This window comes from Triticum aestivum, chromosome 6B (genome assembly GCF_018294505.1).
Source record: "Triticum aestivum cultivar Chinese Spring chromosome 6B, IWGSC CS RefSeq v2.1, whole genome shotgun sequence".
Taxonomy (NCBI): Eukaryota; Viridiplantae; Streptophyta; class Magnoliopsida; order Poales; family Poaceae; genus Triticum; species Triticum aestivum.
Window position 1 is genome coordinate 594,480,135 of NC_057810.1, and position 72,089 is coordinate 594,552,223.

At 45.9% G+C, this 72,089-nt stretch overlaps 1 protein-coding gene across 1 annotated transcript; it reads right to left on the reverse strand.

Moving 5' to 3' along the window:
• Positions 1-29,475: 29,475 nt before the first annotated feature.
• LOC123134528 (uncharacterized) lies at positions 29,476-30,279 on the reverse strand. The gene has a single exon (XM_044553770.1). The coding sequence runs from the start codon at positions 30,235-30,237 to the stop codon at positions 29,626-29,628; it is 612 nt and encodes a 203-aa protein (XP_044409705.1). The 5' UTR covers positions 30,238-30,279; the 3' UTR covers positions 29,476-29,625.
• Between the last annotated feature and the right edge of the window lie 41,810 nt (positions 30,280-72,089).

A 72,089-nucleotide genomic window follows, 5' to 3' on the forward strand; every position in this document is an offset into this window, starting at 1 on the left:
CTTAAGGAGCTTGACTTCATGATTGGTAAGATTGTCAGGAGAGGTGAGGGGCTCTCCAGGACGGCGAACTCCCCATACTGAGTTCAGAAAGACATGACAAAAGGAGCATAAATGGGGACCTTCCTGTAGATGACCATGTTGTATATCTCGTGCCACAGCCAGTTGGACACATCAAACGTCTCCCTAGATCCAACCTTGGTCTTCATAGCAACCATCAAGTCAACAAGATAGCCATGGATTTCATCTTGATTCCCCACTTTGGGCAGAAGTACATTGCGAAAGACACGATGCATGATGTCATAGACCTTCACCAAATCCTTAGATTCACCAATAATACCACGGCCCCGAATGTACAGAGGGGCAAGCTTCTCCTTGGGCATGGGGTCAGGATGATCATGGGGGCGAATGCCACCCCTTCCTTCCAGACCGGTATCATCGTACCCAATAGCATTGCAGAAGGTCCTCCAGGGAACTTGAAAGAGCTCATCACGACACATGAAAGTGAGGGTGCGCACGTCATCTTCTCCAAAGTGAACGGTGGCATAGAACTGATGGATGAGTTGAACATCAAAGTCACAGTTGACGGACATGAGCTTGACAAGATCAAACTCCTCACAGAGAGCCAAAGCCTCACCAAAATACTCCAGGTTGTTCCGCCAATGATCAAGATCGATGGTCCACTGCTTGGCATATCTGTTCTTGTTGTGCTCAAGGAGTTCATGAACAATTCGTACTTGCATATCATTCCGAAACTGAACAGTGGTCCAACGAGGAGCTACGGGAACCACATAAGGATTCTTTGAGCGGAAGGCTTCCCAATCCTTGGCTTTCCAATGGTGGAGTGGCATTATCACACGTTGTTTGACAGCGGCAGACTTTTCACGGCGAGTGGGCTTGGTGGGGATCACAACTTCATCTCCAGAGTCAGCCGGGCGCGGAGCCCGTCGAACCCTCTTCTTGGTCTTGCGAGGAGCAGGGCGAGAGCTGGAGCCACCTGAACACAAACACGAAGGGGACACACGAAACCAACAGGAATGAGAGGAAAGCACACGAAAAAAAATGCAACACAAAGAAACCAGAACAGTGCTGTGGTTCATATCTACCGGATGAACCGGATCCCCCACTGGTAGAACCGCCCCACCGGTTGTACCGCCCGTCTGGGCGGTAGAACCGCTGACAGTGGCACTACCAGGGTAGTTAGATCTGTTCAAGATGTGCAAATCACTCAAGCAATATTCGGAGTTCTAAGTACTACACAGACACAAGAAGAACGACAGTCTCTCCCAACCAAAGAACAACCACCACACTAGGAGGATAAGGTAATGCCCTAGAACAAGAAGAAAACCTAGAACGAAGAACGAAGAACAAGGACATTACCACCATCCATGGGAGAAGACCGGAAGGCTTCCACGGAGAGAATCCGCGGAGAACCCTCGGGACCGAAGCGCGGGGCGCACTCCGGGACGAGGCAGAGGTGACCGGCGGCTAGGGCAAGGAGGAGGCGACTGGGGACGAAGGGAGAAAAAGAAAACCCTTCGCCCCGTCAGATATAAATAGGCCCGTAGCCGCGTGGCAGTAGAACCGCTCCTAGGACCGGTTGTACCGCAAGTCAGGTGACTGGAAGTACCGCCCTAAATGGGCGGTACAACCGCCCAAGCACCGAAGGCAACCCAACTGGGGCAGCACAACCAGGTATCAGCGGTAGAACCGCCCGTGACACCGGTTGTACCGCCCGACCACCAAAGCCCAGACCAAAAGAAACAAGACAAACGGGACAACACAAAAGAAAAGGAAACACGAAGGGAAAACAAAAGCAACCGCACACAAGTTGAGCGAGCTCAGTCCTCTCTATTAAGAGAGGGCGATGGCCGAAGCCACCTATATTTGAGTCAAGTGGTATGGCACAAGAAGAATTATCCTTGGGCCCATGACCAACACTCATCTTTGAAGCACAGATGCCATCAAAAATGGCTAATGTGAAAGAGGTGATCGATTTATGCATGATGGGGGGAGGGAGAGTTCATTGATAGAACAACACCCCCCCTATGTCTATGCCTACACCTAAACTAGACAACACGTTGAATGTGGTGGGGGTGTACGGGTTCAAGTCACATTGCTCAAATCAATGATATTTAGCTCATGCCTTCACTCGCGAAATCTTGCTTCATCCAAGGGCTTCGTGAAAATATCTGCAAGGATATCATGAGTGTTGACATACTTGAGCTCGATCTCTCCTCGCCTAATGTGATCCCGGATGAAGTGATACCGAATCTCAATGTGCTTCGTCTTGAAGTGTTGTACCGGGTTGAGAGAAATCTTGATGGCACTTTCATTATCACACCAAAGGGGCACTTTGTCATAAATGACACCGTACTCCTTTAAAGTTTGCCTCATCCATCAGAGTTGAGCACAACAACTATCAGCCGCCACATACTTTGCTTCGGTGGACGAGAGGGACACACAACTTTGCTTCTTGGAAGACCAACTTACCAAAGAGCAACCAAGAAATTGGCACCCTCCAAAAGTGGACTTCCTATCCACTTTGTCCCCCGCCCAATCGGAATCCGTGAAACCTTCAAGCTTGAAATTTGCTCCTCTTGGGTACCATAAGCCAAAGTTTGGGGTATGAGCCAAATATCGAAAGATTCGCTTGACCGCCACATAGTGACTTTCCTTTGGTGCGGCTTGAAACCGTGCACACATCCCGACACTCAACATGATATCCGGTCTAGATGCACAAAGGTAAAGCAAGGAGCCAATCATGGAGCGATATACCTTTTGATCCACCGCTTTACCATTGGGATCGATGTCAAGTTGGCACTTGGTAGGCATTGGAGTAGAAGCCGGCTTGACATCACTTAGCTTGAATCTTTTAAGCATGTCTTGAGTGTATTTGGCTTGGTTGATGAAGGTTCCTTCTCTTCGTTGTTTGATGTCAAAACCAAGGAAGAACTTCAACTCTCCCATTGAATACATCTTGAACTTGGAGGTCATGAGAGCGGCAAATTCCTCATTGAAAGCTTTGTTAGGAGAACCAAAGATAATATCATCAACATATAGTTGGCATACAAACAACTCCCCTTTGACCTTCTTAGTAAAAAGAGTGGGATCGATTTGTCCTACTTCAAAGCCACGATCTTGTAGCAACTCGGTAAGGTGGTCATACCACGCACGTGGGGCTTGTTTAAGGCCATAGAGTGCCTTATCGAGTTGATACACATGATCCGGGAAGTAGGGATCCTCGAACCCGGGGGGTTGCTTGACATAGACCAACTCATTAATGGGACCATTAAGAAAAGCACTTTTCACATCCATTTGTTGCAACTTAAAGTTGTGATGGGAAGCATATGCAATCAACAAATGAATGGATTCAAGACGAGCAACGGGAGAAAAGGTTTCACCGTAGTCGATACCCTCGACTTGGGAGTAGCCTTGTGCTACCAATCTTGCCTTGTTGCGAATGATGTTCCCATGAGCATCTTGCTTGTTCTTGAAGATCCACTTTGTTCCAATGACGTTGTGGTTCCCCGATGGCCTTGGCACCAATCTCCAAACTTTGTTGTACTCGAAGTTGTTGAGTTCTTCATGCATGGCATTGAGCCAATCCGAGTCTTCGAGCGCCTCATAGACCTTTTGGGGTTCAACACAAGAGACAAACGCGTGATGTTCACAATAGTTTGCTAATTGTCTACGAGTGCTTACCCCCTTTCTTAGGCTTCCAAATAAATTTTCCATGAGATGGCCTTGAGTGGTGAGCTTGGAAGCAATCTTCGCGGCACGACGCTCTAATTCTTCCTCGGATGTGGAGGGAGGGTTGACTTGATCATCTTGAGCGCCGTCTTGAGCTTGTTCTTGATCTTGAGCTTTCTCGAGGGGGAGAACTTGACCTTGGGCATCATTTAGAGGTTCACCACCATCTTGAGGTTGATCTTGCCCTTGGTCTTGTTCACAAGGTTGAGGGCCTTCACTTTGTTCTTCGGAAGCGTGTGGGTCTTGATGAGGTGATGGCTCTACTTGAGTAGAGCATTGTCCTTCTCCTTCGGCCACAAGGGGTTCCTCAATGGGTAGGATTTGACCAATACCCATTCTTCTTATGGCTTGGGGAGGAATTTCATCACCTACATCACAAGTACCACTTTGCTCCACTTGGGAGCCGTTATTTTTGTCAAACTCCACGTTACACGTTTCCTCAGTGAGTCCGTTGGACTTGTTGAGAACACGGTAAGCATGAGAGTTTGTAGCATAACCAACAAATATGCCCTCATGAGCTCTAGCTTCAAATTTAGACAAACGAACACCTTTCTTGAGAATGAAACACTTACACCCGAACACCCGGAAGTACTTGAGATTGGGCTTGTTCCCGGTGAGTATCTCATACGGAGTCTTGTTCAAGCCTTTGCGGAGATAGAGCCGATTGGATGCATGACAAGCTGTGTTGATGGCTTCGGCCGAGAAGTTGTATGGAGACTTGAACTCCGCCATGATGGTCCTTGCCGCATCCATCAACGTCCGGTTCTTCCTCTCCGCAACACCATTTTGTTGAGGGGTATATGGTGCGGAATATTGGTGCTTGATCCCTTCATCACTAAGAAACTCATCCAAGGTGTAGTTCTTGAACTCGGTGCCGTTGTCACTTCTTATTGTCAAGATCTTTGCATTGTGTTGACGTTGAGCTTCATTAGCAAAGTCGATGACGGTTTGTTGAGTCTCACTCTTCCTCTTGAAGAAGTATACCCAAGTGTATCTTGAATAATCATCCACAATCACCAAGCAATACTTTCTCCCTCCAAGACTATCAAAAGATGGAGGCCCGAAGAGATCCATGTGAAGGAGCTCCAAGGGTCTCTTCGAGTAGATGATGGTTGAAGGAGGGTGAGCCTTTTCATGAAGCTTTCCTTCGATACAAGCACTGCAAGCACGATCTTTGACAAAACTAACATTTGTTAGTCCACGAACATGGTCCCCCTTGAGAAGACTTTGCAAAGATCTCATATTGACATGGGCTAAACGGCGATGCCAAAGCCATCCCACATCAACTTTAGCCATTAGGCATGTCGCGGTCTTAGTGGGTTGCTCCGAGAAGTTAACCACATAGAGACCGTTCTCGACATGCCCAACAAAGGCTACTTTAAGAGTCTTGCTCCACAAGAGGGCCACGGTATCAATATCAAAGAAGGTGGGAAACCCATGAGTGCGAGTTGACGAACGGAAAGTAAATTGAATGCAAGGGACTCAACAAGCATGACTTTCTTGATCGTTAGATCATGAGAAATGACAACCTTGCCAAGACCCAATACCTTAGAATGTGAGGCATCACCGCATTCGACATTGGTGGGCATAGATGGGATATTGTGCACGTCCACCACCAAGTCCTTGCTCCCGGTCATATGATTTGTTGCTCCACTGTCGAGCAACCATGATCCTCCACCGGAAGCAAACACCTACAAGAGATCAATGCTTGGTTTTAGGTACCCATTGAGTAATGGGTCCTTTGATGTTAGTAACAAGGGTCTTAGGAACCCAAATAGACCATTCAATGTACTCATAAGGAGAACCAACAAATTTAGCATAAACATGTCCATCACTAGCATGGCACAACACATAAGAGGGGTTAAAGTCGCCGTCTTTGTTGGGAGAGATGGCGTTGCGCTTTTTGGCTTCACCGCTCTTCCCATTGTTCTTCTTCTCCTTAGGAGCACCTTATCCCTGCTTTACAAAGGTTTGCGTGAGCGGAGGAGGTTGATTGGTCTTGCTCTTCTTCTCCTTGTTCTTCTTCTTGTTCTTGGACTTGGGTGCGAACCCAACTCCCTCCTTTCCCACAACTTCCTTTTGATTGCTCAAAAGGTCATTTAGGTTCTTCTCGCCTTGTATGCATGACACAAGACCTTTCTCGAGTTGTACCTTCAACTTGGCATTTTCCTCCACAAGATGCACATGCTCACAACATGGGTTAGTAGCATTTGCATTATCAATTAAGACCATGTGAGGAAATGTGGCCTTTTCCTTAGTTAGCTTAACTTGGAGTTGAGCATGAGACTCCTTGAGGGTGGCATGAGCACTTTTCAAGACCTTGTGGGCCTTGTCAAGTACATCAAACTCCTCCATGAGTCTAACATGATCAACCCCAAGTTTAGCCTTCTCGGAAGCTAGAACACGAGACACAACAAGAGCATGATCAAGATCTTTCTTTAATTTAGCGTGACCATCGTTTTGTGACTCCTCAAGAGCCAAACGATGCTCACGCTCTTCCTCAAGAGCATTAGAGAGATCCGATATCTCATCGGCATAGTCACGACTATGACTTTCCATCTTAGTGATGGTTTCTTCATGAGCCTCGATCATGTCATTGGCTTCACCAAGTTGTTCCAAGAGAGCAACGAAATGCTTCTTGGATTTGCCCTTGAGCTTACTCATGAAGGACTCAAATTCATTGATCTCCTCATTAGACCCCTTACCATTATCAAAGTCATCCATTGAAGGAGGGTTAGGAATAATGGTGGTTTTGATGTTGGGGGTTACCTTGTTGGTGGCCGTAGCCATGAGGCACTTGGCGGTGATGTTCTCGTTAGGTGCATCGAATAGAGACACCCGAGGAGTTGAGACAATGGCAACGGATGCCATGGCCATTGTTTCACCATCTTCATCATCATCGTCATCCTCACGGTATTCTTCTTGAACCACCAATCCGCGAGAAGGATTCTTCTTGGTGTAGTTGTTCTTGTTGGGGAAGGACTTGGCTTTGTCTTTTCGAATGAACTTGCCACCATTGTCTTCCCGCTTCTCGTATGGACAATCGGCAACGAAGTGACTGACATTGCCACAGTTGAAACAAGTTCTAACTCGTTGCTTCCCTTTGAGGCCACTTGAGTTGTTCTTGTTGAAGTTGGGTCTTGTAGTCTTCTTACTCCAAAACTGTCTTGAGGCAAGAGCCATGTGCTCATGATAATCATACTTTGTGTCCTCGGGGTTGCTCTCCTCATCTTCCTCTTCTTCTTCTTCTTCCACACTAACCTTGGCCTTCAAGGCAAGATTGGGCTTCTTTGCCCTTTGGGAACGGAGCACCGCGTTGTCAGCGGTCTTATCCAAGTTGTTCATTGCAATGAACTCATCCAACACTTCACCAGGGGTCATGCAGTGGAAGTCCGGTCTTTGGCGGATGACGGAGGACATGGCCTTGTTGTAGGGCATCATGGCCTTGAGGAACTTGCGCTTGATCCAATTGTCATCCGTGTCTTTACTCCCATGATCTCGGAGTGCGACCGCAAGTTTGGTCACTCTTCGAAAGAGCTCACGAGGTTCTTCATCCTCTTTCATTGCAAACTCATCGGCTTCATCTTGCACCACTTCATAGTTGGAGCATTGAATGCTAGCACTTCCTCTATACATACGCTCGACACACTTCCATGCTTCTTTAGCCATGACATGAGGTCGAAGATGAGGGAGATCTTCGGGAAGGATAGCATCTTGGATGATGAAGAGAGCACTCTCATTGAATTGGTTGTCCACTTCTTCTCAAGGGGTGAAGTTGCTTGGATCATGAGGATAGAAACCTTCTTCAATAATTCTCCAAAGGTTAGTATTCACATGTTTTAAATGACGCTTGAGGCGATAGACCCAAGAATCAAAATCTTCATTTTTCACATATTTAGGAGGAGGACCGGCATGATTCAAATGCATAGAGGGGATCGATCCTTTATACACCAGGCGTTCCACATGGGCAAAGATGCTGGTGCCATTTCTACCACTAGTAGATGGACTCTTTTCACTATTAGCTTCCCCCTTGTCGGGGTTAGCATCCGTCACCTTGTTAGTGGGATCACCCACTTTCATCGGCAAGGTAGATAGTTTGAGTCCCTCTAGGAATTCAGTAAACATGCTTTTAACCTCGGCCGTCATGGAGGTTTTCAATGTATCTAAAGCCACATTGAATTCCTCACTAGAGACCGAGGTTCCCCCTTCGGCCGAAGACGAGATGGGATTCACACCGGAGTGTTCCTCCGCACCGTCGTTGACGTCAACCATACTCTTCGGACGACAAAGTCCTTAATAGAGAGACGAGGCTCTGATACCAATTGAAAGGATCGATATGGTTGACTAGAGGGGGGGTGAATAGGCAACTAACAATTTTTTAAGCTTTTCTTTACCAAATTAAACTTTGCAACAAAATAGGTTGTCTAGATGTGCAACTAGGTGAGCAACCTATATGATGCAATAACAACTAGCACACAAGCAAGCAAGGATGTAACAACAAGTAGGCTTGCAAAAGTAAAGGCACGAAATAACCAAGAGTGGAGCCGGTGGAGACGAGGATGTGTTACCGAAGTTCCTTCCTTTTAAGGGAAGTACGTCTCCGTTGGAGTGGTGTGGAGGCACAATGCTCCCCAAGAAGCCACTAGGGCCACCGTAATCTCCTCACGCCCTCACACAATGCGAGATGCCGTGATTCCACTATTGGAGCCCTTGAAGGCAGCAACCGAACCTTTACAAACAAGGTTGGGGCAATCTCCACAACAATCGGAGGCTCCCAACGAAACCACGAAGCTTCACCACAATGGAATATGGCCTCGAGGTGACCTCAACCGTCTAGGGTGCTCAAGCACCAAGAGTAACGAAATCCACACAAGAAAGTATGGGGGAAGTAGATATCCTTTGGTGGAAGTGTAGATCTAGGTCTCCTCCTTCAAACCCTAGCACATCAACAAGTTTGAGTGGCTAGAGAGAGAGATCGGGCAAGAGAGCTTGAGAGCATCAATGGTGGAGTGAGAGAGGTAAGAGATGGGGCGTGGTAGGTGGAGGAACCACCTTAAATAGCAACCCACTAAAATCCAACTGTTACTGTGTTTTCAGTACTGCAGCGGTACAACCGCTCCTTGTCCCGGTACAACCGGGACTCACGATGCAACTGCAGAACCCTACCAGGCGGTACAACCGAGCCATCGGGCGGTAGTACCGGTCATTAGCAAATAACCGGACCAACCGCCCAGCTACCGCACAACTACCGTACCTAAACAGAATGGAGTCACCCTTGAGGGCGGTAGTTGGGCGGTGCAGGGCCGGTGCAACCGCCTGGTCTTGATCGCTAGAGCGGCTAAGGAACGAGCGGAAGAACCGCTCGAACCTCCGGTTGTACCGGTTGAAAAGGATCAACCAGACCAACCGGGCCACCACCGCCCAGCCACCGCATCAGGACAGAACCCTGACCGGTACATGGGCGGTACATGGCCGGAACAACCGCTGCTGGACTATGCAGAGTCAGATGGCGGTACCACCGCCCGGAGGCAGCGGTACCACCGCTCGACAGCAGCAGAGTAGCGTCAAGATCCAGCGGTACAACCGCTCGGACGAGCGGTACAACCACTGGGAACACACAGCAAGGATTAGATGAGGAGGGAGGCACACTCTCGACTAGAAAAGGAGGAAAGGAAGAGAACGAGAAAGGACTCCCCTATTCTATCCACAGAGGATTCCCTCTAGAGTGTACGGGATCCCTACGACCAAAGAGATAAAAGCGTAGAGGATCCTTTCTTCAAATGATTCCTTCGAGAGAGAACCACTAACCGATGAAAGCCTAATCATTGAGAACCTGAAATAATTAGCACAGGATTAGACCAACAAATGGTTGTCATCATCATCCCAAACATAAGATAGGGAAATGCCCTTACACCTGAGGTGTCTCAGCAAAGTACCAGATCTCAGTCTGGGATATTCAAGCCGAATGAATACAAAGATGGCACCATAAGGTATGACAACCGCAAGCATGCTTTTCTTACTAGTATTGGTGAACCGGAAAGACTTAGTGATGCACTAGCACATAAAGAGTGGAAAGAAGCTATGGACGGAGAATATCAAGCACTTACGAAAAATAAAACTTGGCACTTAGTTCCACCAGGAAAAGGTAAAAATGTGATTGATTGCAAATGGGTTTACAAGATCAAAAGAAAGGCAGATGGAAGCATAAACAGATACAAGGCTAGACTAGTTGCAAAGGGGTTTAAACAAAGGTTTGGGATTGATTATGAGGACACATTCAACCCTGTTATTAAATCAGCTACCATCTGACTTGGATTGTCTATTGCTATTTCTAGAGGTTGGAGTTTACGACAGCTAGATGTACAGAGCGCATTTCTTCATGGTGTTCTTGAGGAAGAAGTGTTCATGCAGCAACCAACAAGGTATGAAAACAAAAGCACACCACATCATGTTTGCAGGTTACATAAAGCTTTGTATGGATTAAAGCAGGCGCCTAGAGCTTGGTACTCAAGGTTAAGTACTCAGTTACAACAACTTGGGTTTACTCCATCAAAGGCAGATACCTCACTATTCTTCTATAACAAAGGTAGCATAACTATATTTGTTCTTGTTTATGTTGATGACATCATTGTTGCTAGTTCCAATCCAGATGCTACTACAAGTCTTCTTAAGGATCTTATATGGAGTTTGCATTGAAGGATTTGGGCAACCTTCACTATTTCCTTGGTATTGAAGTAAAACTGGTGAAAGATGGAATACTTTTGACACAGGAAAAAATATACTGCTGATATTATAAAAAGAATTGGACTGGAACACTGCAAACCTGTGAGTACACCACTCTCAACTTCAGAAAAACTTTCAGTTGAGGGAGGAGAGGTTCTTGGTCCAGAGGATGCAACAAATTACAGAAGTATTGTTGGAGCACTTCAGTATTTGACTTTAACTTGTCCAGATATTTCATATTCTGTGAATAAGGTATGTCAGTATTTGCATGCTCCTAGTACAGTTCAATGGATGGCTGTTAAGCCGATTGTGAGGCATCTTAAGTTTACAATGGGACTTGGAGTTAAAATTACTAAGTCACCATCTATGCTAGTGAGTGCATATTCTGATGCAGACTGGGCAGGGTGTGTTGATGATAGAAGGTCCACAAGTGGATTTGTTGTATTCTTGGGATCAAAACTTATATCATGGAGTGCAAGAAAACAGGCTACTGTCTCTAGATCCAGTACTGAAGCAGAGTATAAGGCACTGGTGAATGCAACTGCTGAAGTCATGTGGATTCAGACTCTGCTATGTGAACTTGGAATAAAAGTTCCACAAGCTGCAAGGTTATGGTGTGACAAAATTGGTGCAACCTATCTTTCAACAAATCTTGTTTTCCATGCACGAACAAAACACATAGAAGTTGATTTCCATTTTTTCAGAGAATGGGTGGCTCGAAAGCTACTTGATATCAGGTTTATTCCCACAGGAGATCAACTTGTTGATGGGTTTATTCCCACAGGATATCAACTTGTTGATCCGGTGGATATGACTTCTTTGAAAAAACCAACTACAGAGCATGATCCGGCTTTGAAGTTTAAATCGGCTGATGAGACTAAGTTGGTTGATTTTGTTCCTGGCGATTCATCCAAGCAGTTTAGCATCAGCGCTAACCTCGATCCAAAATAGGAAAGCACGCTCATCGAGTTCATCCATGAGAACCGGGACATCTTTGCATGGAAACCTTCTGACATGTCAGGTGTACCGAGGGAACTCACTGAGCACACTCTTAATATCAATCCTAAGTTCAAACCGGTCAAGCAGTTTCTCTGCCGTTTCAATGAAGAAAGACGCAACGCCATCGGTGAGGAAGTAGCTCGGCTCTTGGCAGCAGGGTTCATTGTGGAGGTTTTTCACCCTGAGTGGCTAGCTAACCCGGTGGTACTTAAGAAGAACGACACTTGGCGTATGTGTGTGGATTACACAGATTTGAACAAGGCTTGTCCAGCTGATCCCTTTGCTCTCTCTCGCATTGATCAAATTATTGATGCTACAGCGGGTTGTGAGCATTTAAGCTTTCTGGATGCTTATTTTGGTTATCAACAGATCAAAATGGCAGTTAAGGACGAGGAGAAGACAACTTTTATAACTCCCTTTGGAGCCTTCTGCTATGTGTCTATGCCTTTTGGGCTCAAGAGTGCCCAGGCGACTTATCAGCGATGTGTGCAGAATTGTCTTCATAATCAGATTGGGTGCAGTATTCATGCTTATGCGGATGATATCATGGTGAAATCCAGGAAAGCAGAGACATTAATAGCTGTGTTGAAGGAATCCTTTGATAATCTTTGGGTTTATAAGATGATGCTTAATTCGGCCAAGTGTGTTTTTGGTGTACCTGCAGGCAAGCTCTTGGGTTTTCTGGTGTCTAATCGGGGCATTGAAGCTAATCCAGAAAAGATCAAAGCGATCACGTCTCTGGCTAAACCGGCGTGTATCAAGGATGTTCAACGTCTGGCGGGTCGTATTGCAGCACTAAGCTGGTTCATCAGCTGGTTGGGAGAGCAGGCTATCCCTCTATATCAGATGATGAAAAAGACAGACAACTTTGTTTGGAGTGATGTTGCTAATGCGGCGTTCGAGGATCTGAAGAAGCAATTAGCCGAGCCGCCTGTTCTTGCTGCCCCTATTGATAAAGAACCATTGTTGTTATATGTGGCTACTAACACCCGGGTTGTCAGCGTGGCTATTGTGGTGGAGCACAAGGAGGCAGGTAAGGAGTATCCAGTTCAGCGGCCGGTTTATTATATTAGTGAGGTGCTTATTGAGTCAAAGCAGAGATATCCACATTGGCAGAAGCTTGTGTATGGAGTTTTTATGGCGAGCCGGAAGCTTAAGCAGTACTTTCAGGGCCATCCCATCACTGTGGTCATTTCCGCTCCTTTGAGAGATATCATCCAGAACAGGGAAGCAACTGGCCGGGTTGCTAAGTGGGCTACCGAGCTTGGACCTCATGGGTTAAAATATATGCCTCGTACGGCCATCAAGTCCCAAGCGCTCGTGGATTTCATCAATGACTAGACAGAATTGCAGGTGCCGGAGGATAAACCGGATAACACATACTAGACTATTCACTTCGACGGGTCCAGACAATTGGAGGGCTCGGGGGCTGGAGTGGTTCTTACTTCCCCTCGAGGTGACAAATTTTGTTATGTTCTCCGCTTGATGTTTCCCTGTACTAACAATGCAGCTGAGTATGAGGCCTTGCTCCACGGTCTTCGGATGGCTAAGGAAATGAACTTAATCCAGGTACGATGCTTTTGGGACTCCGATTTAGTGTCTCAGCAAGTCTCTAGTACTTGAGATTCTAAGGATACACTCATGGCGGCTTATCGGCGCGAGGTGGATGTCATTGCTGGTCACTTCAAGGGTTACCAGGTCGAGCACATTGATCGGAGCAAGAATGAAGTGACGGTCGCTTTAAGCCGCCTGGGGTCTCAGCATAAACCGTTACCGCCCAATGTCTTTCTTGACGTTTTGCATAACCCGTCGGTCAAACTACCGACGGAGGAGGATCTGGCTGTTCTCGACCCGGAGGCTCACTTGGTGGCGGTTCTTCGTGCTATCCCTGATTGGAGGGTGCCATACTTGGCGTATATGACCTGGGGCGAGTTACCCAAGGATGAAGTTTTGGCCAGACAGGTAATCCGGCAGTCCAAGTCCATGACTATTGTCAATGGCGAGTTACATCATCGCAGTGTCTCGGAGGTGTTTCAGCGCTGCGTTTCTCCTGAAGAAGGCTGTGAGATTTTGCGTGAAATCCACGAAGGGGATTGTGGTCATCATGCCGGTTCAAAATCCCTCGTGGCTAAATCTAAGGATTTAGTTAGGAAGTGTGATGGTTGTCAGAAGTTTTCACGCCGAGCCCATGTTCCGGCTCAGGAGTTGAGGATGATTCCAATCTCCTGGCCGTTTGCAACTTGGGGGCTAGATATGGTTGGGCCTTTTAAGAGGTCCAAGGATAAGAAGACCCACCTTCTAGTGGCAGTTGATAAATTCATTAAGTGGGTGGAGGCAGAGCCAGTCAGCAAGTGTGATGCAGCCACGGCGGTTCAATTCATGAAGAAGGTGATTCTCCGCTTTGGTTTTCCACACAGCATCATAACAGATAATGGCACGAACCTCTCCAAGGGTGCTATGGAAGAGTTCCGTCAACATGAGCACATCCGGCTTGATGTGTCATCAGTGACTCACCCTCAGTCTAATGGTCAAGCTGACAGAGCTAATCAAGAAATCTTGAAAGGCATCAAGCCCCGACTTACGGTCCCTTTGCAGAGGAAGCCGGGTTGTTGGGTGGAAGAGTTGCCTTCCGTATTGTGGAGCATTAATACCACCCCAATAGATCTATGGGTTATACGCCCTTCTTCATGGTTTATGGAGCAGAAGTAGTTCTCCCAAGTCACATTCGCCATGACTCGCCTTGGGTGGCAGCTTATGTTGAAGCGGAAAACGAACAAGCACACCAGGATGCAATGGACCTGTTAGATGAAAAACGGGATATAGTGGTAGCTCGTTCGACGATTTATCAGCAAGACCTGCGGCATTATCACAGCCGCCGGGTTAAAACCAGAGCTTTTCAAGAAGGCGACTTAGTGCTCCGGCTTATCCAAGATCAGACCGATATGCACAAGTTATCCCCACCTCGGGAAGGGCCCTTTGTGGTCATCAAGAATCTGAACAACGGGTCGTACTACCTTATCGATGTTCGAGAGCACAAAGACTCACGCAAGTCGGAGGAGGAGACCCGCCGGCCGTGGAATATTGCTCATCTTCGGCCTTATTACACCTGAGCCATAGGTTCCTATTATGTACATATTCTTGACAATGTATATATTATGATCAATATAATAAACCGGCATCCTTGCTAAAGCGGGGCCTCTGCCGTTCTTCCTTAAAAGTTTTTCTTGGTTACATGGGGGCTTCTGCTTATAAAGCGGAGTTCTGATTGTCCATTAAATCCGGCTTATAAAGCTACAAACAAAAAGAGAGAGCTTGGGGGCTTCATACCCAACATCATAAGGAGCCAAAGAGAGTTTGTTGCAAAGCGCAACTCAAACATAGGCGCCCACTGAGCACAACTCAAAATATTGCTTGGGGGCTCTTTGCTTCTACAAGAACAAAGAGTCGACAACCTTGCAATAGGCTATAAAAGCCAGGCTTGGAATCTAGGTGTATTCACCCAAAACCCTGGGTTATCCTGCCTTTTTAAGTAAGTCACTCCGTCCAGGTAATCCTGGCAAGACCCGTCGAACGTTTGACAGTCAATCTTATAAAGACCCTGAACTTGTCATAGTTAAATTGACGATTGGTTAATGTGAGGTCCATCTTATAAGGCTTTGTAAAATGTTTTAACTCAGTGGCCTGGTAGCCCATGAAAAGCCTCGCCTTTTTGCATATTTTCTTCGCAAATCTTTCTTTCTGATGTTTATTTCGATGAGGTTTATATTAAATCCGGTGCTTACTGATCCGGTCTGGCTTTTGAGTTGCCAAGTACAAACTTACAAGATGACCGATGTCAATTGACCCGGCTTGGCTTTCAACTATAAGTTGTCAGTACACGATCAATTATAATCCGGTGTTTGTTAGCCCAGTCTGGCTTTGACTATAAGTTGCTAGTATGATCATCCGGTGTTTATTATAACCCGGCATGGCTTCATTATAAACCAGCAAAGCATGGTGGGAGTTATCAGCACTCAAGATTTGGGTTATCACCCTTACTACAATAAAGTTGGTAAATCAACGATGTGATTCAATGTCACAGGTATGATGTATTTCATATTTAATTATTCTTGAAAATACAGCCTTGGTTATAAACCCTGGCTTTATATTGGGTGTTATGACCCGTCCGGTGGTAAACAGCCAGGACAATTTAAGTTTATTATATGCAGACACAAGATTGCATAAAGCTGCTAAGGATCATAAGCAGACATAGCATAATCATGACGGATTAACAGTATTATGCAAAGTAAATATGCACGACGGCATAGCAGACCAAGTGTTTAAACTAGCCTATTAGAAGCGCTTTGAAGGCCCAAAAGAATAATTGTTTATCACACGGATGGCAGTGTGTAGAAACTAAATCGGCCTCCGGATTATGATTCTTCACCAGGCTGACCTGAAGGCTGCGGATCATCCTGCGCCGGTTCACCCTCCTCCTCTCCACCCAGTGCCTGGAAGTCAATGGTTGCCCAGTTAATCCCAGTTAAGGCTCGGAAGACAGCTTCATCGCTTATAAGGGTGGACGTTCAACATCAGGGGCGTAAGTATGCTTACGGATTGGCGGTATAAGATTTTGCACATCATAAGTTGGTGCGTTAACCCATTTGTTGTTGGCATAATAAATCGTCTGGTAAAACGACAAGTCAGTGTCCTCAGCTAGCTTGCTTGCCAGTGGACGCATTTCCTTCATTATGGCCCTGAGGTCATCATTATCAAAATCTGACCCGTCCTCTGTTTGGCCTGGATAACCATTTCCAATATCTTCTGGATCAAGGTCAGATATCCAAGCCTTGGCCCGAGTCAATGCAGTTAGAGCACTGACCCTAGCAGCTGATTTCTTCAATTCCTCAAGCTGGGCAGGCATCATGGATAATTTCTCCAATGTTTCCTTGATTAAAGTTGGGGGCGGTTTATTATGTGAAACTGTGTAGATGACCCGTTGGACGCCAGTATATAATTGCACTACAAAAAAATACACTTTTGTGATGATATGTGTTTGTCACAGTAGGTCGCGTTTTTTGTCATGCATGTACATCCATGACAAATTTATGACAGAATCAAGATAGTCATACCTGTGCTGTCATAGAAGTGTTCCATGACATTACCAAAATTATCATCACGGAAGTGTCCACTTCCATGATGATAAATCGCGCGTCACAGAAGTGCTTTCGTCAAGGGTGACCGGCACGTGGCATCCACCGTAACGAAACGCTGTTAAGCTATCGGGTCGGGTTTTGGATCCGATAACCCGTTAACAGCCCCGACCAATGGGGATTTTTCACGTGTAAAATCATCATTGGCTGGAGGAAACACGTGTCGGCTCATCATTGGGACAGATGTCATCCACTCATTGGACAGAAGGCGCCTATGATACGTCGACACGTGGCATGGCCAATCAAGTTTAAATGGGCCGACCCAACTAAAGGCCCACAAGATTTTGCGGCCCATAATGGGCCGGCCCAGTTAAAGGCCCACGAGATTTTGCGGACTATAATGGGCTGGCCCAGCTAAAGGCCCACAAGATTTCACGGGCCATAATAGGCCGGCCCAGGTAAAGGCCCACAAGATTTTTGTGTGCCATAATGGGCCAGCCCAGGTAAAGGCCCACAAAATTCTCGTGGATCATAATGGGCCGTCCCAGCTAAAGGCCCACGAGATTTCGCCGACATTAATGGGCCGGCCCAGCTATAGGCCCACAAGATTTTGAGGACCCTAGTAGGCCGGCCCATTAACTGGCTACCATGTTTTGGGCCAAATGCCGGCCCATAATTGATCCGGTCCATTAATGGCCTGCCACGTTCCGGGCCTAGTAATGGCCCATATAAGATCCGTCCCGTTAAAAGCCTCCCACTTTTTGGGCTAAATCACGGCCCAGATCAGGTCCGGCCCTTTAAGAGGCTTTGGGCTCAATTATGGCCCATATCAGATTCGGCCCGTTGACTGGACGCTATGCTTTTGGGCCCACTTTCTAAAGGCCCATTTAGTAATTCGGCCTGATATTAGTTTCGGCCTATTAACGGCCCATTTAACATTTCGGCCCTATATAAATTTCGGCCTGTTAAAAGCCCGTCATATAGTTGGGCCTAACTACGGCCCGGTTTGCATCCGGCCTACTAGCGGCCGATATCTGATTGGGCCAAACAAGGACCTAGACAACTTTGGCCTGTTAAAAGCCCGTGAATTGATTCGCACAATCATGGGCCGGGGACCATTTTGGGCTGCCGCCGGCCCGTGAGCTATTCGGCACGTTTCAGGCCCAGCCTACTTCTCAGCCTCCTAAAAGCCCATTGAGTTTTCTTGCGAAAAGAGGGCCGGGGGTTACTCGGCCTATTAAAGGCCCGAATCTACTAGTGGGCCAGTTTGATGGGGCCCATGATGCGGATCATACATCGTGATTGCATGACGACCCGATTATGTACCGTAATTTTACGGTTTGGCCGGTTTACTGCGAAGACATGATATATATACAGTAAAATAACTGTAGCATCGTGAATAAGAAAAAACCTAGACTATACAATAAAGAAATTATGGCATATTACATCCACTGGGCATCAAAGTTCGCCACTATGATAATAAAGCACAAGCAGACAGTAGATTACATACACTAGGCATCAAAGATCGCCACCAATGCAAATAAACACGCCGACAAAATAATATACAAAACTGACAGCACTTCAATAGAGTTCAAGAAAGGTTAGCCCTGCTGGGGAGCTGCAGCGCAAGCAGCTGAGCAAGATGATGAGACTGCGCTTGTTCAACACTTATATCTTCCTCACTCTGAAAGATAAACAAGCAAACAGATGATAGGGTTTGCACATAAAAGTATCAGTGCTGACAATTCATCACATTTCTTACTGACGAATAAAGTGACACAGTTTAAAATTGCATTAACACAATATGGTATTGTCCAGGTCAAGACATGGCAGGAATTGACATTGTGAAGGAGTTGGTAGCTTCACGACACCACTGGATTACAGATCAAGAACTCATAAGTATCAATGGTTAGTGTGCTGTCAATTTATCTCATTTCAGATTGGCAAATAAAGAGATGGTTTAAATAATAGTAGAATGATATGACATTGTTCATAGTTAAGACATTGCAGAATATGACATTGTGCTGTAGTGGGTAGGTTCACCACACCACTGGATTACGGATGAAGAATAGAAGCATACATGCAGTGCAAAAGAAGACCGCTTACTCTGTATAGTTTAATTTACATGGTATGAAGAAGGAACTTGGTTGTACAACTGAAAACTTAAATTGAGAAGGACAAACTTTTGTTTATGAACTACATAATAAACTTTAAACATGCAATTTGATGCAAACACCAAAAATAAACAGCTGTTGCAGTCATGCCTAACCAAATATACACAACAAAGTTTGAAGCCTTGAGAAGGACAAACTTACATTACTGGTGAAGACAGGCTCTATAAAGCCCCTGTCCATGCTGATGGGGGGGCAATTCAAGAAGTTTAGCACAGGATGTTCTTCATAAGCATTGCCTTTATTCTACATTTTGTTAAGAGTAAATATAGATGTGATAATATACGAAAAAATGGAGAATATTTAAGATAAGATGAAGAGTGATGCTACATAACCAAGTAGCTATAAATGTATGTGCAGCGATACAGGCAAAAGGCACAACCAAGAGAAATGCACAGCTAAACTTCTTCAGTACCAACCTTATGGTAAGAGTAAATATAGATCTGATGTGTAAAAAATGGAGGGCAAAGGAAAATAAGCTGCAGAGTGATGGTACATGAACAACTACCTGTCAATATAAATACACTGATAAAGGACAACATGTACTTACAAGAACAATGCAGAGCTAAAAAAATTCATTGGCATTGGATATATTCTACACTAATGTAACCATTCATACAGATCAAATAATTTGGAGCGAATAATTGATAAGCAAGCTATCATGCATACTGCTGTCACATAATGAACCAGGTATGTATGCAAGTACAGTGATACAGGACAACATGTACTAACAAGAGCAAAGCAGCGGGCAGCATATTTGCGATATCCTGTCGTTCTTTTCAAACCGGAATTCTTCTTCGAGCAGATTTCCTGCAAACAAGATCCGTAAGGCACATGCGGAAAAGTAGAAGTTCAAATTATGATGTGATTTCATAGACAGTACCTCATCCTGGGAACGAGACCAGCGCATAACAATGTTTTTCCATTCAATGTCTTCTAAATTTAGCACAGAAGACTTCACCAGAAATTCGTTTATAGATTTGCCACCAAAGTGTGATTTCCTCAGGTAATACCGATACTGCTGCAATGCTTCCTTGAAAAGCACAAGCAAGCTTTACTCGTCATGACCATCCAGATTGACCCTATCTTAGTTACAACAATGTAATGTAAATCATTGATGTGTTCAATCAGCAGAAAACAGGAAAATAATAACCATGAATAATAGCACTTACACGTAAGTTGGACAGGAAGATGTGAAAATGGTGTTTGTCTTCACAATAAACTTCCCATGATGGGAATATATGCACGTAGTCCCTAACAACATTGAAAGCATTGTCTTTTAAACTGGAAATAAATGGAATGGGGTTCCAATCTGCAGGAATTGGCCGTCTCTGCAGTTGGGATAGGTCTTCGGCCGGTGGACTTGCTGTACTTTTTGCTGGAGTGGGATTTTTCTGTGGTACAGCTGGTGCTATGGCAAATGAAATCGGTATACCTTTTGCTGGAGTGCAGGTCCTGTGTGGTGGGGCTAGTGGTGTGGCCAGTGAAGTATGGGTACAGTCTGCTGGAGTCGGTCCTACATTTTGTGTCATAGCTCTATCGAACATGGTAAAGAAGACCAAACGGATTTTGGATAATAAAATGTTGGTTGTGCAGTGCCCACACATGATGAACCAGAGCGCATTAAGAATGTAACTCCCAGCTGTCTCTCGATCATTTCAGGCGGTTGGATGAAGATCCTACGTCTCCTAACCCTTCTTCTTCCTCGTCTCTGATTCTTCCCATACAGAACACCGCAAGGGCCGCCGGCCGGACCACCGGCCCCCACTGCCTGTGTTCCTCCGCCACCCCCACCCCCCACCCGCATCGAGTTTTCTTTGTTCGGAGAGGCCCCACAACCACCCGAGCCCCTTGGATCGCACCGGCGAACTCCGGCGAGCTCTGAAAAATCGACTGACCCAATTTTGAAATTTAGTCTACTGTGATTTAACTAGTGTGGAATATAAAAGGGGAAAACCATAAGCATTGGGAGTATAGTGTTGAGCGTGCCATGGCGGATCTGAAGGTGCAAACCGGACAAAGGCAACTTCGCAACCAAGACAAGAAATCAGAGTAAAGCAGTGGCGATCTATTTTCTTGCTGCGATAAATAAGTTGAGCAGATGCGAAAGAGTACCGCCTCTGGTGCGATGCCGTGTACGCATCTGGTGAGAATTTGACGGTGCTGCGGTAGCGATGGCTGTCGGCAGCGTGGAAGCAGATCTAGGAGGGTAGACGGTGGCGGCGGGGCGCGGTGGACGAGACGGTCGTAGGAGCGGCGACGGCGGGGAAGAAGCGAGAGGACGGGATGCAAGGATCCCGGTCCGAAGGCGTGGATGAGAGAGGTCGATCTCTTGTAATGGACGGCAGCGTCGGAGTATCAGCTCCGGCATGGTGGAGGAGGACGGCGGTGGATGGGGTGGCGGACGGCGGCGGACGGAGGAGGGTGGGGTGGAGAGGGTGTTTTGGCGCCCATGGAGTACGGATGGGGAAAAGGAAGGTAGAGAGGAAGGGGGGAACCATGTATTCAGGGCGCGCCTGTCTCAAATGCAAGGAAATTTACGAACTTAGCCCCCGTTTCAAATTTCTACTACATCACAACAACATTAGTCGATTGGGGATAGGACGGTAATCTCGCATACACCGAATATTTGCCGACGAGAGTTTGTTTTTGGCGCCCACCGTGTATGAATATGAATCGGGGAGGGAGTTGATTTCGGCCGAGGGCACACTGTGTTTTGGCACCCACCGTGTATGAATCCGGGTGAGAGGCGGTTACGTCACGTTTGGGTGAAATTACAAACCTACCCGTATCGAAACCTATAGAACTTCAGCAGATAGGCTTTGCGCGGCAGGGATAGGCAGTAGTGATTTCCATCTCGCAGATTTTGGTTTCTGGCGGTTACTACGACTTTCCCCGCTGCATTCAAATTTTGCACAGTGCACGTTTACCGTGCCAACTCAATTCAAATCTCGTTTGTATTCTACTATTTTTTTCGGGCGGGATCCATTTTCAATTGGAATTACAATCTATATACATCATTTTTTACATATATACTTTCAAAAGCACAACACCATTTATACATAAATATGGTTTACAAATGGCATGATCTCAGATTCATAAGGTTGTATCCATCAATTTGGATTTTCAAATATTTGAAACCACTTTATGTTGAAATCCAATGTATGCATTCTTCGCAAACTGTCTCCAATTAATGTGTGTTTCATGCGTTTTTTTAACTTCTCAAACATGTATAATGTGTTTCACACACGCAACATATAGTGTAATCCCGTTTCATTAATTGCATATAAACCATGCATTGTTTGTAATTGAAGAATCTATGGATCACCAATATTGATAAACTATATAACATTACACGTGTGCCCAAATTCAAATGAATATATATGTTTGATACACCAATTTGCGTTATGATATTATCGATGTCGTGATCTCCAGTTTAAATATTTGAATCCCCTTTAATCCAGATATTCGTATCATATAGCTATCACTCATGCTTATATAGGACTATCTCTCTGGACCTATACGCGTTCATCGTCTCTCAGGCATCTCTCATGCTACCTGTATGTCGACAATGATCTTTTATCTTCGTAACACACTGACGGTACTCTCTCCATCAACCTTCATCACTCTATCTCTCTCTAAGTATATCTCGCTCCCTGCTATGTGTCTCTAGCTATGATTCTCCATGTGGAATCTCTTTCTCTCACACAAACATAAAACTTTGTCTCCCGGGGTCTCATTTCTCTCAACTATTCCCATGTGTGCCACTCTTACACCCCTCATATGGAGATGTCTTTCGCTCCTTAGGTATGAGAACCTATGACTCTTCCTCTTCAATATCTCTTTCTCACACACAAACACAAACTCTGTCTCCCAGGGTCTCATATTTCTCCATTGTTCTCTTGTATGTCGCTCAAACACACCCTCTCTCCCTAGAGAGATCTTGTGTTCCCTCATATGTCTCTCTAGCTACCACTCTCATTGTGAAATATCTTTCTCTCTCGCAGACGCAAAACTCCGTCTCTCTGGATCTCATTTCTCTCTGAAATTTGTTTGTATGTGACTCACATGCACCCTCTCTCTATCTCTCTCACACCCACACACATAACCCAGCCTTCTGATCCACTCGACTCCTATCTCTAGCGCACACTAGCTAGCCTCTTTATCTTTCTATTTATCTGTTTCTCCATCAACCTTCTTTCTCACCCTCATTCTTGATTCCTATCACACACACTACATATGTTTCTCTCTACATGCATGCAGTCAAGTGCCCGCTCACACACATATATAACTTCACCCTTTGAACCACCCGATGGTCATCTCCGACACCCAAACAAACGGATGTCTCTCTATCTAGTATCTCCATCTCTGTATCTATCTGTAGTTTCTCCGTCAACATTTCTTTCTCGCACGGAGTCTTGCTTCCTATCACCCACACTATATATGTCTATCCATACATATGCATTTATAGGTTGATCTCTTTTGCACAATCGTTGTGCCTCACCGCCTCTGCTCACCATATATGCATGCTCCAGCCCATGCCACTATCTTTTAAAGACAAAAACACATGCTCAATTGTCGGGCCTTCTTCCCTGCATTCTCACATGCATGCATATTGTTATACCGATCCGTCTCTCCCATGTCGTTGATCTTAGGACCTATGTCTTCTTTCTTTTATCTCGATCATGCGTGCACGCACACACACACACACACATCCCACGTATACATGTATACCTCTCACACATGCACGTTCAAGGTCTCTATGTCTCCATACGTAGTTAATTACCCTCAATCCTAACGCCACATCGAATCGTTCTCCTCTTTTGTGCACATAACTTCCGTCTGGATGGGCAAAACACACACTCACACTTAACAATCTCCTTCTAGCTACCCCCCCCCCCCCCCCCGCCCGCACGTCTCTCACTCTTCCCCCATATCCCCCAAACCAATAAGACCATCCCTTTGTTTAATTCCCGCCTACATGCACCATCGATATATAGTAGTCTTCCGTGGTGTCTCTCGAACAAACATGTTCTCTCGATGTCGACTCCTCTCACGCGCACGCACCTTCTCTTCCCTCCTACGGGCATTTTCTCTCTCGCACCCCATCATTGGTGGCCTCTGCAATACACATCACCTCTCTATGATGAAGCCATGCACACTTAAATTACATCCGCCATAGAGGACCCCGGGACACACACACACACGCACACGCACGCACGCACCCCCCCACACACTAAGACTCCATCTCTCTCTCTCTCTCTCACACACACACACCCCACACACACTTAGACTCCATCTCTCTCTCTCTCTCTCTCACACACACAAACTAAGACTCCATCTCTCTCTCTCTCTCCTCTCTCTCTCTCTCTCTCACACACACACACACAGACACACAAACACACACACACACCACACACACTAAGACTCCATCTCACACACACATGCTCTAGACGGAGCATTTGTTCCTACCACCCTTCATCCAACCTTACCCGTATGATAAACAATCACCTTTATTTACTTGTATAACATGGACAGATTCCACTTTACTTTAGTAGTCAGCAAACTTATCATCTGTATACCCTTATAAAAAAACGAGTTGGCGATGATGGTGTGCCTGCCATCTTGTAATACAGACCGTATGATCTATATCCGACGGATAGGAAGCAAACTATGATAATTTTACAAAAGATACCCGCACCTTTCTCCACATCATTATCTCCCGCAACCTCATTGCTCAGCAATTAAAAAAGGAATAAGTCTCTGGAACAATCTAGCATGCATGGTGGCCGCTGCCGCCTGCCGGCGCCGTCCATCCCCATGCCACCGCCCATTCCGACCACCAGTCACCACCACGCTCCACTCCTCCTCGCCTTATCTCTCATCTTTCATTTTTTCGATGACATTCTCGAGATATTATTAGTTTTTACACATGGGATTACTCCTGCATGGGTCAATCACAACAGGTGTTTTGTAAAAAAAATGCATATTGATGTTCTGTGCAATGCACGAGAATCTTGCTTGTAATTATATAACGCAAATAACGAGTAGGAAGTGACATCTTTTTGACACAACCACGTTAACATGGCCACGTAAATCACGAGCAGGAAGGAGAAGGGAAGCGGGCTGTGGAGTAAGGTTTTTTACCACAATTTCTTAGGAAACTGAGTGCAATAATTGAGTAGTTTTGCAAACTACCATTACTACTACACCTGAAACGGTTCAAAACCTATACTCCCTTGCCAGCGCACGCTTCCCGCATGAAACTGTCAGCGTCGCCTGGAGCATCAGTGCCGCATTAATGCCCGGCCAGAGCGGAGGCGACCTCTCACTGGCGTCAGCTTTGATGTGGCGCGACGGCCGAGAGAGCGCCACTTCCCGGTGCATGCGACTGCTCCGCGTCGAGACTGGCCATAGGCCCTGTTTGGATCCATGGGTTAGAATTAGTTTGAGCTAGTTGGGGATCAAATAGCCCTAAAGTATCCAAGCATGAGGGTTTAAATTGGAGCAAGTTGCACCGAACCCACCAAAAAAAACTATCCCACCCAAGAGGTGCTAACTGGAAATAGTTCTCATTGAGACCACTAAAAAATCACTTCTCTCTCTCCATGAAGTGCATTTATTGTCAACCTAACCCTGTCATCCAAACACCTCTTTGGCTACAGTTAGTTCAGGGTTAGTCATGACTTACTCTAACCTCTAGCTAAGTTAGAGTATCAAACAGGAGCAGTATAGGACATGCAAGTTGCTCAAAGCATACAGGCAAATTCGTACGGGAAAGGATTTTTTTCTTTTTGAAAACGGAACGTGAAAGGAATTTTTTTAGAATGCTCTTGGCATGTCGCTAACATGTGATAGTTAACCGACCTCAATAGACGGCAGAAACGCCAGCCCGCCGCACTTTGATAGAGACGAGGAGGGAGAAGCGATACAGGCTGCTGGATTACTAGAGATAGGTGTCGCGCGGAAGCCAAGACATATGGTGATAGCGTGGGTTAGCCATGTACTAATATGATGTAACTACACTGGGCTGTCGTGTTTCGTACTCTTCCAGTCCACTGTGGAGATGATTGGTTAATTTTATATCGCTGAATAATATTAAATATTATGAGTGCAGACGCTCCACCACGAGGTTCCTTGCTCCTTCTCGATCGTCCGGAATCTATGTTCTTCCACTCTATTTTTTTACGTGAGCTTTGTTCATCCTTTTGCCAACACGCGAGACATCTAGCATCAAGGCGCACGTGTTATGCAACGATCGTTCCATCTATATGAAGAACACGTGGCACTGGAACTACGAGACGACATGTACCCAGGAGTGGATGTACGAACCTGAGTAATGTAGCGCAGTAAGTGAAGTAGAAAGGCACAAATGGTATGAACATGCATGGCATACAGGGTGTGCTTGTTGGTTGCGTTCTCGTCTCAGCATAATTGTTCCCTCTTCATGCATGCTCAACTCAACACCCCTATTCATGCATGCTCTTTTCATGCATGCTTCTAGTGTATTTGTGCTAAACTAGTGTGGACTCATGCACCCTCCATACACTCTACCGAACACCCAAAAGTAGGTCGAGAAGGGAACTCTTGGGCGGCATTTGTCTCTTACTACTACGTACTACCACTAAATGTTGTACGTGCAATGCACGGTGATGTTATGGAGTACGTGTGTAAGTACTCTACTACTACTATATTAGTTGAAGGCACATATTAACTTTTATATTTGTTTACGTGTATGCCCCAAGACCTTCCAACTAGACGTGTCTTTCTCTTCAGGTCGCACTTTGTATCATTCATACAACTAAGTACTACTACGTGTGGTCTCCGACCCAGAAGTGGAAGAAGTGGAGACGCTCTACCACGCTGTTTTTTTACGCTGGGCTCTACCATGCTGTTTTTTTTCTCGGGTTCATGGCCGGACTTGGTGGTCGGGCGCCGACGATCGTTTAGATTAGGTTTACAGTAGGTTTAGAACGGTTTGTGCGAAATATGTAATGAATTTCATCCAGTTTGTAGGAAAAGTTTACGAACTGTAATGAATTTCATCCGGTTAATTTGAAATTTGCTTTGTTTGCACAAATTTCGTCCGGTTAGTTCATATAGTTGTCGAAAGGTATGCGGGCAGCATCGGATGGCATCCATCAGTGTCCTCGGACAGATGCCGGTGTAAATTTGTGGGCCAGCGCTGGAGATGCCCTAACTATCTTGCTATAATCGCTAACAATCCTCCCTCATTTGGCAGGGAACAGTTATCTCTCGATCAAAATCAGATCCGCGGTGTTTCACACTCCTCCCGCGTAAAAGTGTAAACTCTTGCTTACATAAAATGGAGCAAGTGGACGGCACTGTAGCACGTCATATCACTCGAACTAGCCCGCCTAATGAGCGGAAAGCACCGCCCTCGTCATTTTGTTCTGGATTTCTATCGATCGATCGTGCGAAAATATTACGCTTCACAAGTTCTAAAGGAAAAGGCGGCACACTTACGACTCGTACGCGTCGCAACCCCGACAGTCCGGCTCGCACACCGCTCACCAAAGGGGACACGCGTTGTCTTGCAATTTCACTGACATGTAGGACCGTAATTGAATAAACCGTCGATAGCCGAAATCTAATCGCTCGGCGGGCGTCGGCTGAGAAGAGAGAAACAGGGGAGGGAGAAGAGATCGCCCGCCCGCCGCGCACGGAATCCAAGAAATATATGGTGATAATGTGAGGTGGGCCATGCTGGAGTCCGGACCGCTTCTGGAGCCCGCTCTCACTGCCCTGGCCCCTCAAGAAAAACTAGGAAAAAACATCTAAGAAGTCAAAAACGCATGCGAAAAATAAAATAAAATTTGGAGGGAGCCCACTTGGCGCGCTCCCAACCCATCTCCAAGTGATCGTTGGAAGGCTCCTGAAGGAGGGCTCGCCAACCAGTTGCTCTCTGCATTTCCTATTCCTTGTGTAGTCGAGGGATCAGCAAGCAAAGCGCACCCATCACGCGCGGTACATGGAAAGCCCACACAGCTCTTTGTTTGTTATATTTTTCTATCTTCCAAACAGTTTTAGTGAGGTTCAAGGGATTTTAATGGTTCAACATTTTCTTTTTCTGGCTTCCTTGGCACGGATTTTATTGAGGTATTTTCCTCTTATGCCTTTTATTATTATTTTCCATCTCTATTTTAAAATTCATAAACATTTTTTGAATTTGTGTAGATTTTTTAAATATTTAAATATATTTAAATTCTTGAGCAACTTTACAAATCACGCATGCTTTTAAAAATTTGCAAACATTTTTTACCTTGTGAATATTTATTTTTATTCTGTAATTTTTTTTGAATTCTTGAATATTGTTTGGAACCGCAAACAATTTTTTGAATTAATGAACGCTTTCCGAACTCACGAATGTTTTTGAATTTGTGAATGTTCTTTGAATCCAGATTTTTGAAATTCAGAAAAACTTAAAAGTTGATAACATTTTTAAAATAATCAACTTTTTATGAAATTGTTAATTTACAATATGTTCATGAATTTAAAAATATTCACAGATGTTAATAAATGTTCAGTATTTCACAAGATATTTTCAGATTTGAAAAAATGCATGAATTTTAAAATAAAAACATAGATGAAAAAAAAAACAGTTCATGTAAGGCTCTAGAACCTTCCCAAAACAAATGTGAAGATAGAGTAAAAAAAATAGATGGGCGGGCCAATTACCGCAGATGCAGGGTGCAATTTTGGTTCCCTACCCCTCCTGACTCGCGTGTGGAATAAGATTCGCCGCTATATATCGCTTGGCATTTGCATGTGTGTTATTGTTAGCAACTTATGTTTAGATTGTTTTATCTTTGACCCTCAGATAGCTTACTAGTTTACATGTGTTCCACTCCCTCCGTTTCAAAATATTTAAAGTTCTATGTTTGTCCTGAGACGAACTTCTATAAGTTTGACCAATTTTATAGAAAAATAATTATCTAATATCTACAATAAACAGTTTTCAAAGCTACAATTTCTAATATATAGTATAAGGTATATGTTATGATGAATCTAATGAAGCTAATTTGGTGTTGTAGAGATTTATATATTTTTCTATAAACTTAGTCAAACCTCTTTTTTTCTAACTTACCACAAAACCTAGAACTTCAAACATTTTGGAACGAAGAAAGTAGATTCAGCTACTTCAGTTTGGACTGTTATATGTAAGAGGGCCCACTTTGAGTTTAGGAGGAAGCTTGGGATTGTCAGATGACGCTTCCACAACAGGATATTGCTTATGATGTGCCTCATTTGAGACCGGGATTTATGTTCACAACGGTGAGACATGTGAGAGAGACTTAATGCAGATTTCACACATGTATGACATGCCTTTCTCCTCTTTCGTTTTGCAGGAACTTTTGTAGAACTTCTGTTCACTAAACAATATTTCTCCTCTCATCTTTGATACTCCTGTTGTCCTATTTACATGTTGCTCCTGTGGCTAGCTAAAACGTATCGAAGAGGTTACTTATAGCAGATTGTACTGACACTACATCTCAGCACCTCAACATGATGGCTGAACAAGGAAGTTATCGGTCCTGTAGAAATAAACAAAGTTGAACTTTATACATCTCAGATTGTATAGCAGGTCTAGATGTAACCTGGAAGCTGAACTACTTAATGATAGAGTTGAACTGCTAAAGTGGATTTCCTCAATACTTGTTACCAAAACTACAGGCGCATCTCGCTCACCTCATGTTTTTCTCACGCAACACAACAAAAAGTTAGTAGCAACGGACAAACAGATACTACCGGCGCGGCGAAGCGTGCCTATCAAGTACAGTATATCACCCTAGTAATAAGAAAAGGAAAGACAAAGCTTGCGTCGAGAGCTACTGCCTCTGCATCCTGAGCTCCTTGCGGAAGTTCCCGATGAACCTCTCCGTGTTGGCAAACAGCTCCTGCCGAGTCATTTCCACGTCGAGTTTACGATCTTCCTGCTTCTCTTCGGATGCCTGCTCCTCTCCGCTGACTCGGCTTCCGTTCAGCGCGCTGAGGAAGAAGATGCTTGCCGCCGATGGGCACTTCTTCATCAGCATCGTCAGCACCACCTTCTTGGTCTTGGTCTTCAGGTCAACTATGTTACTTGCTCCAAAGGCAGATGCCGCACGATCATCTGCAACCGCCGTCTGGTCGTTGGGATGGACTAATCCAGCCCTCTGAATCGGTGAAACCAAGATACTGACAGGCGTGACAGCCTGACCAGTCTGCGAAGACAGGTGCCGGTCTTCGTCGGCGATAGGGTCGGAAGAGGTCATGGCGCTGCCGCGGCGCAGGAGGCCGGCCTGGATGCCCAGGGCGAGGACGATGGCGTTGAAGAGGAGGTAGCAATAGGGGACTCTGAGGAAGGCAGGCACCAGCAGCACCAGAAGGAAGAGAATGAGGAGGGAGCCTAGCTTGGCCACCTGGGAGAGCAGTACTGCTGCGGGGAGCTTGAGCCCCATTAATCGACCAGCTTTGCCGACTTGCCAATATTAGCTGGTGGTTCAGTGCCTCTATCGTTTGGAGCAACGGTACCATCGGCCTATAGCCCCCCGACCATGCATATATAGGCAACATCGGATATTTTATTGCTGGTTAAGAAAATGAAATATATCTGCCACTCACGTAGAGAAACATATCTTAGCTCCATGTATGTATGGACAAAAATCAAGACCAACTACGTGCAAGTTGCCTGAAAAAAGATTTGGTGGAAGCACATGAATGCCATCGTCTTCGACGGAGCCTCGCCATCGGTTCCGGTCCTTGCGACACGGATAGTGGACGGAGACAGAAGATGGGTACAGGCTGGGAAGCTAAAAGGGAATTGGAAGGTGCGCTTCGCCGAAGTGGAGAGGTGGGCTAGGGGCGAGTAGTTCGCTGGGAGGATTTGGTAGGCTGTGGTGGTGTACAATGCGTCTGTAATCTGCAACACCGCCAGGTGGATTGGTCTTTTTTTTCGACAAAGGGTGGATTTTATTACTCAAAATGAAGCATCAAGATAATACAAACATAATGAGGACACACCCAACCTCTGCATAGATAGGATGCACACAGCCAACACTAACGAACACACACACAAAAAATCGCCGGCAAATAGCAAAGCCATATAAGACCAAAGCTATGCCTAAGCGAGAGAGAGAGAGAAAAAACCCGTCCCGAAGCGTTCTAAATCGCGATCGACAACCTACAACAATGACAATATTCACACCACAAGGACATCGACATTCTTCAACAGCAACGTCCTCAGGAAGGAAGCGATGCTCGAGCACCGCCGTCACCGGAACCAACCACCAAAGAGCAAATTCTAGGTTTTCACCTTGAAGAAACTGTCCGAGCATCTCCGAGCAATGCCTTCAACATGGTAACAACGACGAAACATCGTCATTGCCAGGTATAACCGACATGGTTCTGACCTAGGTTTTCATCCCGGAGCTCAAGACCGGGGTACTCAAAAAGCACCACCATCAAAGTCAAGCATGTGTTGTCGCCACCACTTTTCCACTATCCTATCAGCTACATGTGCTGGTTTAGAAAACTGACAGCCTCCACTGCGCAACCATACCCTCTGCGTCATGACATCGTCCATAGATTGCATAACAGCACCAAAGCAACCACTGGATCTTGGAGAGTATCACTTGCAAAGACCTCTCATTCGCTATCGCAGTCTGCCATGAGGCCGCTGCCACGTCGAAGTGTTAATCCTCGACCAACACCGATGATAGAGCACTTCACCTCTGATTGCCACCTCGCCGGCCTTGAACACCACTGTGTATATCCGGCCAAGCCTGCAACTGCCGGTCAGACCCTCATAGGTATCAGTCTTGCCGCGATCCCTGTTGCACCCGCCGCTCTGGAATCCTTGCGTGATAGAGGCAGAGAATCCCGATCCAGCTGAGGACGTCAGGGCCTCACGCCATCACCCTCCCTGGCCAGATGCAAGTCGGACCAAACCGGTGACTTAGATTGGGCTCTTTACCCCTATCTTCTTTAATATATGATACGCACGCTATGCCTATTCGAGAAAAAAAAAACGAGTTTTTTTGTTTAAATCACAAAAGAATAAGCATACAACATCAGACATCATATATGATATATCATATATTGACATACACAAGTTCAGCCAGAAAAAAAAACCAAAAGCATTGATTGGGCCTCAAAATTCAATAACCAAGCTTTGCGCCATTACATCATAACCCTATCAAAAAACAAAAAAGGAAGAAGAAGACAAATGTAGAGATTTGTGGATCTCACTTGGGTCCCTTGTTCGACCTCAACGGTCACCACATCTATTTTGGTGAGGAATGAATAGGATAGGGTTGTGGTAAGCGGTCTTGTTGCTCCGTGAGATATAAATTTTGTCCGCTACGACATGATTTCAAAAAACCTAGATTTTTTTTGCTAAACAGTAGTTTAGCCTCCAAATTTGAGGGTGTAGCAGAAATTAGCAAGGTATTAGCATTCATTTTCAATTTAACGTTAAAAGTACTTAGCTTTAGTGGTGTGCTCTCTATAAGCTGTAGCGGCGCTATAGCCGCTATTTAAAACTTTTACAAAACAGATGATTTATATTGCTGATGAAGAAACAGAAACATATTGTATCTGCCACTAAAGTAGATAAATTAAAATATTCGTTTTTTAACTGAAAAATACGGTTGTTGGTGCGACGTGGGGATCATGCATTTGTAGCAAGTACCTACCGGTTGCTCCTTTAAACTAAATTAATTAACGAGAAAGATGAAGCGTCAGCGAAACATCAAGGCTGATCTAATAAGTATGACTGCATGCCCAGGTAGTGCACCCGCACATACTGACATACATGCCGCCGGGCAGACCGATAAGGATTTACATACTCAAATTCGTGCGTGTTATTAATGTTACTATACAGGAAAAAGTACTCCCTACGTCCTGAATCACTTGTTTTAGATTTGTCAAGATACAGATGTACTCCATACATACACGTTTCAGTGTGAAATTAGATGCATTGAATGAATTACCGTGCTGGCCATGCTACAGTCGCGATCACATAGAAGAGCTTGTAAGGTCAATATCACAACACGCAGCCACGCACGCCGAGGACAAGTAATATGACCTCCTCGCCATGCTTGTCTCTTGCTCTATTTGAAACGGGAGAAAAGCCCGAGTTTTCCCGCACAAGAGTGCCCCGCCGCCAATCATCCTTAATAGGATAGTTGTTGAGGCCAATCTTTGGGTTACCACGGGGGCTAAGAAACTGGGGCTTGTAAAAACTCTATTCTTCTCTTATTTAATGAATGAGGCAAATCTTTTGCCTCCGTTTCAAAAAAAAATAAAAAATCAGCTTGCCGGCCAAGGTTGTATCGTGCCCTTCTTATCTAATTATCCAATGTTCCATATGTTCCAAAATATGTGGTGTACTTGGTTCTTTACATTTTCCAATTCATAGTTTCAGCTATGATTTTTGGTGAAATCACAATTATCTATTGTTCATTGTTTTTGATATAGCTTACCATTCATGCCAAGTGGCCAGCTATGATTTCTTATTATAATACATGGAAAATGAGTAAAATGTCATACGGTAAAAATGTTGTTTTGTTGTTATTATATTACATGTTCACTCATTTTTCTCCTTCGAATACCATTACTGCAAAAATTTCATTGGTTTGTCCAAAAGAATTTGCATTCATTAATTCTGCACTATTTTCTGCGGGGAATATAAATTTAAAGTTAGATACTATGTGCAAAAAAAATCTACATGTGCGTAAAAAAATTATACATAGTTCGTTCGCATTTGGGTACATAAATTTTAAACTATACAATAGATAACACTTTTATCTCTATTTATCACTAATAAACTAAACTAAAATCTATCTTACATAGAAAAAAATAACAATACACAATATAAAATTTGTTTATGATATTAATAAGTGTCATTGTGGCCTGATGGTTGTCACTTGTACACGAGGTCATAGTATCGAACTGGGGCTTTCCATATTCAGTACACCCTTTTGTTGTTTTAATATCTATTTTAGTTTATGCAGTACGTGTTAAATAGCTTTAACCGTACATTTTAACGTCAACTGTTAGTTGGTCTAGTGGCTCTCTATGCCAGGCGGATCGTGGTAGCTCGTCGCTTTGAATCTCATCATGCGTTGCAGCATTTTTCATTTCATTTGAAGACGTTTTGTGTAAATAAATAGAATGTATGGGTCCTTTCTTACAAAAAACCCGACCTCAGCCACTGACAGTAGCCATGCGACGTTGGCATGCGTAGGGATATGGTATGAAGCACCGGATACGAACGAGATGACAACTTAGATGACCGGTAACATGTATTTTATAAATTTATGCACCAAACTGACCATTAAATACAAATACTATGATTTCAGATGTATTTACCTTTTTGCAAATCTCCTCACCCTACTTTATCTTTTTTGGACAACGATAGCTTCCAATCGTTTCGTTTTTAGGAACAGAGACGAACACGCGGCATTACCGAACTGACATGCACTCAATTGATGCGCATGCTGTCGAGCGATTTTCTAGTCCGCGCGACTCCCCTCTACTAGTTGCCTTCAATAGATTTAATTAAGTGTGCATGTTATGCATGTGAGATAAAAAAAGCTGATGTCGGCAAAGATTCTAATAAAATTTAAAATTTAAAATGTTTTGTAGCTCAATCCGTCGCTCAATTGAAGAAATGTTTTCACATAAAAAATTCGCCGTGATGAGACCTTCAAAACTAGATCCCATGTTAATATGTTCTGAATTCTGATGACTTTGTTGGGTAAAAAGTTACATGTATTACGCAAGTTATCATGTCAGTTGTGTATAACTTATTATGTTGTGTTTACGTAAAAATACCGGGGCATAAAAATAGTTCCTCCAACTAATTCTCTTCGCATGCACATGCGAGCGTGCATTAGAGAGAGAAATTAGATGTCATCCTAGATTCTGCATATATTGAAACTTTAAAATGTTTTATAGTTTAATCGTTGGTCCGATCAAAAAATCAGTTTCACATAAAAACTTCGCCGCGTCGAGACCTATTAAATTAGATCACATGTTGATATGTTTTGACGATTTTTTTATGCAAAAAGTTAGCAGGCCTAGGCTAAGTAAGTTATCAGCTCTGATGTGTTGTAGGATCGAAAGTAGGTCTAGAGGAGTTGATTAGACTACTTGACCAAATAAAAAATCCAGCATTTTGCCTATTTTAGTTGTGGGCAGATTTTAGCAAATTAAGACAAGTCAAGCAATCAACCTACACATGCAATTCGAAGAGTGTAGCAGCAGAAAGTAAAAGATTGCATATGAAGGTAAATGGAAGGGTTTGGAGAATGCAAACACAATGTAGACACGGAGATTTTTGGCGTGATTCCGATAGGTGGTGCTATCGTATATCCACGTTGATGAAGGCTTCAACCCACGAAGGGTAACAGTTGCGCGAGTCCATAGAGGGCTCCACCCACGAAGGATCCATGAAGACGCAACATTGTCTAGCCCACTGTGGCCATTGCCCACGAAGGACTTGCCTCACTCGGTAAATCTTCACGAAGTAGGCGATCTCCTTGCCCTTACAAACTTCTTGGTTCAACTCCACAATCTTGTCGGAGGCTCTCAAGCGACACCTAACCAATCTAGGATACACCACTCTCCAAAAGGTAATAGATGGTGTGTTGATGATGAGATTCTTGCTCTTGTGCTTGAAATGATAGTCTCCCCAACACTCAATTCTCTCTCACAGATTTGGATATGGTGGAAAGATGATTTGAGTGAAAAGCAACTTGGGAAGGCTAGAGATCAAGATTCTTGTGGTAGGATTGGTATATCTTGGTCTCAACACATGAGTAGGTGGTTCTCTCTCAGAAAATGAGTAGGGGAAGTGTAGGCACGTTCTGATGGCTCTCTTACAAATGGAGAAGGGGGTGGAGGGGTATATATAGCCTCCACACAAAATCCAACCATTACACACATTTGACCCAACTTGGTCAGACCGAATAGAAGAACTCGGTGAGACCAATTTAGTCCAAAATGTGAACGTTAGGAATCTCGGTGGGACTGACTGGAACAACTCGATGAGACCGATATGCTAGGGCCGAGGGCAACCATCGACTCGGTGGCGCTGATTGCATCAACCGGTGAGACCGAAGTGAAGCAATAAGCAATAGAGTGAATGTCTAGCCTACTCGGTGTGATCAATTGCACTGGCTCGGTGGGATCGAAAGAATGCAGCAACTCACATCACGCTGGCAAGGCCATATCGGTGAGACGGAGATCCGTATCGGTGTGTCCGAGGAGTTAGGGTTTCTGGCAGTGGTTATGTCAAATGAACTCGGTGGTGCCGGATGGATCATTTCGATGGGGCCAAGTTTGACTTTGAGTTTTGGACATATTTGGAAATGAGAAAGTGGTTGAGGATTTTGGAGCAATATCACTAAGCACTTTGAGCAAGTAGACCATTAACCAATACCCCATCCCCTTTTAATAGTATTGGATTTCCTATGGACTCAATGTGATCTTGGATCACTAAAATAGAAATGAAGAGTCTTGGGCTTTTGCCAATATGTGTCCTTAGCATTTTGAGGGTTCCACATCTGTAGTCCATGCCATGCCATTCATTGAACTATCTAAAATAGTTAACCTGAATGGATATTAGTTCAATGAGCTATATGTTGTTATGAATTACCAAAGCCACCTGAGGATTAGTTGCACTTTAGTCTCCCCCTTTTTGGTAATTGATGACAACATATAGATCAAAGCTTCGACAAATGATAATATGAATGAAGTACATTGCCGCTTTGAGAAGTATGTGATAAGCAAGAGCCCCCCCTAAATTTGTGCATTATTTAAAATTTGCTTTTGAATGCAAATGCACAATCAATTAGGATCATGGGTCACTCTTCCATGTCACATACATCTTGGTGGAGCATTCAAAATGATAAGAGTTAAATAACATGCACTCATCACCAAGAGTACAAGTCACTACTCGGGAAAACCTTATACACATAATCTTAGCAGTAGTGGGGGTTAAAAGAGGTGCTGCTAGTACTTAGCAGCAGTGCGTATCCACATAAGGTGTTGTTGCTACAGATATAGCAGTAGCGCAGCAGGGATGAAGGGCACTACTACTAAAATTGCCAACCCGTTGCCGCCAGGCAAAGTGTAGTAGTAGCGCGTACGCCTGAAACGCGCTAGTGCTAAGTTGTATAGAAGTAGCGCTTTCCCCTAACAAGCGCTACTGCTGAACCCATTCTATCTTCTTCCCCCAACCACCCTCACTCTCCCCCTCTCCACTCCCACTCTCACTCTCCCATGCACGTCGTCCGCCACCGCCGCCGACATACGACCCTCCCCCACCACCGTATTGCCGCCGCCGCCCTCGCTTCTCCTTCCTTGGTATGTGACGCCCCTCCTCCTCCTCCCTACTCCTGCCACACCCTCCTCCCTCCTTCGTCCGCGTCCTCCTCCCTCCTCCGGTCGCGTCCTCCTCGCTCCTCCGTCCATGACCCTCCTTCCTCCTCCTCCCACCGCCCTCCTCCCTCCTCCTCTCTCCTCCCTCCTCCCTCGGCCTCCCACCCCCTCCTCCTCTCTCCTCCCTCCTCCTCATCCCTCCTCCCTCCATCTCTCCTCACTGATAATGTAGTTTAATATTTGAAACTAATTGCCGGTTTGATGTGTTTTAAAAATGTACAACCCATTTCTCATTACTGATGGGCCATTTTCTCGGCCAGCCGAATGAAAGCTCTCCTCGTCTTGAAAGATTTGCAGCCCAACAGGCCTGACAAAGCGACTTACTTGGCAAATCACAAAAAAACTGGACTGTGGCCGTGGACCCAGCTGTCAGCCTCTCCACGTACAGTACTCTTCCGATGGAAGTCGTTCCTTGACCACGTTTACCACGCCGCATGGAGAGCACCACGGCGGTGGACGACGGCGAGGCGTAGGAAGGGGACGACGCGGAGTCGGGGAAGATGTGGCAGTGGAAGCCCGCGTGGAGAGGAGTGCGAGGGTTCAGTGGTTCGGCTGCGGTGTGATGCTGCCGTCGCCGCAGGGCCTGGCCAAAGGTGGGAATAGTAGGGGCGGTGAGGCCTCAACGGCAGCACAACCGGCCACGGGAGGCAGGAGCATGTGGCACGACCGGCGCAGCTTTGGGCGGCTGGAGCAAGAAGACCAGAGGTTGAAGAAGCACTACGACCGTTGGATGAACATCGTACGGTCACTAGAGCTAGAATCGTTCATATTGACTAAGTTGACAAAGCCCTTTGTCCCCGTCAACTTAGTAGGCCCACAAGTCAGCCTCCCACCAAGGTGGGTCCCAGCTAGCCGGAGGATATTCATTTTTTGTGCGTAATAAGGAGTCACTTCCGGTGGGTCCGAGCTGACAGCAGGGGGAACGTTTTTTTTGCGAAATACGGTGGCCCGTTAGGTGGGTCCCAGCAGTCAGGGGGCAAACGTTTTTTAGTAAAATACGGTGGCCCGTCTAGTGGGTCCCTGCTGTTAGTTGGAGGAATGATTATTTTCCACGTAATAAGGAGGCACTTACTTGCTGCGGCCGTGGACCCAGCCGAGACTCTCCACGTACAGTATACTTCCGATGGAAGTCATTCCTTGACCACGTTGACCTCGCCACGTTCCGTTGCATGCATGCGTCCATGGGCGTGGTGCGTCGCCACTGTCAGCCTCTCACGTACAGTTATCTTCCGATAACTCTCGGTTGTTGACCATGTTGACCACACCGTGTCAAACGCACCTAGACTGGAATGACCCGGAGATGGGGAAGACGGGGCAGTGGAGTCGCAGATGGAGAGGAGTGGGAAACTTCACTGGTTTGGGTGCGCGGCAGCACAGCCGCGGTGCCGCCCACGGGAGACAGGAGCAAGAACAGAGGTTGAAGAAGGAGCACGCCTGTTGGATTAACATCCAATGGCCAGCTGCTAGAATCATTTGTTGATTAAGTTGACAAAGCCGTGCGTACATGTCCGCTTAGTAGGCCCACAAGTCAGTCACCAAATCTGACGGGTCCCAGCTATCAACGGGATGAATAATTTTTTTTGCAAAACAAGGAGGCACTTCCTTCCGTGCGAAGATACAGCCAGTGGGTCCCAGCTGTCAGGTGGAGGAAACATTTTTTCCATCTTAATAAGGAGGAACTTTCCTTGCGTGTGACCATGGACCTCGTGGGTCCCAGCCGTCATGCTCTCCACATACAGTCCTCTTCCGATGACTCTCGTTTGTTGACCACGCCGCACCGAACGCAGCGAGGCGGTGGACGACGGTGAGGCCCCGGACGGGAACGACCCGGAGATGGGAAAACGCGGCAGTGGAGTCGCAGATTGAGAGGAGGAGAAGGGTTATAACTGGTTCTGTTGCGGCATGGGGCTGTAGTCTGGGGAGAAAAACAGGATTATTAAATTGGTCCTTAAAATCTTCGCAAGCTTTTGTATGCAATCATCAGGATTTTTCTTGCCTGTGAGTCAAAAACAACCAGGATTTTCCTTGCCAACTTCCGTTAAACATTTACTTTTATAAGTTAATAACATGTGGGATATTTTTATAATGTATATATAAGTCTCTATAAAATATACGATAATAGTAATAATATAAATATATATAATGTGGTTAGAAGGGAAAACATAAATTGGACACAACATTACTTTTATAAGAGACCTGCGTTTTATACCCCACAGTAGGCATACTAACAAGTTCACACACACATACAACAGAAAAGGTAAACATTCATATCAAACTCAGGTTCACAGGACACGTTCATATTCATAGCCAACATTCACTATCAATAACTCAAAAGATTCATATATACACAAGCTCAGCATATCTATGCATCCAAATGATTGATAGATCACACGACAATATTCATACATAATTCACAAAAAGATTCAGATATACACATGTTCAGTATGTTTATGCATCCAAATGATTGAGATCATAGCCAATATGATCCATGGACGAACTTTAATTACCTAGGGTACAGAATGGTAAATGGTGTTCAATCGGAGGTACTTCTTGCTAAAATTAGCTCTTGTACGAGTAAACTTTCGAGTACATAAGAGGCATCACAAACAATCTGAACTTTGCTTGTAGGTTTATCCTCAAATAGTGGCCTTGTGCCGAGGGAGGTTTGAGCAACTTGGCCACTACTTTCATCCAACTAGTTTACTGGCTCATCTTGGTCCTGTATCTTGCCAAAATTCTACATTGCAGACGAGAAAGGAGACGGTTGAGAAAATGAACCACCCAAATTTTTTGTGTAGTTCAACTGAAATGGAACATCCTTGGCGTGCAGACTGATTAAGTGCCAGATAAATATACGCATCAACCAACTTGTCTGGAATATTTACACCTCCATGCCATATAGTTCGCTACCATATGTTTCGATAACCAAAAGGCACAAGTTGGGACCAAAGACTGGACTGCGTTTTTCTGGGCTATGCACCAAGCAATATTTTTGGCGTTCACTCTCCTAATACTTGGAGTTTGACAATTGGTTGACGCTGGTTGATACTCGAATGAATATAGGCACTTCTTATCAACATCGATGCTTGTCTGAGTGAACTTTGGAGTACATAGCAGCAGCATAAGTACCTGCCCATCTGATCATTTTGTGCAGTTCTACTGAAATCACCCGATGTAATGATTTGCCTACGAGTTCAGGCTCCAAATTACTCCTTTATGAAATCGGCAAGCAGTAGCACAATACCAAATTACCAATACATATGACATGCACAATAATCAGGATAAATACCAGTATCAACCTATGTGAGGTAGCATATCAATTACTATTTCCTTTGACCGGAAGCCGAGATAAGCCAAGCGACTAACAGCAAAGGAAGAAAGCAAGTAGAGATTAGCGACTGACAGGAAAGGACGGAAGTTGTCGAGGCAATGAAGCACCCAAAGTTTTTGTGCAGTTCCACCAAAATCGAGCATCCCTATTGGCACATATATTGAGAGAGTGAGATTACTGTAATAGTGGGACTAGTTGATGAAACATACACTAACAAATAGAAGCACCCTCATTATCTTAATGGGTAAAGTTAGAAGCATAGTAGTCTTGCTTAAAGAGAGGTATTAGTTTATTTAATCAGTGCCAATTAGCTCAACTCAACACTCAAAGCATTGCCATTTATCATAGGTTGCAAAACTTTAACGTGCAAAGATAAAGGAGTTTCTCATGACAGTAGCACGATACAAATAGAGATGACAACAAACTAATATGGATGAAGGCCTTAGGCCTGTACCAACCTGGGAAAAAAGCTTATTCATGTAGTCCCATAAGAGATGATAAAGCACTCACTGGAATCACACAATAGTATACATTTTTGTGCACTTCAAATGTATGGTTGAAATCACTCTTGTTTAACAGTGCTGAGATTATATCAAAAGATTATCAAGAACTTTCAGCAGAGTTAAAGCACTGGCTGGGATACAGTTCATTGTATTGTCTTGTGTAGTTCCACTAAAATGTATGATTGGCACAACATGATCCCTGTTTGTACAAGTAGGAACAAGGTGAAACCTTCATTAGCTTAGTGAGAAAGGATAGGAAGACATTAGCATATTACTCAAACAGTAGCATCAAATTCATGATGGACAATACGCAAAACATTACCTCATTGAACCAATGGCGATAAATTGACATGCAAAACAATAGCACTATTATGTCATGACAATAATAATATTCCCTCCCTGCTCCACCACATGATTCACCTCCATAGACAAACATACACACGTACATGATTCAGCATAGGGTCCTACACTAAAGATTTGTTTATCTCCAACAAGAAAATTAGGCAGTAATAAATTAGTGGTACTTATGTACTCCTAATTAATTAAGTGAGACAACAAAAGTGGAAGGGCTCCTGGAGGATCGTCTCACATGTAAGGTAGTCGTTGCCGGAGCCCTTGAATAGCCTCGACTGAGGCCTCTGGCTTCAGCAAGATCGCCTTGGCACTGTTTATTCTTCTTCTTCTTCCTCTTCATGCTCTATTTCTCTTTCTCCACACCAGTTGGTGAAACCAAGTAATGATTGGCCTTCTAATTCAGAATTGGTTTTGTCAGTGAGAGAGTAAAAGTGTACTAGTAAAAAATAACATTATTTACTCATGCCAGTCGGAAAATAGAGATGAACACATGCATTAAATGTCATTCTTACCTAAAGGAAGGTCATGGCGCCAATCTTTACCTAATAACTAGCAAAAGAGCCCGTGCGTTGCAACGGGATAACAAAATTATGTTTTGTCACTTATCACAATTGCTCCGTCTCGTCATTGTCATCAACCTATTCATCCTTCCGCCCTTTTGCAAGTTTTATTATGTACACGGCCTTGTGGTTTCCATCGTCATACTGAGCAAATGCCAGTTAGAAAGGAGAGGTGGAGGTCAAGGCCTACTCTAAGTGCCGTCTTAATAACTGGAGCCTTGATCTGTTTTACTTTCCTTGTCAGCATAATTAATGATTTTGATTTGCTTGTATCCGGGTTATATAACCAAATGCTCCTCGTGGAGCTAGTGTCCACATCCCTTGATGGTAATAATTATAGCTGCAATAGAAGGCTGTGATGTTGCATCAAATATATTTGGGTGGGATGATGCACATGGAAATATTTGGTACTATCGACGATGAAGGGTAAGAAAGATGTAGTTTACCTACAAATATATTCAACTTGAAAAATAATGCTTCCTCTATAAAGAAGTATAAGAGCATTTAATTCTTTTACAAAGGGAGTACGTGTCAAATATTGTATGGTCCCGTAGAAAGCATCTACCTAGCTTTTGCGACATCCGTTGCTGCAGGTGTTGTTGCAGTTGATGGTCAGTTGATCAGCACGCAAAGGCATGTACATCAACTTGAGCTCTGAGTCAAAGAAGATATCTGAGTGACCGATTTAACGTTGATGGCCATGTCGGCCTCCCAGTCAGAGAGCTGCTTCTCCTGTGAGCTCCCACTCGAGGGAAGCGAGGCATGCAGAGCCAGCTTGGTTCCCAACATCTGCAAGCTCCCCATCTCATTGTACACTTGTAGACTAATCAATGCCAAATCACAAGTATGTTTAGGGTGATCAAAAGTTGCGGTAGCAATACTTCTTCTCCCGGTCTCTCCATGGAATGCATACACGTATAAATGGTATGGTTTTGTGCCTGACTCGGAGGAATGCGACGTAAAAAATTAGGCCAACAAAATGATTTTTTAGGTATGTATGTATGTATATTTTAAATGTATTCACATTTTTCTCAGTTTTCTTTTCATATATAACATGTTATATTTTGAGTTAGTGTTTGAAAGATAAATATTTCGAAGACCATTTTAATCTGTTAGACGTAAAAATATTAGGCTGACGAAAGGATTTTTTAGGTAAGTATGTATGTATATTTAAAATTTATACACATTTCTCTTGTTTTTTCATATATAACATGTTATATTTTAAGCTGGTGTTATTTTCTCAGTTTTTTTTCATATATAGCATGTTATATTTTGAGTTAGTGTTTGAAAGATAAATATTTTGAAGATCATTCAGGGGAAAAGAAACAAAATAGATGAAAAACATGACAGAGCCGGGGCTCGAACCTACGTCTCACGCATACAAGACCAACGCTCCAGCCAATGCACTACTTGAGACATCCTGCTATCTTTTGGACACCGCATCTAGATAAACCAGTGACCACCGCCGTGAAAAAAAACTGAAACGTTTTTCCTCACTTACAGGTGGCATTGGCGGGTAATATTTAGCAACTTTAGGGGTAAATTAGGTGACGTACCACCAGAAGCAATAGATGCTTTATTAATATATATATATATATATATGTATATGTAGTAGTAGTAGTATATATATATATATAGGGGAGATAAAGTAAATTGGATTTCTGTCGTCCGTCATGCTTTTTTACAAAAAAGCCCTTGCAGTTTGCTGAAATCAACCCGCAGTACTACAGGAATCAAGTAAAAAAAATCTCTCGCTGGCACAATTCCTCGCCCGAATCCGAGACCGCCGTCGCCCTGCCCGGCCTTGCCCGCGCCACCATCTCTCTGTCCGTCCTTTCCCGGCGGCGCGCGCGCCCGCCGCCCTGCTAGCGTTCCATTCACTCCTTTTTAAAGGGAGAAAAAAACATGAACAGACATGAGGACGGACTCTTCCTCGCCTCCGGATCCTAGCCGCTAGGCTCGTGACCCACGCAACGCTCAATCCGCTGCCGGCACTACCGTTCCGCTTCAGCTCCTCTCACCAGCGCGCCCGAGCTCCTCCTCTCCCTGCCTTAGGAACCAAGTCTTGTGCCTGTGCTAAAATTTCAGATTCCAATTAATAGTCCCACCTGCTCTATTACATAAAATCCAACCAACTTATTTCATGCATTACAAGATCAACAAGCCAACAAAAAGCGGATGTGATGTTCATGTTTACCCTAGAGAAATCAAGAAAGCTGCCTGCCGCATCTACTATATGTGTCACCAATTGAAAATGAGCAAAGAGGAGATGCACATGAATCCAAAGAAAAGCACCATCGGTGCCAAGCCTAATAGAAAGAAATGTCTTAGCTTAATTGCCATTTGAGCTAATAATCCTAAAGAAGGAGAGAGAGCCGAACTAAAGATACAGAGAAAATTGATGCCCATTGCTGGTACAGAGACCAGCTCATGGAAGAGAAAACCGGGGCCCAGGGGCTTTCACCGGAGGCAACTTCGGCACTCCCACATCCGTGGACACATGCAGACGAGCACCACCACCAGACCGTCCCCCGCGCGTGCTGGCCAGCCGCCAGATCTGGCGCAACCGAGCCACTGCACACCTGCCTCGCAACCTCGGTTGCCCCCAGCCACCCTCCGGGAGGAGGGGCTCCATCACCACTTCAAGGAAGGGGGCTCCGCCCCGGCCCCAGTGCGCCGACGAGCAGGCCACCAACACCCCAGCCGTAGCCAGAAAGCACGCCGACACTGTCAGCTGGGATGTGGCTCAGGCCAGCCACCGCGGCCAAGAATAGGAAAGCAACACTTGGGTGGTGAGGCGGATGGAGAAGAGGAGAAGAGGAGGAGGAGCAACGATGGGTGGTCAGGCAGCAGGAGGAAGATGGAGGCGGAGCGGCGCTTGGGTGATGAGGAATGCCGACGTGTTGTGGATAAGAAGGGACACGCAGTGGGCGGTAACATCGGTGGGGATTTGGTGGTGCCTGTTGCTTTTTTTAATCAACTGCGGACTAGAAGCTGCAGGATGCAGACGTGGTCATCCGAGCGACATCACCAAGGAACAATTCCAGCGACATCTTGCTGAAACGGGACCTAGGATGTAGTACTAATCAGACCAAGATGAGTAGTAAGTAATGTGGTATTTCTGCTAATTGTATTGCTGTGAGTTATTCGTGGGTGTATATCAATAAAGGATAGTGTTATTCAGTTTGATTCTGCTTTATTCCATTGCCGCAAGAAAAAATATCTGTACAATTTTGATAGTTTTTCGTTCATATTTCACCCCATTTTTGTCCAAAAATTCAAATTTTGGATTGTTCATTTCGCCTAAGATTGTCAGAAAAAGTTCCAAAATTCGCTCATTTCATTCAAGGGTGGTAATATTTCAAAATGATAAACAAAACCATGGATGTATGCTATGCGTGCTAGCATCGTTTTTTCCGGATGAGCACCAATTATAACTACTTGTTGTTGTTGTTTGTTGTTACTATCATAGTTTACTATTCATGCCTACCACACCTTACAAATACATTATCAAATAGACTAATTAAAATTGGAAAGAAATACTACTTTTTAAGGGAGAAGATATTTGGGGCTCACGAGTACTCTGTGACGGAGGCAGGGGTGCGAGCAGGGGCCCCAGCCGAGGCCATCATGCAGTTTTTTTCCATTACATGAGTAATTACCTGTTGCTAATATTGTGTTTCTCGACATGATTTAACATTAGTTGGCCCCCCGATTAAGTTTTTCCTGGCTCCGCCACTGCCGGTACTTGCTGACCATCAACTTACACCTCAAATCTTCTTGTCATCGATGTCGTTGGTGAGATAGGGAGGAGAGAGGGGGAATGAAGAGTAGAGAGAGTGTGACAATAGTGCATCTTGCTCGCGTCTTGTTTCGCCCCGCACGCCAGTTGGGAGGGGGTTATGGCACACACGGCGAACTCAAAAAATATGTTTCACATCCAACTTATAAATTATTCTTTTTTTGTGAGATCAATAGTAATTTATAAATTATCCTTTTGATTACACCTTTTCTGGTATATAAATTATTGCAACGTCACTAATTTTGGTATTTTTTTCTCCCGTTGCAACGCACGGGCTCTTTTGCTAGTATGGATGATGAGGATTGGAACACAGATCTCCCTTTGTGCAGTTCCATCAAAATAAACCAACTGTTCCATTCTGACATTCCAGTTAAACAACACAAAAGTCACTTTTTTTAAGAAGAGTTTTGTGCAGTGCACCAAAAGGTCACAACAGCAACCAGGTGAATTGGATATCCCTGTTTGCACAAAAAGGCACAGAGGAAACAACCAGAGTCTCAAACAATTACATGCAAAAACATTTGGCTAAACTTGTCATGGCTTATAACAGTGGCATGGCTTCATTTTTACCAGGGACATTAGATTAAGAACAACTAAGGCTGTGTTCGGTTCATAGGTTTGGTGCAGGATTTTCGTAGGAACACAATTCCTACGGTATTCTTTCCCTTCCAACCGTTCGGAACACGGGAAAGGTGAATAGTGTTTCATAGGAAAGCTGGTTTGGTAGTATTGATTCCATAGGATTAGAAACATCCACACGCTGCTCATTTTTTGGGCGGAAGCCCGAGGCAGGCGCTCGCTGCCATCCGTTAGACAGGTTGCTGTGCTGTGTTTGCCGGAATAAAAAAATCAACCTATGTGTGGTACGTGAGGTGAGGACAAGCGTAGTCACCGTGCAACTAAATAAACAAATAGCATCTCATACTGCCAAGCATGCTACTCTAAAAAAACAAATCTGTACATTTCGTAGTCCATCCGAACACATTCTCTTGAGAGTTTCCTCCGGTTCGCTGTTCCATAGTTTTATACCTACATTCCTTTCCTATTCCTCTATTTTCATCAAGACCTATGTTTTCTGCCCCTTTATTCTGAACGGAGCCTAAATATTTGGTATAAGGGCATGGGACAATGGGTGCACCAGCAGTCCAACACCATGTACGTAAACACGGGCATAAAGTGGTGATTCATAGTTTGTTGCCCCGAGAAACAAACATCCAAGAAACATATCTGGGTTGGTCCCATTTTTGTTCACTCTAGCCACCTACTCCTATGTGTGGATAGCAAATCTAGTCCTGGTCATACCACTGTGTACAGCGTTACCCCCATATTTCCCTTTTCGACCAAGAGACCGGTTGGATGACCAGTCTGTACTACTTTCACCCCCTTTCCTTCCTGTTTGTACCAAGTCCGATGTACATACTAAATTCTCCCACCCCCACTTTATGTCTTGTTTGAACCAAGTATACAAGATTCGACTCCATGAAGTAGCTTTACCTCTAACAATAGAAAAAAAATAGGTGATGTTGGACCATCTGATCGAGAGGGCCTGAGAGGTAGAAAATGATGCACATGCAGCGACGTAGCAAGCTGGGGAAGTAGAGCTAAGGCGGTTTCGAACGAAGATATACCTGAAGGTCGTCGGGATGTGGATAGGTGGGCGGCGGGAGGCCGGATCCGCCCACAGGCAACAACGAAGGGATCGGAGGACCTCCCACGCCGGCGCTCGGCCAGACATAACTGTGCGGTCGGCAGTGGGTCTCCTCCCTCGCTGTCGACAATGGCCTAAACGCCGCCCCTCCTCCCCTTCACCGGCGGAGGGGGATAAGTCCGGATCTGTAACCAGCGGTGAGGATAGAAAGCCAGTGTTTTTTGAAGGGAGAAAGACAATGTTACTACCCCTATCTTGTTTAGATCTGGAGAGGATGAGAGTGTGTGAATAGAGAAACCCTAGCAAGCAAGTGCGGAGGCTCCGACTTATATATACATAGTGGGGTTGTTTTCCTTTTTCACTCCATCAAAATAATCGTTTAAAATTGTGTACTACTACATGCCAGGTCGCGGTTTTTTAGTTGTTGATTGTTTTTTCAGATAGCTACCCGCTTGTTCCAAGTGGTGTTATGGTGTGCCAGGTCGCACTCTGTATCGTTCAAGTCTGGTACTACAAGTCCCTCCATTAAATGAACAACCACCCCCTCGTAAAAATTGTGAACAAGCCGACGGCTAAAATTAGCGGAAACGTGGGTTGCCCCAACATGCATTATTATTTTTATTTTCAACTCCCTCCGTTCCTAAATATAAGTCTTTTTTATTAGCCACACCTAAGACAAGAATTTTTTTATTAGCAGTGAACCCCACATATCATCGACACAAAAATTGTGGCAAGATTCCCTTAGGCAAGCGAAAGTGTGTCTAACAATTTGAGCAACTCAGGTTAGGCAAGTGTGGCAAGTGTGGGACAAATAATGTGGCAACATAAGACAAACATAGTCACAATCCAAACAGCCCCGTAATTTTTTGTGACATGCATGAAAATTTGGTTAGTTAAATTTATAGTCAAAATTTGGCAAGGTGCATCAAATCAACACATGCAAGTATCAAAAGGAAAGTCGCGGCTTGCACGCATGCGTTGTACTCCCTCCGTTTCCAAATACAAGTCTTTTTAGAGATTGCAACAAGTGACTACATACGAAGCAGAATATGTCTAATCCTACATACGAAGTAGCCCATTTGAAATGTGTAAAAAGACTTATATCGAGTGCAGTGCTTTGATGTGTCACGTCAACTCGTACAAGACCGAGAAACTGGATTACTACAACGCCCTCTCCCTCGCGGATTGAGCTCCGGTGCCTTAACTGCACCTGCCTTTGGCTGCATGACAGGAAGGCCAACCACCCGTTGGGCTCACCTGTCATAGACGCAAAGGCAGGAGCAGTAAGTAGAAGCTTTCGCTACACGCTATCCCTCCCGCACGAGGTGGACGGACATGCAGCAGTGGATTCGATACTGTAGAAGTAGGAGTAACATCATTGTTCGTCTTCTCAAAGAGGCGAAGAGCCAAGCACAACCCGGACATGGCAGTTGCGAACGCTCGCGTGGTGCGGTTCCTTGGAGCACGCATATACTAGCCAGGCTCTTGCATGAGACAAAATTGCTATTGTTTAACAATATAACTCCATTATCCATTGGTTGATACTCATTCTACATAGGTCCATGCGCTTAGCACCATTTCCTCCTGGGGTCACCAATGTTTATTTGCTAATTAATAGTATTTCATGCAATGGACTAGCCATTGCAAGTCATTAAAAGCATGCACACCTCTCATCTCTTATTGGTTCATATGTCAAGAAACAAGAAACAAGGTAGATGTTAATGCACCACGCCTAAGTGTTTTGGGACTATTTGGTTTTCGTAAGATGACTTACACACCTAGACGGAGGGAGTAGTATAGCCCTGTAAACCGGAAAGGAGTATTTGCCTTCTAGAGATTTCAACAAGTGACTAGACTACACCGTGTGCAGTACTCCCTCCCTTCCGGTTTATAGGGCTCAAATCTCAAATCTCATGAACCAAGGCATTTTGCGATTGGAGGAATGTATCTCGTACTTTACAAAACTACCCTAATTAAATTCATGCATTAATTACGTAGTTCTCTCATTTTCCTCTCCGCATTGGTCGCGGTGCACAATATTGAGCACTCCTATATGAGTAGCCGCTCTATCTACATGTGGGACATTTCAAAGCATCCGGGCCCGCATGCCATCCACCAAATCACAGCGAGGTGCTACAGTCGAGACTCACATGTCACCCCGGTGTGGCCGTCATGACCTGTCATATCACAAAACCCACACCTTTACCAGCAGTGGTAAGGTGGACTCCAAGTTGGACTGGACGAAGCAACCATCATTTCATAGCTGGGACGCTCGTTCAAGTCCTTTCTTCCCTTTTTTGAAGAAAACCTCACTCCATGCAACTCACTTCTGCCATTTTTCTTCGGAAAGGTGGGCGAATCAGTTATGCTACTATATTTTCATTCCAATAATCTTCTTTTTGCGAAGCACCGACCGATTCTCACATCCTATTCTTTTCTCGTTTTCATTGCGATTGTGGTTTCCTTTCGATTGCTTTTTGTTTGTCAGTTCATTGATGGATCCTGGAGCACTAGGCAAAGAGTTGCTGGCGGACAACCCACTGGAGACAACGATCTCCAGGAAGCGAGCACCGACGAACGAGTTTACCATGTTGGCGGGCCAACCCATGGAGACGAAGAACTCCAAGAAACAAGCACTGTCCAAAGAGTTGAGGACGTTGGCGGACGAACTCCTCAAAGAAAGTTGGAAGAACAGCAAGGGCCCCACCGTGCCTACCCCAGGAACTCTGATCGCCACCTATGTGAGGCTCAAGACCGAGTTTGAGGAGATAGTTGCCGTTGAGAAGCAGTATTCCCCTGGCAAGGTGATGGCCCCCATCGAGGACGAGGAGATGGCCCACGGAGGGATGAGATCCCCCGGTGAGCTGCACAAGGTAAAAAATAATGGCTTATTACCATAGTTGTGGTTTTTGATTATTTGCAAAGTGCTTGCTAATATGTTAGGGTTGTGCAGGTGCCGGTGGTTGTCCTTGATGATTCCGATGTTTTGGCCTTTCTGTTGGCATCGCCCCAGAGATCGATTTCGATGCCGCTGTCCATCCTGTGGACATCGCCCCAGAGATCGATTCTGATGTCGCGGTCAGTCCTGTGGAGATCGCCCCAGGAATCGATTCCCATGCCATTGTCCGTGCTGTGGTCGTTTCCCGAGAGATCGACGACAAGAAATAGTTGGTCGCGCTAATCCTTCAGGGTAGTTTGCATTGCCCTGTGTTTAATTACCAGAACGATGCATGTTATCAAACCATCTTAGGGCTAGTGCACTGTCTTGTGTGGGCGGATCTTGCTACTTTTGTTTGATAGTGAATCATGCGACGAATCATGCGAACCCTCTCCGAGTTATGGAAACAGATGTATCCTCACCAGCTTTTGCTGTCATATATGGCATGCTTAGATGTAAGTTTGAACTATTTATCATATCAGCAGGGCTTGTTTGATGATTCTTGGTGTTAGTAGGCTAGCTACTGTGTGAGCTATAGTACTTGCAAAACACTCACCAAAGAGAAACGTTGGGGCTGATGAGCTCGTGGTATGCTTATACTTATCCCTCGTCGATCGACCAATAGCCCTAGCTCTTAAAATTGTAGGCTTAGAGATAGATCAGACAATAGTCGACATACATTCAGGCCTCATTTGGTTCACAGGGTAGGAATATCATAGCAAAAGTACAGAGAACGTGCAACACAAAATCATAGCAGTGCAGAGACGTACTCCCTCCGTTCCAAAATACTCCCTCCTTTCCGGTTTATAGGGCTCAATTCAAAAATCTCACCAACCAAGGTAGATGATGAGTGGTGGAATACTTTTTGTAGTTTGCAAAAGCACCTAATTAATGCTCTTGTTTTCCTCAAAACAATTATGTTTACCAATGCATTAATTGCAATGCATGCATGCATAAAGTACATGCATTGGTCAATTTTCTCTTAATATTTGCATGCAATTATTTAATGCACCTTGGAATCTGAACATGTAATGGGCAACAACCATACTGAGCCTTATAAAATGGAAAAACTGAAATTTTGAGATAAGCCCTATAAATCGGAAAGGAGGGAGTAGATGACCTAGGCGGGCTAGTTTGGCCTAGTGGGTTTCAGTGATATGATGTGGTACAGTGTCGTCCAGTCTTCGTGTGTGGTAGCAGTATTGCGGGTATAGTAAGTTTTCTTGAAGAAGCGGAATTCAACAAAGTCATGATGGTTCCTTCGTTCGAACAACTTACAGTGGGAAAGGTTGGGCCTGCGATACGACCGGGGTAGACCAGGATAATTTTGTGCATGCCAGGTGGACCAGGATGGTCGATGTCCCACATGTCGGAGAATGAAAGTATTCTTTTCGATATAGAGGACGAGCAACAAGTATTCATTGTTTATTTTTGATGAAAGCTATTGTCTCCACTGTTACGACGGAGGAGTGTGAAACACGGCAGCCTAGTGAAATTGCAAGACAACGTGTGTCCCCTCTGGTGAGCGGCGTGCGAGCCGGGTTGTCGGGGTTGCCACGCGTATGAGTCGTAAGTGTGCCGCCTTTTCCTTTAGAACTTGCGAAGCGTAACATTTTCACGTGATCGATCGATAGAAATCCAGAACAAAATGACGAGGGTAGTGCTTTCCCGCTCGTTAGGCGGGCTAGTTCGAGTGATATGACGTGCTACAGTGCCGTCCACTTGCTCCATTTTTATGTAAGCAAGAGTTTACACTCTTACGCGGGAGGAGTGCGAAACACCGCGGATCTGATTTTGATCGAGGGATAACTGTTCCCTGCCAAATAGTGGAGGATTGTTAGCAATTATAGCATGATAGTTAGGGCATCTCCAGCGCTGGCCCACAAATTTACACTAGCATCTGTCCAAAGACACTGATGGATGCCATCCGATGCTGCCCGCATACCATTCGACAACTATATGAACTAACCGGACGAAATTCGTGCAAACAAAGCAAATTTCAAATTAACCGGATGAAATTCATTACATTTCGAAAACTTTTCCTACAAACTGGACGAAATTCATTACATATTTTGCACAAACCATACTAAAACCTACTGTAAACCTAATCTAAACGATCGCCGACGCCCGACCACCATGTCCGGCCATAAACCCGAGAAAGCCGGCCATTGCCTTTGCCTCCTCCTCATCCGCCTCGATAACCTCCTCCTTTGGAGCACAAGGTTCTGAAGATTTCTGCCTCCACGTCGCCGTCAAGCGGCTAATCAGCCGCCGATGTTTACCCCACCAAGCTTGGCATCGACTGAATGGAGTAGCGGTGGCCTTCCCCGGACCAGAGCGGCGGCGACCTACCATGTACTACTATTCCTCGCTGCCGGCTGCGCCCGCGCACGCGCACCGGCATCATGGTCGTGGCAGCGGAGGGCGGCCGGGGGGGGTGGGTGCCGGCGATCTCCTTTGTTTGCTCCTGCGATAGTACGTCGAAGAGAGCTTTGCAGCGCGCCCGGAGCGGAGCCGCCGATGTCCCTCGTCTGCTCCTGCAACAGTATGTCCAAGAGAGCTTCGGAGCGCCAGGAGGCCATGGTTGAAGTGGTGCCGACAGAAGGAAGGGACTGGAGGAGAATAAGTGTGGGTCTTTGGCTATGGCTGGGAGCTGGGGCTCAAGTTAATATAGATGGCGAATGGCATTGAGCTGCGGCAGACAGATGGACAACTGGCGCCGGAGTAGGTTCATCGGGCGTGAATGCAGACGCTACTTCAGTGACTTAACTGCAGATCCATTTGAGTTACTAACATGTGGTCCCAACGGGCATCTGGCTCGCATGTCAGTGACACACCAATTGCACCTGCAGTTAAGTCTGGTGAATGCGGCATTGACATTCTGGAGAGACGGTGACCGTTTTAGGCGGGAAGCGCGCGCTAGTGATGGAAGGTGTCGTGGAAATATCACATCAGATGTCCTCGTGGAAGGACTTAGTCGTGGAGCCATCGCGACGGGTTAGTTTAAAGGGGTTAAACCGGACAAAGGACACGAGGGATTTTATACTAGTTCAGCCCCTTCGATGAAGGTAAAGGCCTACGTCTAGTTGTGATGGGATTATTGGGGTCTCGATAACCAGGGAGCTAAACACGCTATGCCTGGCTCTCGAGTTGTTGTTTCTTGTCCCTGAACCGCCGCCGGGTCGTCCCCTTATATACACGGGTTGACGCCCGGCCGGTTTACAGAGTTCTGAGGCCGGCTCATACAAGTGTCCGGCTCGGTCTCTCCTTTCCTATCTTACAATACAAGTTACATAACCATGGCGCTTTACCACTATGGGCCCTAATCCGCCTTTGGGCTCCGGGCCTCTAAGCTTCATCAGTAAAGCACCATCTTCTGGGTCTTCGTGGGCTTCAATATAGTTGAGGGTGAACCGGCCCCTCCTGGGCGGTTTACACTCAGTAGTTATATCCCCAACATTAGGCCCCAGATTGATTTGAACCTGTTCATGTCAATCTTCAGTACTTAGAAAAATCTTGTGAACATCTTCCTTCATTTCTTGTAAACCGCCATGATGTCTTCTCTTATAAACTTTGTTAAACCGCCGTGACGTCATCCTTTGGATACAACAATGGATCATCATGACGTCATCCCTGTAAAAAACGATTAAAAAGATTCCCTTCATTAATGGTATCCCGAAAATCGAGGCGTCAGCCGCGCCCACTTTTACCGCTTCCGGCTCCTTGATTCTCGCACCCACCATTTATCCCTTTGCCTTATAAATAGGCTCAGGGGCCCTTTCTTTCTTCCCCTTCTGTGCCTCTTCTTCCTCCTCGCGATGTTCAAGCTCTGAAGCTCCGCCGCCGCCCTCAACCTTCGAGCACTGCTTCAACAAAGGCCGCTCCATCAACCTGACCGTACCAGAAACCTGCGGCTCCTCTCCGCTAACTCTGCGCATCTGGTAAGCCTCCTCTTCTCAACCCTAGATCTGTACTTAGGGTTTCTGTGTTCATCCGTGTTCATAGTTGTTCGTCTTTGCTCGCTGCCTTCGCGCTTACTGTTGAATCTATATGAACTCATCATCCTCCTATGGCGGCCAAAGCTTGTAACTTTAGTTTACCTCACCGTAGTATCTCCTCTTGCCTTGATAGTTCCCTTCTGGATCTACGGAGTTCTGTCGTCGCCACTTTAGGGCTCAGGATAATTTTCTTACCGAACCATGGTAGATCCAAATTTATACTGTCATTTTGTGAAACCTGTTTCTGCCAACACTTAGTAGATTTTCAGCTCTGGCTCTTCCAGCTAAGGGCGGTTTAACTTTAGTAGTTGACAATCCGCCATCTATCATTAGCCCTCTCTTAAACCGCCATCTTGACCTGAATGGTAATGTCCGGTTTATCTCACATGTATGCTTTGATCAAATTCCCGGTTTAACACTGATTAGGGCACTTGAACCGTCAATCGTAAACCGGCCTTCATTTTTCCTTTACAGTTTGCTTTCCAAGATGACCAAACAATTTTCTGCTTGTAACTGGGTTCCGTCCCGGATCACAGAAACACAAATCAATGGATTTGTTACCACTGGCGCTTTAGCCTCAAAAAGGGTCCTTCATTGGTGAGCCCAGGGCCCTGAGTGCCCTCCTGAACCTCAAGATGGAGAGGTGATTGTATTTATGCAACACTTAGACCGGGGATTCAGCCCGCCCGGATCAAAAAATTTCCGGGATGTCCTTGCGAGCTCTCAACTCCATCCACAAGATATTGGACCGAATTCTGTGTCCAATATATGCAACTTTCAAGTGTTCTGTGAAGTTTACCTTCAAGAAGAACCATCTGTGAAGCTTTTTCGGGATTTTTTCCATTTAAGCCGCCGCACTGAGTTCTCTGATGGTCCCAACACGAATCTTGGTGGGGTATCAATCCAGAAGAGAAAAGAAGTTGATTTCCCTCATGCAAAACACCACAGCCATCCCAAAGATTGGAACCAAACTTGGTTTTATTGTCAGAACACTGCCCCTTCTGGAGAGAATCCTTTGCCGGGTTACCGCCCTCACCGGCTTAGCAATGGCCACCCGTTACCTCTACGCTTAACTACCAAAGAACGACAAACTTATGCACCTCAACTCGCCAAGCTCCGGGCTCTCCTGGCCAACGGTTTGACTGGTATTGATCTCGTCCGCTGTTGGGTTTCTTGGGGTATTCTGCCTTTTAGTCGCCACCCCGGATTAATGCATGAATATAGTGGCAACATGAAGGATCCTCAACGATGTCATGAAATAGAAATGACAGACACTGAAGTTACTGAATCTGTGAAGAAGATGCTTGACGAACCGATCGCCGCATGCAGCCAAATCGGGTTGCCACCTTTTTGCACCGCCAATAAACCGCCAGCGGTAAAGTTTAATTTAATGCTCATTGATTCGCCTCCGCTTTAACAATGTGCTAATACTCCTTTTTTTATTTCATAGGCCTATAGTTCTTTCTGGAAGCGGAATAAACTGGCTAGGGCTCCTCGTGCAAAGAGCAAGGTCACCAACAAAGCTGCCAAGAAGAAAACCGCCGAGTCTTCTGATCTGCCAGAAGATGTTGACGAATCAGATCTAGAGGTAGAACTTGACTCGCTTGGTTCCTTTTTCATACACCTTATTGACAATGACTATTCCCAGGATGATGCAGCGGTCAGCCGTGCGGACCATGTTGAGGTAATCTCTCTTTCCTCCGATTCAGATCTTGTGCCGGTTCAAAGATTTCGCCGTGCAGTTCGGAAAGTAAAATACTCTCACCCTCTTGCTTATTTGGATCCAAAATTTTCTTTGAAGACATAGCAAGCTGAAGAGCGTCGCACAACCCGGTATAGTGGCCAGCAAATCACCTCTTTCGGTTTACCGGATACACCAACCCAGAAACATCGTCCAGAGGTTACTTGTTCTCCCGAAAAACTTTATCCTTTGAAGGGTTTCTTCATATACCCACTTAATCCGTCTGATCCGAATTACCAGGCGTCTTCCAATTCGTCTGGCGGTTCATCAACCACTCAGCTGCCTCCCCTTAAAACCGTCCCTGGGTAAGTAAACTGCCCTTCATATTTTTCCTTCATAGTTTGGGTTACCATGCTAATCTTTTGTTTTGATATCATAGTTCCAAAGCCCGCATGAGCAAGAAGGCTAAAACCAGTGCCCCTATTGGTGAAGTTGAACCGGAGAAGGCTCCTGAGGGTTCCGGTAGAAATACTGATGTTATGGATGATTCCACCCCACAAGGTGAGAACACTGAAGCTAATCCAACAAAAGCTGACTCGGCCACTCATATTGATCCGTCGAGCCCTCATGCTATTCCTTCAAGCCCGGCTGCTGATCCGCCGAGCCCGGCTGCTAATCTGCCAAGTCCAGTCAGGGGTACCATCAATCCGCCAAGTCCACCAAAAGGTGATGATGATGATGTTGTTATTACTGACACGGCTCACACTAGTCCTGGTAATCCGGTTATCTTGGCCAAACATACTGCCAAAGAGGAATTCACTGTAATGTGCAAGGGGAAAGGGAAGACGGATTTATCAAACTTCGTCAACCTTAGCACCGAAGAACTTCATTCCATTTTTTTGAACCGCCTTTACACCAGCCGTGACTTTGAAGCCGGTTTGGTGAACCTGATGAAGGAGCGTTATGAGGTACTTTTCAAGAACACTTTGAAATTTACTCTATTCTGTATATGTCTTCCATTGTAGCCCCCAAGGGCCGGGTTATCTCTTGTAGATAAACCGGGACTTCGATATAAAGAACACTTCAACGTAGTAGCCCCCAAGGGACGGTTTGTCTTCTTGAAGACAAACTGGGACTGTCTATCCTTGTTAATTGCCTTTACTTATAACTGATCAATTGTGCATTAGCCCCCAAGTGCCAAGCTTAATACCTGGATTGAGCCTTGGGACTTGAAAAATACTCACGTAAAAAGCAATCCACATTAGCCCCCAAGTGCCGAGTGCATAACTTGTTATGTGCTGGGAACTTTAACAATTTCATCTTCTGACTTTTGCGGACTGAGAAGACTATCAAAGAATCTCAAATCGCCGACCTTCAAGAGAACATCAAGTCCCAGCAAGAAGAGACCTCTAAAGTCAAAGAGGGGCTAAAGGATGTTTTGACAACCATGGAGCAATTGAAGGATGGCTTCAGAAATGAACGCGCCAACTAGGAGACAGAGAAAGCTGCTTTGTTGAAGCGGGCTGAAGATGCCGAAGCAGCTTTTAAACCGGTAACGGAAGAGCTGGCAGGGCTAAAACATCAAGTGGATGCTATGACTTCTGCAGTCTTTGGTAATTACTTTGTCATAACCGGTTTGAAAATATCTTGAACTCTACCAGTTTAATATTGAATCCTTAAACCGTTGCAGGTAATCGCATTGCTCAGCTAGGCACAGATATGCAGATGAAATTGAAGACATCGTACACTTTGATTGAGAAATTATACATCGGTGCCCAACGGGTTATCTGCGCAGTCTCATACAACAAACCGGCACCAACATTGATCAAGGACACACTAGCAAGATTATCCATGACACCAACTCAGATAGAGGAGGTGAAGCAATCTGCTGCCAGGGTTGGCGCTTTACTGGCACTGACTCGGGCCAAAGCATGGATATCTGACTTGGATCCAGTTGATATTGCCAAGGGATTTCCAGATGAACAAGCAGACGAGTCAGCATTTGACAACGAAGCCCTCAAAGCCCTAACAAAGGAGATGCGTCCACTATCAAGTCAACTGGCTGCAGAGGCTAACTTGACTGTTCATCTGTCCTTTTACAATGAAAGGAACCATCGAGTTGATACGACTATGACCGAAGCGCAAAGCCTTATCCCGCCAATCGGTAAGCACACTTACGCCCTTGATGTTGACCCGTCCAATCTGATAAGTGAAGAAGCTGTATTTCAGGCTCTAACCCGGATTGACTGGACCACCATTGACTTCCAGCCTCTGGGTGGAGAGGAGGAGGTTGAACCGGCGCCGGAAGGTCCATCAACTTCACGTCATCCTGGCAATGAGTCTTAATCCGGCATTCGAATTACTTTGACAGACTTTGTTGCGTAAAAACAATCAGCATTTTGGGCCTCAAAACGCCTTGTAATAGGATAGTTAAAACTCTTCGATCTGTGGTAGTGATGCATGACTTTGTTGATCCACCATGATACATGTTATGTTTGCTTATACTTTGATAATATCATGTGATCCTGATGTCTGCATACAAAAAATTTGTCTGGCGGTTTACCACCGGACGGGTCATGCCCAAGATAAATCCTGATTGATAATCAAACTTGCATAAATATGAAATAATTCATACCTGTGATATGACATCACGTAGTTGGTTTACCAACTTTGATTGTAGTAAGGGTGAAGACCCAAATTCTTGAGTTTCTATAACTCTCATCATGTAGTGATGGTGTGTAATACTTCATGCCGGGTTACGATGAACACCAGATGATCAAACTGGCGACATATAGTCCAAGCCAGACCGGGTTAACAAATGCCGGTTTCATAATAAGATCTGACAACGGTTAGTTGACAGCCAAGCTGGGTTAACAAACACCGGCTTAATAATAAGGTCTGACAACTTGTAATTGAAAGCCAAGCCAGGTGAACAAACGTCGGTTAATATGATGACTAAAGAGCCAGACCGGATCAAAAGATACCGGTTCAACATAAAACTCATCAAAAAAGAGAACTTCATGAGAAATAGCAAATAAAACCGTGTAGTCGAGGCTTTTCAAGGGCTGCTAGGCCCAAATTTGAGGCTTTTCGTGGGCTGCCAGGCCGCTGAGTTAAACCATTTGACAAAGCCTTTTAAGATGGGCCTCCAACTAACCAATCGTCGTTTTAACTTTGACAAATTCAGGGTCTCAATGAGAGTAACTGTCAAACATTCGGCGGGTCATGCTAGGAACTCCTTCATAACGTGACAATATTTCTAGAGATGTGTTGCAGGAACCTTCTTGGTCCCATGCTTTGGGCAGGGCTGGTTCAATAAATGCTCCAGATTCATTCCGCCGGCATGCTGGGGCGGTTTACCCTTACGACGCTGCACATTAGCATTAGCCACAAAATCTGAATCTGCTTTGCGCTTACCATTATTCCCATGGCCTCCTTGGTTGTGCTGCTATCCCTTTGCACCGTCGTTCTTCTTTCCCTTCTCCGGTTTCTCCTCATCAGAATCGGGATCCTTGGTATGATCAGCATCGGCATATGTTACCAAGGCGGCCATAAGGGTGCCCATATCATTGCAGTGGCGCTTGAGCCGTCCCAACTTCATCTTCAGTGACTTAAACTGGCAATTACATTCCAGTGTGATGATGGCTTGGCCAGCATTAATCCAGTCTGATGAATGCAAAACCTGTGAAATCCGGCGCACCCAATGAGTTGTTGACTCGTTCTCCCCTTGAACACAGGCATCCAGATCCACAATGGACATAGGCTGTTTACATGTGTCCTTGAAATTGGCTATAAACCGGGCCTTCAACTGGACCCATGATTCGACGGAGTTAGCTGGCAAGTTCTTCAACCACGTACGGGCTGTTCCCTCCAACATCATCGTGAAGTACTTTCCACAAGCCGCTTCATCCACGTCCAGCATCTCCATTACCATCTCATAACTTTCCACCCATGCCTCGGGTGGCTGATTAGCGGTATAGTTAGGTACCTTACGTGGGCCCTTGAAGTCCTTAGGAAGTCGCACATTGCGGACAGCCGGAATAAGACACGACACTCCCCAAGAACTGAAAGAAAGCCCGGTGCCTCGGTCTACTGATGCTGCTGGCTGAACCGGGGAGGGTTGATAACGACCCGTATGTTGTGCTGCTAAAGTGGCCTCCCTTCGAGCTCTGCCATTATCCACCATGTCCTGAGCGTTCACCTCACCACGCGCCGGATTGGGTCCTTGAGGGACAATACGGTGTCGCACACTGCTGGACACCTCCGGTTCATCTATATGCCCGCTATAGCTTTTGCTCGGACGTGGGGTCGAGTGAACCCTGTCTCGGCTATACGAGTAAGCTTGCTGCTGTGTCATAGCCGTTTGAAGAAGATCCTTGGCCCGGCGTGTCTCAACCGCCGCTGGTGATTCACTCTCTATCGGAATAGCTGCCAGCCGGGATGCTGCTGCTATCATATTGTCCAAAGGGGTAGAGAAGTGACCCGGCGGGGGTGTGGTATACCGCAGCGGTTGTCCGTGCGTCGAGGTGGACCCATCACCTGAGGTTGATCCGGTGCTCCGGTCCTTGGCACAATAGTCCGGTTCACTGCTGTCGGGTTGCTAGTCCCTGCTCCTGGCGTATCAAATAGGTTCATCGCATTGTAATCCGCCGGAAAGCAAGATTGATGTCTCCTCCTGAATACTTGATTCGAAGTGTTCTGATCCATCAAAAGTCGATAATTCTCGGCTTGAATCCTCTGCGTCTGGGCATCTAAAGCGGCCCGTTCCTCAGCCATCCTGATCTCCTCAGCCGCTAAATCTTCTTTGGCCTGTGTTATCTGATCCTTTAGCCTTGCAATGTCTGCATTGTGCTGATCCTGCATCGCCGGAGTAACTGCCGTGGTCAACAAGGTTGCCCAGGCATCCATCAAACCAGAGAGAACTTGAGCGGCCGGCGCGCGGAGCCCCTGCCCCTGCTACCGGTCGGTACGCTGCCACAGTAGAATTTTGCATGGTTGGTTGTGTTCCGGCCATGAAGATTCTGACTCGGTTCGGCGGTTCAAGAAATTCCGGAATGCTGGTGCCATCGGAATACCCTTCGAACACACCATCATGAACTTGGTACAGGGATTCAGTTTCACCAGCGGATGATTCGCTATCGGAATAAGCGACCGTCTCACCCTCAGACACCGGTTCAGATCCGATCCCATGGACACATCCCACGAATGCACGCTTCACGGCGGGCTGAATCCGAGCGGGGCTTGCACGCTGAGCCGTCTCGACGAGGTTGGTGCATATGTCCGGCTCAGGGCCCGGTTCGCCGATCTTGCCAATGAAAACGTGAATTCCGCCAAAGAGGATCCGGTACCCATACTCAATTGAGCCGCCCTCGGGGCCCCATCCTGCATCGTCGATGTAGAGCTTGCCGCGACGACTCTTGGTCATGCGGCCAACAGCGTACCTTTTGAGTCCTTCAAAGTTGCCCTTCAAGAACTCGAAACCATCGTGCGATAGCCCCACGGTGGGCGCCAACTGTCGTGGAAATATCACGTCAGATGTCCTCGTGGAAGGACTTAGTCGTGGAGCCATCGTGACGGGTTAGCTTAAAGGGGTTAAACCGGACAAAGGACACAAGGGATTTTATACTAGTTCGGCCCCTTCGATGAAGGTAAAGGCCTACGTCTAGTTGTGATGGGATTATTGGGGTCTCGATAACCAGGGAGCTAAACACGCTATGCCTGGCTCTCGAGTTGTTGTTTCTTGTCCCTGAACTGCCGCCGGGTCGTACCCTTATATACACGGGTTGACGCCCAGCCAGTTTACAGAGTTCCGAGGCCGGCTCATACAAGTGTCCGGCTCGGTCTCTCCTTTCCTATCTTACAATACAAGTTACATAACCATGACAGTTTACCACTATGGGACCGAATCCGCCTTTGGGCTCCAGGCCTCTAAGCTTCATCAGTAAAGCGCCATCTTCTGGGTCTTCGTGGGCTTCAATATAATTGAGGGTGAACCGGCCCCTCCTGGGCAGTTTACACTCAGTAGTTATATCCCCAACAGAAGGGGTTTCGGTGTGCAGTGGCACTAAGATCGGCCGCTCAAGATAGTACACACTCCGTACCATACTACCATAGTACCCTCTCTAGCTTAGGCTGTTTTATAGATTGTCGTTGTGATGGATGATATACATGAGCAAGGCGGTCCGAGTATGACCATTGGTGTTGAGCCAGGTGAATACATGCTCGGCGTTCGCGCAGGCCTCCATGAAACATCTAAACAGTAATGTCAGGCACCGCCGGGGCTCGCAGGTGATGGGCTCACCGTTTGCGTTGTGCCATGAGCAGGAGTGTGATTTAGAGGGCGACGTGCATGCATTAGCATGATTTGACAGCGTGAGCGTGAGTGTAAGACGCGAAGTATTTCATTTTCATTTGGCTGACGAGGGTGCGTTGCAGCGACGAGTCCGTGGTTTGATTCCCCACATACGCATAATTTTAGTTTTTACAGTATTTCTTTCTCATTTGACAGGTAGGCCCACGTAGATAGATAAAGAACACGAGCTGATGAGGCGCATGCGGATTGTTTGACTAGTCAACCAGGCAAATACGAAGCTATACGTTGAGCCAGTGACCGTATAATCACCATATCTCGTATACAATGATCAAAGTGAGCTATCAAGACAAGCTCGATGACCGCCAATGCATTTTACTCGGTAATAAATGACCAGGATTGAAGGGGAATCCAAATTTGCTTCGTCTTCTGTCCTTGAGCTCTTAACAAACCAATGCACTATATGGTTGTTTGGCCACTCCACCCCAGAGCTCTCACCAAGCATCGTTCATGCCACCGCGCCGCACACTAACCGGTAAGGCAGCAATGGCATCCCGCCGCGCAGAGTTTCTCGCCACCCACGACTGCACACAAAATGGTAGGGAAGCGATGGCATCCCGCCGTGCCGAGTTCATTGCCGCTTGCAACCTCACAACTATGTGGGAGGAATTTGAAGATGCAAAGGCCGAATGGGCGGTAGAGCAAGAGGCGGCCAAAGCCGCACAGAGGGAGCGGAAAAGTCAGAAAGCACTCAAGAAAAGAGAGGCCCGCTGTTGTCAGGACCCCGGCTCAAGGCCACATCGATCTAGCATGTAACACCTCATATCACTTTGCGGCCTCACGCACGGTATCCCCACGGGCATCGCCTTACCTTTGCCCGGGACCGTTTGCGCCTTTTGGCACACGTATATGATGGTGTCGCTAGCATCCATATGATAAAGAGCCCGGGCTGACATGGCTAGTCGTAAACCCAAAGTGGCACTAACTTACAGGGACAGGCATCCATGACCCAGCATTGAACGTGTCGGTCATCAGCGAGTGAATCAAGGCTGTAGCACTGGGCTAACAGGACTCCGGTGAACCGGGCTGTAGCGGGCTAACAGGACTCCGGTATTCATTGCGTGACATTTCCCCGAAGGGACAGACACAGGAACGAAGAAGGACACATGCCGGCCAGCCTAAGTGTTCCAGAGCAGTAGCAAGCTACCAGGGCTCAGTGGAAGCACTAGGAGACATTTCCCGGTAAGAGAGACTACTAAGGATAAACAACTAGATAGTCAGATCCCACACATAGCAATACACATTACACGTACGCATAACATGCAAGTATGTGCTGTACAACATGGCATCACAGCATAACTCAACAACTCATATAGATAAAGGCTCAGAAGAGCCATCATAGCATTTATTACAAACAGGGGTCACATGACCCAACATTCAGAGCAATCAAGCAACAAACGGAAGCATTACATGTCTGAGTACAGACATCTATAAATGAAAAAGGCTGAAAGCCTGACTATCTACAACGTCCGATCAAGATCGTAGCTGAGGTACAAGCTACTTGTCGAAGTCCACGAGAACACTAGTAAGACCGAAGTCTCCGCTGCAAAAACATAAATAAGGCAACATGAGTACAAAGGTACTCAGCAAGACTTACATCAAATCCTATCATACATGCATGTGTATCAAGAGGGTAATGTGGGGTTTAGTAGCAGCAAGCCAGCTTTGACTCTGTGGCTATCCTGTTCTACGACTACCAGAACTTCTTGAGGTGATATCGCGCACACGAGTCCACTAATCACCACACAATACACTACTATGGATTCATCCCCGTCTCCCTACGAGAAGGCCATCCATAGCACTCACACTTGTCTTGAGCATTTTAGAGTATCCACTTCAAGTTGTCTATGTACCATGTAAGCATCCAAGAAGTCCATAACCGCGGACCCGGCTATTCGAATAGATCATGTTAACCCTGCAGGGGTGTACTTCTTCACACACGCTCTCGCCACTTACCGCCATGTACACGTCATGTATCTCGGCAACCTTCAAGCGGAAGCCTGGCGAGGGTGTCGGCCACGACCTGACTAACCACACAAGACTCTAATCCAGGTTTATCGCCTATTCGGGTTCCATCCGCAAGGAGATCCGGCCGGGGTGTTGCTCACGGCCCCAAACGATGTGTGCAGGGTTCCCGAGCCCACCATCCGGGTGCCACTCGGTACACCAGGCCACGTGTGCCTAGTCTGTCCCAAGCCCACCCTGCCGGGTGCCACTTGGTAGAAAAATAGCACTACCTACAAACACAAGAAACTAGTTGCGACTCCTGGACAGAGATCAAGTCAGTTAATAAGTCGAGAGGGCTTGGAGCGCCCGGAGCCCAATGTGTGGTAGTATCGAGTCATTGGACAACATACATAGAACTCGGTGCTTAAGGACGGTTCCAGTGAGACAACCCACCATGTACTCCTACATGGCCTCTCACCACTACCTTTACCAAATCGTGTTCACACACTTCACTCTCAGCATCAGAACATATCGTAACACTCCAATTCATTCCCAATGAACCAGACCTGACACAACTCTAAGCAATAGCAGGCATAGCATGGTAGGAACACAACATGGCTCAATCAACTCCTACACATGCTAGTGGGTTTCAACTATTTACTGTGGCAATGACTGGTCATGCAAAGGAATGGGTTCAACTACCGCAGCACAAAGTAGTAGGTGAATCGTTGTTGTCCTAATGCAATAACTGAGAGCAGGAGCGAGAGAGTAGGATTGTATCGGAATGAACAAGGGGGTTTGCTTGCCTGGTAAATCAACAAGGAAGACACTGCTTCACAGACAGGTACTCTGGAACGTCTCCGGAGCAGGACCTATCGAGAAGGAACGGTGCCAACAATCAAAACACAAGCATATGCAACACAATGATGCATGAACATGGCATGAAGATGTGATGCTGATTGTGCTAATGCAACTAGTACTCATTTGGTTTGAAGTCCATTTGAACCAAAGCTCAAATGCAATTCTAAATTAAGTCTCTTATATATGCCATAATGTGTTTTCCCATAAACAGCATGTATAAGTTGGTTTGTCATGCATGAGACTAGTACATATGGAAAGATTGCATTTTTCTGATAATTTTTCATATATAAATTATTTTAATCTGAGCTACGGTTGAATTGATATGAATTTTTGAAGTTTAAATCAATTTCTGGAATTTCCTGAATTATTTTAATTCCAGAAAATATATATTGCGCCAGCATGACGTCAGCACGACGTCAGCAGTCAACTGTGGCTGACTGGGGTCAAACCTGACGTGTGGGGTTCACACGTCAGTGACAGGGGGTTAAACAGGGTTAGTTTAATCCTAATTAAAAAGGTTAGCGGCGCTGGGGCCCACTGTCAGTGAGACAACTAATTAACTGAGTTAATTAGCGCTAACTAAACTAATACCTAAACTAAACAGGGGCATGGCCCACGCGTCAGTGACCCTGGGGGGGTCAAACCCCAGGTCAACCAAGTCAAACCCGCCGGCGGTTAGTCGCCGGCGAGGTCCGCGGCGTACTTGTGCCCTGGGTTTCCTCTGTGGTGCTCCAAATGACGCGCGGCTAGGTACGTTGGAAAGCCAGCTCGATGGCGCGTCGGCCGGTGGCCGTGGCTGGGCCTGGGATGGCCGGAGTCGACGACGGCGAGCTCGGCTGCGGCCGCCGGAGTTTGGTCGTGCACGAAAACGCGTTTGGAGCTCGAAGACGAGCGAAGCAAAGCGCTAGGGATGCTCTACGGGGCCTTACGAGTGTGTTGGACTCGCCGGGGTGACCAAATGGTCACCGGAGCTGCGTCGACGGCGAGCTCGGCGGCGGCGGAGGTTCGGCCGTGGTGGGGAAAGGGCTACGGCGTGCGGGTGACCAAGCGGAGAGGGGGAAACGGTGGCGGAGCTCACCGCGGTTGCAGCGGGCGTCGAAGCGGGCTCGGGGACGTACTGGAGACGGCGAATCGACGGCGATGGCGATCTGCGGCGGCCGGAGGTGATGAAGACGACGGCGACGTTCCAGGGCGTCCGGCGCCTTGTGGCTTGACGGAGGAAACGAGGAAGTCGTGGCGGAGCTTCTGCGCGTGTCGGAGAGGCGAGGGGGAGGCTGTGGCGGCGGCTAAGGCGAACGGCGGTGACCGGCACGTTCGGACACGAGAGAGAGAGAGAGAGCGAGGGAGAGGAGAGGAAGAATCGGGGGAGAGTGAGAGGGTACGGGGGGGGGGGCATGGCGATGTCCGGGTGTTCCAGGGCGACGAGGAGGGCGCCAGGCAGGCAGGGAGGCTGGTGGCGTGGTGCGGTGGCGCGCGCGCGCGCCGGGCATGCTCCCATCCCTCTATCGAGGACGAAGACGACAGAGGAGGACCAGTGGGCTGGGCCGGCGCTGGCTGCTGGGCCGGCCAGGCCGCACAGGAGCTGGGCCGCAGGTAAGTTTCTCCTCTTTATTTCTGTTTTCTATTTTTCTGACATTTGTTTTGATTTAATAAAATACTAAATCATTTTATTACCTTATGCCAATTTTTGCAGGAGCTAACTATATTATTCCAGAGCTCCTTAATAAATGGCATAGTTTTTGGACCATATTTTTTATATATAACAATATATATCCAAGGCAAATAATTATCGGATTAATCCAAATGCCCAAAATAAATACCTATGAGCTCTTAAAAATATTGGTTTGATTTTTATCTCTGTCCAATATTTTCAGAGAGCAACATGAGCATTTTCTTGGACCCTTTTGGAGAAATTTTTATTTGGGTCATTTTCAAAAATGATTCTGAGGGTTCCACCAATCCTCATTTCAAATTTAAATGGAATATAAACATGATGCACAAATGACTAGCTAGTCTAGGTCATACCAGACTAGGGATGTGACAGCTGTCGCAAGAAAGAAAAGGACGCACGCGCTGCTGCGGAGAGGTCGGCGGAGATCCAAGCACGGTGGGGTGTTGCCGACAAAGGTGGGAAGGAGAACGACGGCATCTGGCCAGCATGTGAGAAGTAGTAGTATTAGTAGTTAGTGTGTGTGTCTGTGTCTGAGTACGAGCATGTACCAGTACTATTAGTTACTACTGTAGTTTTTAGAGAAAATTACCAGTACATTAGCCTAGACTAAATGGAAAAATTCCTATCCTAAGCATCAAATGGCATCTCTTTCTCTATAGGAATTGAGATGCATGTCATCTCACTTCCTATGATTTTCATATTCCTATCCTATGAACGAAAGGAGGCCTCTGTTGGAGTAACTACTGTAGCTAGCAGTACTGCCGGTACAGTAGTTTTCTTCAAGAAGCAGAATTCAACAAAGTCATGATGGTTCCTTCGTCTGAGCAACTTCAAAGTGGGAAGTGGGCCTGTGATTTGACGGCTCATTAGTCATTGTTACTGTGACGCAACAACCTGGGTGACTCTCCCTTGGAGTTCTGCGTGCATGGCAAGTGGACCAGGATGTTTGATGTCCCACATGTTGGCGAACGGAAGTATTCTTTCCGATATCGAGGAGCAAGAAAACCGCGTGGTATAGTATCACTGCTGTGGTTCGCAAAAAAATAGTATCACTGCCGATTTATAGTTATTTTTTATTTTTGATGAATGCTAGCGTTTCAACTCTTACGACGAAGGGTGCCAAACATGGCACATGTTGGATGTCCCACACGTCAGCGAAAGAAGTGGGACATGAATAGCGTGGTAGAGCCCAGCATAAAAAAAACAACGTGGTAGAGCGTCACCACTTCTTCCACTTCTGGGTCGGAGACCACACGTAGTAGTACTTAGTGTATGAACGATACACAGTGCAACTTGGAGAGAAAGACACGTATAGTTGGAAGGTATCTGGGCATACACGTAAACAAATATAAAAATTAATATGTGCCTCCAACTAATATAGTAGTAGTAGAGTACTTAGGCACGTACTCCATAACATCACCGTGCATTGCACGCACAACATTTTGTGGTAGTATTTAGTAAGAGACAAACGCCGCCCAAGAGTTCCCTTCTCGACCTACTTTTGGGTGTTTAGTAGAGTGTATGGAGGGTGCATGAGTCCACACTAGTTTAGCACAAATACACTAGAAGCATGCATGAAGAGAGCATGCATGAAGAGGGGTGTTGAGTTGAGCATGCATGAAGAGGGAACAACTATGCTGAGACGAGAACGCAACCAAACACACCCTATATGCCACGCATGTTCATACCATTTGTGCCTTTCTACTTCACTTACCGCGCTACATTACTCAGGTTCGTACGTCCACTCCTGGGTACATGTCTGTCTCGTAGTTCCAGTCCCACGTGTTCTTCATATAGATGGAATGATCCTTGCATAACAGGTGCACCTTGATGCTAGAAGTCTCGTGTGTTGGCAAAAGGATGAACAAAGCTCACGTAAAAAAAATAGAGTGGAAGAACATAGATTCCGGACGACCGAGAAGGAGCAAGGAACCTCGTGGTGGAGCGTCTGCACTCATAATATTTAATATTATTCAGCGATATAAAATTAACCAATCATCTCCATAGTGGACTAGAAGAGTACGAAACACAGCAACCCAGTGTAGTTACATCATACTAGTACATGGCTAACCCACGCTATCACCATATGTCTTGGCTTCCATATGACACCTATCTCTAGTAATCCAGCAGCCTGTATCGCTTCTCCCTCCTCGTCTCTATCAAAGTGCGGTGGGCTGGCGTTTCTCCCATCTATTGAGGTCGGTTAACTATCACATGTTAGCGACATGCCAAGAGAATTCTAAAAAAATCCTTTCATGTTCCGTTTTCAAAAAGAAAAAAATCCTTTCACGTACGAATTTGCCTGTATGCTTTGAGCAACTTGCATGTCCTATACTGCTCATGTTTGATACTCTAACTTAGCTAGAGGTTAGACTAACTCATGACTAACCCTGAACTAACTGTAGCCAAAGAGGTGTTTGGGTGACAGGGTTAGATTGACAATAAATGCACTTCATGGAGAGAGAAAAGAGATTTTTCAGTGGTCCCAATGAGAACTATCTCCAGTTAGCACCTCTTGAGTGGGATAGTTTGTTTTGGTGGGTTCGGTGCAACTTGCTCCAATTTAAACCCTCATGCTTGGATACTTTAGGGCTATTTGAGCCCCAACTAGCTCAAACTAACTCTAACCCATGGATCCAAACAGGGCCTATGGCCAGTCTCGACGCGGAGCAGTCGCGTGCACCGGGAAGCGGCGCTCTCTCGGCCGCCGCACCACTTCAAAGCCGGCGCCAGTGAGAGGTCGCCTCTGCTCTGGCCGGGCATTAATGTGGCAGTGATGCTCCAGGGCAACGCTGGCCGTTTCATGCGGGAAGCGCGCGCTGGCAAGGGAGTATAGGTTTTGAACCGTTTCAGGTGTAGTACTGGTAGTTTGCAAAACTACTAAATTACTGCACTCAGTTTCCTAAGAAATTGTGGTAAAAATGTTACTCCACAGCCACTTCCCTTCTCCTTCCTCTTCCACCGCCCGCGCACGTCCGCGGGAAGCGACCGGTCAACCCTTATATAGGAGTGCTAGCACAAAATGATGCATGCATGACCACTAAAATTTCCATATTAAAGCGCCACTCCGGCGGGAGTATGGCGTATGTTGTTACATTCGGCCGGCCCATGGCTACCGGGCGACGGCGACCAGAGAAGAGGCGGCGGGAGGGGAATGAATGCAGCTATTGTTTGGGTTCGCCTTCCGGGTTAAATAAATGTGCAGCATCACGTGTACCCGCGGGTGCACAAATTGTAACATACGTGTCTGCTTAAGTGGACGTCATGTAACTAGTGTGTGTGTGTGTGTGAGATTCTGAGAGACAGAGTGCAAGTGTGCGACTTTACTCTTCGGACATGTACTCAACCTTTTGCATCGGGATATAAGTATAATGGTATTTACTTTAGTTAGTGATTTACGTGGCCATGTTAACGTGGTTGTGTCAAAAAAATGTCACTTCCTGCTCGTGATTTGCGTTATATAATTACAAGCAAGATTCCCGTGCATTGCACGAAACATCGATATGCATTTTTACAAAACACCTGTTGTGATTGACCCATGCAGGAGTAATCCCATGTGTAAAAACTAATGATATCTCAAGAATTTTATCGGAAAACTGGTATCTCGAGAATGTCATCGAAGAAATGAAAGATGAGAGATAAGGCGAGGAGGAGTGGAGCATGGTGGTGACTGGTTGTCGGAATGGGTGGAGGCATAGGGATGGACGGCACCGGCAGGTGGCAGCGGCCACCATGCATGCTAGATTTTTCCAGAGACTTATTCCTTTTTTAATTGCTGAGCAGTGAGGTTGCGGGAGATAATGATGTGGAGAGAGGTGCGGGTATGTTTTGTAAATTTATCATAGTTTGCTTTCTATCCGTCAGATATAGATCATACGGTCTGTATTACAAGATGGCAAGCACACCATCATTGCCAACTCGTTTTTTATAAGGGTACAGATGATAAGTTTGCTGACTACTAAAGTAAAGTGGAATTTGTCCATGTTATGCAAGTTAATAAAGGTGATTGTTTATCATACGGGTAAGGTTGGATGAAGAGTGGTAGGAACAAATGCTCCGCCTAGAGCATGTGTGTGTGATATGGAGTCTTAGTGTGTGTGTGGGGTGTGTGTCTGTGTGTGTGTGAGAGAGAGAGAGAGAGAGAGAGAGGAGAGAGAGATGGAGTCTTAGTGTGTGTGTGTGTGAGAGAAAGAGAGAGAGAGAGTGAGAGGAGAGAGAGAGATATGGAGTCTTAGTGTGTGTGTGCGTGTGAGAGAGAGAGATGGAGTCTTAGTGTGTGTGTGTGTGGGGGTGCGTGCGTGTGTGTATGTGTGTGTTTGTGTGTGTGTGAGAGAGAGAGAGATGGAGTCTTAGTGTGTGTGTGTGTGGGGGTGCGTGCGTGTGTGTATGTGTGTGTTTGTGTGTGTGTGAGAGAGAGAGAGATGGAGTCTTAGTGTGTGTGGGGGGGAGGGTGCATGCGTGTGTGTGTGTGTGTCGCGGGGTCCTCTGTGGCGGATGTAATTTAAGTGTGCATGGCTTCATCATAGAGAGGTGATGTGTATGGCAGAGGCCACCAACGATGGGGTGCGAGAGAGAAAATGCCCGTAGAGAGGGAAGAGAAGGTGTGTGCGCGTGAGAGGAGTCGACATCGAGAGAACGTGTTTGTTCGAGAGACACCGAGGAAGACTACTATATATCGATGGTGCATGTAGGTGGGAATTAAACAAAGGGATGGTCTTATTGGTTTCGGGGATATAGGGGAAGAGTGAGAGGCGGGGCGGGGGGGGGGGGGGGGGTAGCTAGAAGGAGATTGTTAAGTGTGAGTGTGTGTTTTACCCATCCAGGCGAAAGTTATGTGCACAAAAGAGGAGAACGATTCGATGTGGCGTTAGGATTGAGGGTAATTAACTATGTATGGAGACATAGAGACCTTGAATGTGCATGTGTGAGAGGTATACATGTATACGTGGGATGTGTGTGTGTGCGCGAGCGCATGATCGAGATAAAAGAAAGAAGACATAAGTCATAAGATCAACGACATGGGAGAGACAGATTGGTAAGACAATATGCATGCATGTGAGAATGCAGGGAAGAAGGCCCGACAATTGAGCATGTGTTTTTATCTTTAAGAGATAGTGGAGTGGGCTGGAGCATGCATCTATGGCGAGCAGAGGGAGTGAGGCGCAACGATTGTGCAAAAGAGATCAACCTATAAATGCA

Bases quoted from the DNA above. Each gene is read 5' to 3' on its own strand.
- LOC123134528 (XM_044553770.1), bottom strand. From the start codon at position 30,237: ATGGGGCTCAAGCTCCCCGCAGCAGTACTGCTCTCCCAGGTGGCCAAG.